Source organism: Cryptomeria japonica, chromosome 11, assembly GCF_030272615.1.
Source record: "Cryptomeria japonica chromosome 11, Sugi_1.0, whole genome shotgun sequence".
Taxonomy (NCBI): Eukaryota; Viridiplantae; Streptophyta; class Pinopsida; order Cupressales; family Cupressaceae; genus Cryptomeria; species Cryptomeria japonica.
The window spans coordinates 215,055,967-215,128,055 of NC_081415.1; positions in this window are offsets into that span (position 1 = coordinate 215,055,967).

Below are 72,089 nucleotides of genomic sequence, written 5' to 3' on the forward strand. Positions count from 1 at the left end.
CCAATGAGATGAAGCAAACCTTGTTACCTTTGGAGGAACCTTTGAAGAATGAAGTCTATATGAATACAAGAATCTCTTTGGTAGATGGAAGGAAATTCCTAGATGGATTGAGACATGAGAATGTGTGTTTTTCCTTAATTCTTAAGAAGACTGAGAATCTGGAGCATGAGGAGGAACAACCAGAAGAGATAAAAGATTTGTTGATAGAATATGAAAACATCATTTCAAATAATGTACTTGACAGATTGCCACCTATGAGAAGTCTTAATGAAGGCTTGTGACCCGACCATGCTTCCATAGGTGTTTTATCAACAAGGGATAATGTAGGAGACTTGTTAAATAGGTAGCAAGTAGTGGCAAAAATTCAACCCAAAACTTTTGTTCTAAACTGACATCATCAGTATACTCCTAACCTTCTCCATCAGTGTCCTGTTTATTCTTTCTGCAACTCCATTGTGTTGTGGAGAATATAGAGTTATCTTCTATCTATTAATTCCATAGTCTTTACAAAACCTATCAAAATCATTAGAGCAAAATTCACTGTCATTATCAATCCTCAAACATTTAATTTTCTTTTCAGTCTGTAAATCAACCATTTCTTTAAATTCTTTAAATCGATTGCAAACTTCAGATTTACTCTTTAGAAAATATACCCATGTCCTTCTACTAAAATCATCCATAAATGAAACATAATGTGTATTTTCTAATCAAAGGAACATATATAGGACCAAACACATCAGAGTGAATAAGATCCAAAACACCACAAGTTTTATTAGAACTCGAGTAAAACTGAATGTGGTTTTGTTTTCCATAAATGCAATGCTCACAAAAATCAAATTCAATATTACAATCATTCAAACCTTCAACAATTTTTTTATTTTTCAAGGTCTTTAGACCCTTTTCTCCAATGTGGCCAAGCCTCTGGTGCCATAACATAGTCTTCTCTATGGGTAACTTTGCTTCAGAAGAGAGAGACCCCTTAGGTACCCAAAAGCCATTTCCATCCATTAAAGGTGAAATCCTCAAAACTTCCACAAATTTACCTTTTATAGAAGTGTTATTACACTCAACAGTGTATGCGTCTAGCTTATACAAAGTGTCAAACCAAACACCTCTAGTAATTACCATAGAACCATTAATCACCTTACATCCTACTTCAAAAAAGACAACCTACACATCCGCATCTATCAGTTTTCTCACAGATAACAAATTTCATTTTAAACCAGGGATATGCAGCACACCATTAATCCTTTTTATTTGACCATGAGAAAACTTACTTTACCTCGACCAAAAATGTCTAAATGTGAATCATCATCCAATTACACCTTACCTCCATTAAATTCTTCATATTCAATAAACCAATTTCTATTGGCAGTCATATGAAAAGATGCACTTGAGTCAATTAACCAGGCATCATTACTTGCATGAGTTGTCAAAGCTGCAATAAATGTATCACCATCTTCCTTCTCGAACTTAGAATCAGAATCAATCTTCTTCTTTTTCTTCTTCTCTTCTTCTTTGCATTCCTTACGTATGTGACCTCGTTTACCACAATTCTAGCAAATGACTTCAGACTTTCCAAGAGATTTTGATCTCCCTCTTAATTTGGACTTATTGTTGTTCTCATTATTCTTTCCTTTCTCCTTAGGTCTTCCACGAACAGTTAGGGCTTCCTTTGAATTGAGGGATACCTTCCTCTACATCTCTTCACCAAGTAGGGTACCCACCACATCTTCAAGCTTTAAAACAACATAAGTACTACCGATAGCCATAACAAGAGAATCCCATGAATCAGGCAAAGAACAAAGAAAGATCTAGCATTTCTCTTGTTCATTAATCTTAACACTGACATATACTAATTGAGCCACCAACATATTGAATGCTTCCAGGTGGTCTACAATTTTTCCACCCTCTTCCATCTTCAAGGAATGCAATTTCTTCCTCAAGAAAATTTGATTTAGTAAAGATTTTACTTGATACATTTCACCAAGCTTAGTCCATAGATTCTTTGTAGTGTTTTCTTTGTGGACATTGATCAGAATAGATTCTACGAGACAAAATCTAATTAGACCCTTGGCTTTTTGGTCCATAACATCATACTGAGCTGCCATAGTAGGATCTGAGGGCCTTTGGACATTCGCGTCAACAACATCCCATAGATCTCGATCTATTAGCAGATCTTCCATCTTTAGCTTCCACATCTCAAAATTTGTTCCATTAAATTTCTCCACCTCTATTTTCCCTGATGAGCTTGCCATCGAAAAATTCTTACAACAAGATAAAAAATTGTCTTCTACACAAGATCCCACTCAAATCTGGATTAGTTCAAAAAATCCAACAACCCACAACTGAAACCAAAGGTGATCAAGCTCTGATACCAATGTAAGGAATTCAAGTAGCAGAACAACTTCCTACACTAACCTTGAGAGGAGGGTAATGCAAAAATTTTATAGATCATCACAACAGTTATAGAAAATAGAAATAGATATAATGATATTCAAACCATAACACAGTGTTTTATGTGGGGAAAACCCTTTCGGGAGAAAAACCCCATACTCCAAAAGCCGCCCAATATATTAATCAGTAATTAAGACAAATTACAATATACTTGCAGAGAAATATCTTTGTAGGAGTACCACTAATCAGAGATTCAGAGGTAACTCAATAGCCATAAGAATCTTACGCACAACTTCTATCTCACGCACCTCATATATAGGAGTTACAATACAAGAAGCCGTCAAATGGTATTAAAAAACCATGGGCTAAAACCACCTAATAAGGTGTAGCCGACCTTATCTCCCTTCTAGATACCCTATGATGTTTCCCTCCCTTTTTTATAGCTCATTTATGTGTTCAATGTATTTTATATTTCCTATTTCAGGAGTACAAACTTCCAAAGGCCATAACTTGAGAACCCTGTGTCCTATTGACAAATCGTTTGAAACATCAGAAAGATTGCAAAGTGCTCTATTTCCTCGTAATCCATTATGCCATTTATGGCCACTTTTTAGGGCATTTTGGGGCATCTAAATTCCTCAAAATCAAATTTAAACCTTTCATTAGACCCCTTCAAAATGGAAAATTTAATATCTTCAAAACTATCTATGATCCTGCGATGTAAATTTATTAGAATGCTTATCTAGCCAACTAGAAGATTCGGGGAGAATTTCACACCATTTCTATGCTCAACTGAAAACATACTATAAATAGTAACCTCATGTAAATGCAAGGTTGAAACACCATTTTACCAACAAATCTCCCACTAGTAGAACACCTTGCAAGAGCAAAGGGAGTATCAACACAATGAATCAATTGCTAGGGGCAATGAGGCCCATAGACTGCGAGCACCATCTGAACTTCTCTGTGCTCACAACCTTAGTTAAAGAATCTGCAACATTCATCAAAGTTTCTACCTTAACTAACTTCGCCCTACCATCTTCAACCATATCTTTGACAAAATGATACTGAACATCAATGTGCTCGGTCTAGGCATGAAATGTCAGGTTCTTAGCTAGGCAAATCGCACTTTGACTGTCACAATTAATTGTCACGTCTCCTTGTTTTATTCCAATGTCTAAACATAGTCTTTTAAGCCAAATGGCCTCTTTACAAGCATCAATAACTGTCATATACACTTCTTTAGTAGTGGACAAAGCAACCACAACCTGTCACTTACTCATCCAACTAATTGCACCACCAAATAAAGTAAATGCATAAGCATTGGTGGATATTCTTCTATCAATATCACCTACCCATTCAAATCCACATAACCATGAATATAAAGGGAAATCACGCCTCCAACTGAATTACCATGATAGAACAAAGAATACTCTGAGGTACCCTTCAAATATCTGAAGAATCTTTTGATTGCATCCCAGTGAACTCTACCAGGATTAGACATTTATCTGGATAGAACTCTCACTGCCTGGGAAATGTCTGGTCTAGTACAAACCATAGTATACATCAAACTTCCAACTACACTTTGGTAAGGCACTTTTCTCATGTCTTACATCTCTGATGGGGATGTAGGACAATCTGCAACATATAATTTTGTTCCACTATAAAAGGAAAACACAATGGTCTACAATCCTACATGTTGAACCTCCGTAACACTGAATTAACATATTTACTTTGTCCTAGCTTTATCTTTTTGTTCACTCTATCTCTTTTAATTTCCATCCCAATATTTTTTTTCACTACACCAAGATATTTCATTTCAAATTTTATAGTGAGCTGAGAGTTAAGTTTTGAAATCATACCTTTCCCTTTACCAATGAATAACATAGCATCAACATACAATGCAATGTACAAGAAATGATCATCATCAAATTTATAATAAACACGGTGATCTGATTTAGAACACTCAAATCCCTATCTAAGCACATATGTATCAAATTTTGGGTACCACATCCTAGGAATCTGTTTGAGGCCATACAGGGATTTCTTTAATTTACAGACCAAATTACTTTTACCTTTCACCATTTAGTGCTCCAGTTGTGTCATATAAATATCCTCCTCCAAATCACCATGTATGAAAGCAGTTTTTACATCCATTTACTCAACCTCTAAATCATAAGAAACAACAATAGAAAGAAAAAATCTAATGGATACTATCTTGGCAACAAGAGAAAATATCTCACCATTATCAACACCCTCAACCTGAGAGTAGCCTTTTGCAACCAGCCTTGCTTTATAGTTCTCAATGCTTCCATCTGAACCAATCTTTTTCTTCAACACCCATTTGCAACCAACAGGATTTCATCCTTCAGACAATGGTACAAGATCCCATGTATCATTCTTTTTCAAAGCTACCATTTATTCTTCCATAGAAATCTTCTAGGATTCTGCATCATTCATAGCTAATGCCTCTTCTATAGATTTTGGTTCATCCACATTAGCATTTAAAGAAAAAATACATCTCCAATCATCAGGTGAATACCTTTCAGGTGGTTGTCTATGTCTTGGAGACCTTTGAACAAGCTGAGTTGGAGGTTCTTCATTCTCTTTTGAAGATTCAGAGCTAGATGAGCTCTCCTCAACTTCTTGCCTATCTAGGGGTCTCGATTCAACTCTTTCAGGTGTCTAGAAGGAAATTCATTCACATCTTCCTTTTTAGTCTATTCTGACTATAATCTAATAGAAGGATACTTAATTTCTCTAAAAATAACACTTCTACTATGAATTACCTTTTGTACAACAGGGTCCTAGAGCTTGTATCCTTTCACACCATAACTATACCCGAAGAAGATACATTTCACAACCTTGTTCTCCAACTTTTTATGCTTCTCCTTTGGCATGTGTGCATATGCCTCACAACCAAAAACTCTAAGGTGTCTCAATGAAGGCTTGTGACCCGACCATGCTTCCATAGGGGTTTTATCAACATGGGCTAATGTAGGAGATCTGTTAATTAGGTAGCAAGCAGTGGCAACATCTTTAGCCCAAAACATTTTGTTCTAGACCAACACCACTCAACATACTCCTATCCTTCTCCATCAGTGTCCTGTTTATTCTTTCCGCAACTCCATTATGTTGTGGAGAATATGAAGTTGTCTTCTATCTGTTAATGCCACAGTCTTTACAAAATCTATCAAAATCATTAGAGAAAAATTCACCGCCATTATCAGTCCTCAAACATTTAATTTTCTTTCTAGTCTGCAACTCAACCATTTCTTTAAATTCTTTAAATCAACTAAAAACTTTAGATTTACTCTTTAAAAAATATACCCATGTCCTTCTACTAAAATCATCAATAAATGAAACATAATATGTGGATTTTCCAATCGAAGCAACATCTACAGGACCAAACACATCATAATGAATAAGATCCAAAACATGACAAGTTTTATGAGAACTTGAGTAAAACTGAACATGGATTTGTTTTCCATAAATGCAATGCTCACAAAAATCAAACTCAATATTACAATCATTCAAACCTTCAACAAGGTTTCTATTTTTCAAGGTCCTTAGACCCTTTTCTCCAATGTGGCCAAGCCTCTGGTGCTATAACATAGTCTTCTCTATAGGTAACTTTTCTACAAAAGAAAGAGAACCCTTAGGTACCCAAAATCCATTTCCATCCATTAAAGGTGAAACCCTCAAATCTTCCATAGATTTACTTTTTACAGAAGTGTTATTACACTCAACAGTGTATGCATCTAGCTTATACAAAGTGTCAAACCTGACACATCTAGCAATTACCATAGAACCCTTAATCATCTTATATCTTGCTTCATAAAAGACTACCTGCACACCCGCATCTATTAGTTTTCTCCCATATAACAATTTTCATTTTAAACCAAGGATATGTAACACACCATTAATCCTTTTTATTCTACCATCAGAAAACCTGATTCTAACTTTACCTCGACCAACAATGTCTAAATCTTAATCAACACCCTAGTACACCTTACCTCCATTAAATTCTTCATATTTAGTAAAACAATTTCTATTGGCAGTCATATGAAAAGATGCACCTGAGTCAATTAACCAGGCATCATTACCTGCATGAGTTGCCCAAGCTGCAATAAATGCATCACCATCTTCCTTCTCAAACTCATAATTAGAATCAATCTTCTTCTCTTTCTTCTTCTCTTATTATTTGAAGTCCTTATAGATGTGACCTAGTTTACTGCAATTCTAGAAAAATGACTTCGGACTTTCCAGGAGATTTTGATCTCCCTCTCAATTTGGACTTGTTACAAGTATGGTTGTCATTGCACCAAAAGATCGACCTTTTAATGCCCGCTACAACCACTAGACTTACAGAATCCACAAGAGGCAGTTAAGCCATGTCACAAAACTGAGCACTGCACTGCATAGAACAAGGAGACCAAGGGTTCACACCTTGCAACAATTACCCCCAGTGCAAGTGAGGGGTTTGAACTTGTGACCAAGCTCTAATACCACTTGTTACAAGTTCGGTTGTTGTTGCCCCAAAAGACTGACCTTTTAATGCCCGATACAACCACTAGACTTATAGAATCCATAGGAGGCAGTTAAGCTATGTCACAAACCCAAGTGCTACACTGCACAACACAAGGAGACCAAGGGCGCACACCTTGAAACAAGACCTATCACACTTCTCATTATTCTCACCTTTCTCCTTAGGTCTTCCATGAACAGTTAGGGCTTCCTTTTAACTGAGGGATACCTTCCTCCGCATCTCTTCACCAAGTAGGCCACCCACCACATCTTCAAACTTCAAAACAACAGAAGTACTACCAATAGCCATAACAAGAGAATACCACGAATTAGGAAAAGAACAAAGAAAGATCTAGTATGTCTTCTCTTTGTTAATCTTAACACCGACAGATACTAATTGAGCCACCAACATATTGAATGCTTCTAGGTGGTCTGCAATTCGTCCATCCTCTTCCATCTTCAAGGAATACAATTTCTTCCTCAAGAAAATCTAATTTAATAAAGATTTCACTTGATACATTTCATTGGATGCTTAGTCCATAGCTTCTTTGTAGTGTTTTCTTTGTGGACATTGATCGGGATAGAGTCTGCTAGGCACAATCTGATTAGACCCTTGGCTTTTCAGTCCATAACATCATACTGAGCTACCACAGTAGGATCTGAGGGCCTTTGGACATTCGCATCAACAACATCTCATAGATTTCGATCTATTAGCAAATCTTCCATATTCAGCTTCCACATCTCAAAATTTGTTTCATTAAATTTCTTCACCTCTATTTTCCTTGACAAACTTGCCATCTGAAAATTTGTGCAACAAAATAAAAAAGTGTGTTTTGCATAAGCTCCCACTCAAATATGGATTAGTTCAAAAAACCCAACAACCCATAACTAAAACCAAAGGTGATCAAGCTCTAATACCACTTGTAAGGAAGTCAAGTAGTGGAACAACTTCCTACACTAACCTTGAGAGGAGGGCAATGAAAAACTTTTACAGATCATCACAACAATTACAGAAAATATAAATAGATATATAACATTCAAACCATAACACAATAATTTACATGGGGAAAACCCTTTCGAGAGAAAAAACCCACACTCCAAAAGCCACCCAATATATTAATCATCAATTAAAATAGATTACAATATACTTGCAGAGCAAGCTCTTTGCAGGAGTACCACTAATCAGAGATTCAAAGGTAAGTCAATAGCCATAAGACTCTTACACACAACTTCTATCTCACACACCTCATATATAGGAGATACAATACAAGAAACCATCAAACAGTATTACAAAACCATGGACTAAAACTACCCAATAAGGTGTAGCCGACCTTATCTCCCTTATAGATGCCCTATGATGTGTTCCTCCCTTTTTTATAGCTCATTTATGTGTTCAATGTATTTTTTATTTTTTATTTCAGGAGTACAAACTTTCAGAGGCCATAACTTGAGAACCACATGTCCTATTGATGAACTATTTGAAGTGCCAGAAAGATCTTGAAGTTCTCTATTGCCTCGTAAATTGCTACGCCATTTATGCCCAATTTTTAGGGTGTTTTGGGGCATCTAAAGTCCTCAAAATAAAATTTAAACCTTTCATTGGACCTCTCCAAAATGGAAAATTTAATATCTTCAAAACTAGTTGTGATCTTGCGATGTAACATTACCAGAATGCTTATCTATCCAACGAGAATCTTTGGGGAGAATTTTGCACCATTTCATTCTCAAATAAAAACTTACTATAAATAGTAACCTCACGTAAATGCAAGGTTGAGACACCATTTTCCCAACATATACCAATTTTAATGGTCATTTACCTATTGCCTTTTTTATAGTTATCCTATTAGTCCACAATGCCATTTTCTATTTTGAATACCATGCCTTCTTATTTATCTCAAGAGTCCTTTTGATAATATTTAAAATGCTATTATTACTTGCTTCAGCCTACCCATTTCCTTGTGGATGATATGGATATGAATATGATATACTTATAACATGGGATTTATAGAACTTAGTGAACTCTTTTGACCTGTAACACATAGCATTTTCCAATATTAACTTTACTGGTACTCCAAACCTAGTGATGATATTGCTTATCAGAAAGTCAATAACCACTTTATTAGTTACTTGCCTAGTTAGGATAGCTTTTATGCATTTTATAAAATAATCAGTGGCAACTAGGATCCACTTATGTCCACCACTAGATTTCTTAACCATTTCTCTCATAAAGTCAACACCCCATTGATCAAAATGGCCTTCAACTTGCATAGGTGTAAGAGGTAATGTACTTGAATACTTCAACTTACCTGAGAACTTCTAATATGGCTCACATTTCTTGACATTAGCATGAGAATCACCAAACAATGTAGGCCAATAATAACCTACCCTGAGAATTTTGTGGGTAGTGGTTTTTGATATAAAAATGGCCACCACATACTGCTGAGTGCATTTATTTTAGTACAACCTTAGCCCGATGCTCATCAAAACAATGTAATAGAACACCATCCCTATCCCTAAAGTACAAGTCCCTAGTGATGAAGACATACTTCTGAGCTTGAAGTTTCAAATTTCTTTTTTGATTATCTATTAAACCCTCTGGACATATCATATATTTCAAAAAATATAATATGTTTATATACCATGGAGTGTGTTGCAAGCTGCAAATATTTTCTTCTGAGTTAAATAGAGTATTTTCCTTTGCAACTTCTAAGTTTTCCTCTGCCAAGGGTTTTGCTAGCCCTTTCCCTCTAACCAATTTGGTGATTTTGGTATCTATATTGAACTCTTGAACTTTGTTTATCCATCTGCATCTCCTTCCAGTCACTTCTGATTGAACGAAAAATTCTTTCACAACTGCATTTGGTACATATCCTATAACCTTTTCTCCCACAAGATAGAGTTCCGAATTTTTGACAGCTTTTACCAACACACAGGCTTTCTTTTCTACTAGGTCATAACTTAAATCTACAGCTTGAAGGGACTTACTATAAAAAGCTATGGGTTGTTCATATCCCTCATCATTCTTTTGAAGCATTACAACTGCAATTGTATGAAGAGAGACAAAGGATAAAATTTGAAAAGGTTTGCTAAAATCAAGATACTTCAATACCAGAGCTTCTTTGATTTCTCTCTTATTAGCCACAAAAGCATTTATTGCTTCAACGGTTCACTCAAACTTAGCTCCCTTCTTCAACATTTTAGATATGGGTTTCATAATCTCAACAAAATTAGAGTTAAACCTTCTTACAAAAATAATTTGGCCAAAGAATGATTGAATGGATTTCATAGTCTTTAAGATAGCTATTTTATCTATTATTTCTATTCTTTTTGGATCTATCCTAATCCAATCCTTTGAAACTATGTGACCCAAGAGTTTACCTTCGGTAACAACAAAGTTACACTTTTTAGGGTTCAAAGAAATCCCATATTCAAGGACCTTGATGAATATATTCTGAATATGAAGGCAATTGTATCCTACTTTCTTTGAAAATGCAGTCAAATCATCCTGATAAACTACCATAATAGTGTCAATTAGATCAGATAAAAATGCCATGTCCAAAGCTCTCTAAAAAGTAGCAGTAGCATTGGTTAATCTAAATGGCATTCTTACATAAGCATATGTTCCCCAAGGTATGGTAAATGTAGTCTTGTATTTCTTAGATTCTTTTACTTTGACCTAGTTGTACCCTAAAAATCCATCCATCATTGATAATAACTTACAACCTGTTACCTTTTAAAACATGGCCTCCATTTTTGAGAGTGGGTAGTTGTCTTTTAGTGAGGACATGTTCAGATTTCTAAAATCCACACACAACCTTATATTCTTTTTCTTCTTCCTAATTGGAACTAAATTTGAGACCCAAGTAGAATGTTTGATTGGTTTAATGATCCGACCGTCTCTAAGTTTCATAAATTCTTCGTACATTTTCTGTCTCAAGACTAGGTTGTACAAAAACAACAATAAATGACAAAAAAACTACTAAACATTGCATATAAATGACTAATCTTGGTCACAGGACCATTAGTAGTTTATTTCCATTCATTTATAATGCGACCAAATTTATGACTAAACCATTTTGGTTATTTATTGATTGTTTTAATTGAACAATTTGGTAGTATATTTTGTTGGCCATTTGGAGGAATTGATTATGTGTTGCATTGATGTTTTGTCACTAATGTCAACACTAGCTGTTTTGGATGCTTTACCAGCACCCTTCTAGTCTAGGTAGATTGTGTAATTTCTGGTTGGATTCGATCTAACATGATCCGGTATGCTCTGGTATGCTTTGGTATGTCTGGGTTATGGAATTGGCTTACTCATGTTCATATTCAGTCAGTTATTTTTGATCTGGTGATCAGATGTTGTTTTGTTTGCTTGGAAACTTGGTTTGTTGTTTCGACAAGGGTTTCACCGGCAGCGATTTGATGAAGATCTCTGATGATATGCATAAGTGGTGTTGGTGCGACGTCTGGTGGAGATTCAGGATGCTGATGGTGATCATGTTTGAGACTTGGCAGATTGGGATTATTTCTTTAATGTATGGACCTATATTGGGTCCCGATGTATCTAGGTTATGGACCAACTTAATGTAACGTGTGGATTGGACCTCTTGACGTGTTTCCAGGATGTCTTATGGGTTGGATATTATTTGTTTCATCTAAGGATGACATCTTGTGTAATTATGTAATTGGTTTATTGTCTAGTGGCCAATCTGATTGTTTGTGGTCAAGGGTTTGTATATATATGATGTAAGATCTCATTGTAGATTATATGGTATGGGATATGGATATATAAAGTGTGAATAATTTAATATCATTCAAGAAGAGGATTTGGTCGATCATTGGTGATCGAGTTGGGTTTATGTAAAAGGATTTAGTTGTCTGATATTGAGCTTAACTGAAACTGTACTCATGCATATGAGATGCTATCTTTACAGTTCACTCATTCTTCTGGATTGTAGTCTAGATTTCTATGTAGTCAGTGAGACTCCTTTTATGATGAGAAGTGCGCTCTAGGCTATTGGCCTTCCTTCAAGTGCAGGCCCCTCAATTGTAATTCACATACTTACTGCAAAAGTATTATCTGACTATGGGTAGGCTTCCCACCGTGGTTTTTCCCTTTACTAGGTTTTCCATGTATAAATCTTGGTGTCATGTGGATGGTATTTATTCTCTAATTATTTTTTATGCTTAATTGGTTTATTTGCTATTCCGGTATTTGGTTTAAGCATTCTGGTATTAATGTTTTGGGTTCTGGTATTAAATTTTTAATTGCTAAATGTTCCAGTAATTTGTGACAACTGATTCACCCCCCTCTCAGTTGTCTTCCGATTATTTGAACTATCTAACAATTGGTATTAGAGCTCTAATCCTCTCTGTAGAAAGCTTCACCACATGAGGAAGATCCTATGACAACTAACAGTTCAAGTTCATCTAGTTCATCTATAGCTATCTTTTGGTGAGATATTCCTAGGCTTGATGGAAAAAATTATACAGTATGGAAGATTCGTATGGAGACTCATCTGAGATGTCTTGGCAAGGAGATTTGTGAGATCACACATAATAGTGTTACACCTTATAATCTGGCATCTAGAAATCCTCCTTTGGAAAACTTGGATAAGGAGCTTGAGAATGATTGTAGAGAAAGAGAAGCCCTCTTGTGTGCACTTTCTGATCATCAAATAATGAGATTAATTGACAAATCATCTGCAAAGGTTATATGGTATAATTTGGAGACTCTTAATGGAGGTGACCCTACTGTGAAGATTGCTAAACTTGATGGTTACCAGGTGAGATATAAAAACCTGAAGATGGAAGAAGATGAAAGGATTACTGCATCCATGGAAAGGGTAAATGAGATTGTTATGGGAATTCAATGTTGTGGTGGAACTCTGAGTGAAGATGATATAGTTTCTAAATTTCCGAGAGCCCTACCACCGACTTACAAGATGAAGGCTACTGCAATTAATAAATTGACAACAATGGCTAATACTTCTATCAACAGAGAAACCTTGGTTGGGAAATTATCTGCTTTTGATCTTCAAGAATTTGGACCTTCTGGAGCTGTGAAGTCTGAACCTACTTTTCATGCATCTACATCATCAACCGGTAAGCAAGATTGGAAAACTTTATATGCAAAGGAATTGGATGATATGAAGAGAGAAGATGATGAGTTTGAGCAACTTGAAGCACTATTTTTTAGAAGAGTACCTAAAGGACCGGTAGGAAGTAAGTATGAAGGAAAAAAACCTTTTAAATGTTTTGCATGTAATAAGATTGGTCATTTTGCATCTAGATGTCTTGAAAGGAATTCAAGATTTGAAGAGAGAGTTAGAAGATCTTTTAAGCCTAACCCTGAATATCAGAACAAGTATAAGTACATGGACTTTAGTTCTTTGACCTAAAAATAAAAATGTTAGTGGAACTAAATGGGTTTTTAGGAATAAATTAAATGAGGATGGACAAGTTTTAAGGAATAAGGCTAGATTGGTTTGTAAAGGATATTCTCAAAAGGAAGAAATTGATTATGGTGAAACTTTTGCACCTGTAGCTAGGATTGAAGCTGTAAGATTATTTCTTGCCTATGCTGCCCATAAAAACTACAAGGTTTATCAGATGGATGTTAAATGTGCATTTTTTAATGGGGATCTTGATGAGGAATTTTATATTGAGAAACCTGATGGTTTCTCACTTTCAAATGATACAAACATGGTTTGTAGGTTAAGGAAAGCTTAATATGGATTGAAATAGGCACCTAGAGCTTGGTATGGAATGTTGAATAAATATCTTTTGAAGCTTGGTTTTACTAAGGGTTATACTGAAAGTAATTTATATTATAAGGTCACTAATGATGATATATTGATTATTGAAGTATTTTTTGATGACATCATTTTTGGAGGTGAAGATAAGTTGTACATAGAATTTTCTAAGAATATGGAGAAAGAATTTGAAATGTCTATGATTTGGGAAATAAATTTTTTCTTAGGTTTGCAGATTACTCAGACTGACAAAGGTATTTTCATCTATGAAACTAAGTATGCTAGGGAATTGTTGAAGAAATTTGGAATGGGAGCCTCTAAATCGGTAAGTACTCCTATGGTTACAAGTGAGAAATTGAAAAGGAAAGATGTTTTTGCACTGGTAAATCCTACAAGATACAAATCTATGATTGGAGGTCTTCTTTATTTGACTCAGATTAGGCCTGAAATAAAACGTTGTTTGTATTGCATCTAGATATCAAAGTGATCCTAGAGAAAATCATGAGAGTGTGATTGAAAGAATTTTTAGATACTTGCAAGGTACATCTAAATATGGTTTTTGGTACCCTAAGGATGATGACTTTAATTTATGTGCATATACAAATACTGATTGGGCTAGAGATGTTGATGATCGGAAAAGTACTTCTAGTGGAGCTTTCTTTCTTGGAAAGAAATTGGTTTCATGGATTAGCAAGAAACAATCATGTACTTCTTTATCTACTATTGAAGCTGAGTATGTTGTTGATGCTACTAACTATACACAAGTTCTATGGATGAAGCAAATGTTGAAGGATATCAAAGTGCATTGCACTAGACCAGTAGTTATTCATTGTGCCAACTTTGCTGCTATTGACATATCAAAGAATCTAGTATTTCACTCTAAGACAAAACACATATCTATCAAGTATAACTTTCTGAAGGAGAAGGTGGAAGAAAATGAAGTTAGACTGGTTTATGTTAACACTAAAGACAAGATTGTAGATATTTTCACTAAACCTTTTCCTAAAGAATCATTTGAGTAGCTGAGAGATAGGTTAGGGGTTTTTGCCCCTCCGATAGAGAACTGATTGATGTTTTTTGGCATCAGTCTGACATGTATTATCAGTGATATTATTCATTTTGGCACTGATGTGGGGATGCTACTGCTCAAGGGGAGTAGTTAGCCTTGTGTTTCAGTGGTTTTAACTTTTGCTTTGATATTGTTGTCAGATTTATGGCATTGAGGTCAAAGGGGGAGAGATATTGATGTGAAAAACTTAAGGAGTTGTATACATTAGGGGGAGAGATATATGTGTAAAATAGAGATTTACAGAGATATCATTCATAGGGGGAGTTTGGTGTTTGTTTCAGAACTTCATTTCTATATCTTTGAGTGTGCGATTGTTGGACATCTTCCATTGGGGGAGACTTGTTTGGCATTTCTTGGTACTTAGATGTTTTTCACATCTAGTGTTGCCATCAATGGCAAAGGGGGAGATTGTTGGTCATTTGGAGGAATTGATTTTGTGTTGCATTGATGTTTTTTCATTGATGTCAATACTAGTTGTTTTGGATGCTTTACCGGCACCCTTCTAGTCCTGGTAGATTGTGTAGTTTCTAGTTGGATTGGATCCAACATGATCCGATATGCTCCGGTATGTTTGGGTTATGGAATTGGATTACTCATGTTCATATTCAGTTAGTTGGTTTTGATATGGTGATCGGATGTTGTCATGTTAGCTTGGAAGCTTGGTTTGTGGCTGGTACAGGAGCACCTAGGACTTAGGCTTATAGTCCTTTCACAATTTTGGCTTGTACTGACCTTAGCCAAGTCAAGTTCCTAATAAGGACTCCAGGAGGGTCCAAGGAGTGAGTGTGATGTTTGATTTGAGTCAAGTGTAGGCCTAGTTGAGTTGGTTTTCTTCCTAGGTTTGCACTTTGTGAATAGTTAGTAGTTTGAGTAGGAAATTGGCCTTATTGATGGTCAAAAGTGGAAAAAAATGGTGTGAGAATTAGAGAGGTTTAGAATGGTCTTAGGAATGCTTAAAAATTGATGATTAATGACTAGAAATGGGTTGCATAGGTTGGCAAAGCAAAAAGCAAAAAGCAAAAAGTTGTAAAAGTTGTCATGACAACTTTTGTCCTAAAAGTGCTTAGAGATCGAGTTAGGGATAGCACAATGCCCTAGAATTCATCCACACATGGGTAAGACTATAAGAACCTCCTCTTGCATGGTTACCAAGGTTGGAAGTTTATTTTGGTATGATCAACAATCTGAAACTACTCATTTTCGAACTGTTATCACTGTTTTGGCTTATTTTTGCTTACAATATGAATACAAATGGATTGAATCCATTGATCTAGTCATGGATTGAGTTTCTCTGGTGTATTTCAGAGTTATTTGTTTCATTTCAAGTTTTTTAGTTAGTGTTTTTTGGTGTTTTCATAGTTTTTTTTTTCAATCAGCTAGTTTTGGCTTGTATATAGCAATTTCTTGTAAAATGGTTGCCCCATAAAATCCCTTTGTGCTACCATCATGACCTGTTGGGACATGGAAGGAAACCACTTATATAGTGTATATATGTAGGGATAATTTTTGGAAGTTGTTTTTGACATGGCTACCACCTTGTTCTAGGCGAGTCCAGTCCAGGAGCAACCCTACTAGAGAAGACAGGGTGAAATTTGAGTGCATAGTGAAGAGGTGAACACAAACCCACAACCAAATCATTTGGATGGGTCCATGAAGTCCATACAGAGTTTCCATAGCAAGGAGAATCCTGGACAAGACCTTTTGGTGCCCATTTCACAAACTTGACCAGTCACTTCCGATTAAGAGGCTTAAAAAGCCTAGCAAACCCAAATTTTTGGGTTAAGGCATTGTACGAAGAGTTGGGAAACAAAAACCACCAAAATCACTTGGGAATAGGTGAGTGTTTGAAGAAAAACCAACCTTTTTGCAGGGTCTTTTGGACCATTTTCCTCTAAACCCTCAAAAACCAGATTTTGGAGGCCTAATAGGGGCTCATTCCTTGTAGCCCTATTTCTAGGCAAAATGGTGAAATCAGTAGGAAGAATAATGGATGCAAACCACAAATGGACCCAAATGGAATTCATTTCATGTTAAAAGACACCTCCACACCTCTATAATGAATCACAACAATATGGGGGTGAATTGACAAGTTGAAGTCAAGACAACAAGAATGAGCATATGAGAAACACTTTGAATTGGTAGGGTTCCTTGTTAAACACTTGTTGCAAACACCTTGAGATTGGCAAGAAGAAAGCCCTAGAAGAGATTGAGAAGGACTTGGAGGTCTTGGAGCATAGCTAGACCTAGAGAGGTTGGTGGAATTGAGAAACACCAACTAGGTGAAGTGTGAGCAAGCTAGGTGAATCCCATCAAATTGGTATCAGAGCCTATAAGATTTGGGCTAGGTGAGTAGATGTCTTCAATGGAATCTGTAGGAGACAACACCATGGTGACCAATGCAGAGTTGGCAAAGAAAGTGAATGATTAGGAGGAAAAGAATAGACTCCTAAAAGAAAAGTTTATTGAATTGGAAAGTAAGCTTGGTGAGATTGAAACCAAGGAAGATGAAGTGTTGGTAAAGGTTGAAGGAGCAGAAGGGAATGGTAAAGGGGTGTCATAGATAGACAAAGTACCTGAACCTGATCCTGTCTTAGAACAAGAACCTTTTCTAAAGGCATTGAAGGCCTTAAGTGGTAAATCACTAGAAGGATTGCCATTGTTTACTAGTAAGATGGAAGAAGAAGTGGTTCTAGAATGGATAGAGGACATGGAGAACCATTTTGAGTGTGAAGGTATAACTGAAGCCCAAAGAGTCAAAGTGGCCAAGTCTAGGATGAGAGGAGCTACTCTCACATGGTGGAAATTTATGCAAGATGAGAGAAATAAAATAGGTAAGACACCCACCTCTTCTTGGAAAGGGATGTTAGTCAAAGTCAAAGAAGTCTATCTCCTTGATGACTATGAAGTGCAGATTCATAGAAAAAGACAAAATCTAAGACAAAAAGAGCTTGATGTAAGTGGTTATATGAAGGATTTTCACAAAATTAGCCTTAGATCTCATGTGGTGGAAGAAGAGAGTCTTAAAGTTGCTAGGTACCTAAATGGTCTATAGTGGAACATCCAGGAAGAAATCAGTCTGATGAGCCCAAAGACAGTTCATCAAACCTGTCAACTTGCCCTTAAGGTGGAAGAAAAACTAAAAAGAAAACATGATTCATTTAGTAATAGGGGCAGGGATAGAGGAAAAGAAAATAGAGGCCATAGGGGAGGCTTTGGAGGAAGAAGTTCAGAACAAAGAACACAAGGTGAGTCTAAACTCACTGAACAAGAAGAAAGTGGCACTAGTAAAGGAGGATTCAATAGAGAAAGGGGGTCAAATAGTGGTTTTAGAGGAAGGTCTAGTGGACAAGGTAGAGGTTCCTCATATTTTGCAATAATGAAGTGTTACCATTGCAACCAACTTGGTCATGCAGCATATAGGTGTCTAGAGAAGGGATCATCATCACAGAGTAGTGAAAGGAGAGTGAACTATCTTCAAGAAGAGACTTCAAGCAGCAAGACTTTAGAGGTTGCCTTAGAATCAGAGGTAGGTGACAACTTGATGATAAGAAGGAATTTGATAAAAGAGCCTGTCAGAGAAGAACCTAGCCAAAGGAGGTCATTATTTAGGATCAAATGCAAGATTATGGACAAAGTTTGTAAAGTGATCATTGATTCAGGATCAACAGACAACATTGTGTCAGAAGAGGCAGTGAGTAAGCTTAAATTGCAAAGGATACCTCACAACAACCCATATAGAGTGACTTGGTTGAACAAAGGCCAACATGTTCTAGTCAATGAGCAAGCATGGGTGGATTTTACTATTGGGAGGTATAAGGACAAAGTGTTATGTGATGTCCTACCCATGGATGCATGCCATCTTCTACTAGGAAGACCATGGAAATTTGATAGACAAGATATTCATGATGGAGACAAGAATGGATACTCATTCAAGAAAGATGGAGTCACATTTAAGATTCAATATATCCTTGAGGAAGGTGAAAAGAGGGCAGCAGGTCCTAATGTTCTTTTGGTAAGTGAAAAACAGTTCTTGAAGACACTTGAGGAAAGTGAAGGTATAGGGTTTGCATTAGTAATGAAGCCTAAAGAGGAAGACAAGAAAGAGCAGCCAGATTTTCCAATAGAGGCTCAAGACCTATTGAAGAATTTCAAAGGAATAGTGAGTGATGGACAGCTAGGCACCTTACCTCCTAAAAGAACCATAAGCCATCAAATAGACTTTATTCCTGGAGCATCCTTACCTAACAAGGCAGCTTACAAAATGACTCCCCAACAAAATTTTGAGATTGCCAAGCAAATCCAAGAGATTTTATACCAAGGCCTAATTAGGAAAAGCATTAGCCCTTGTGCTGTACCTACCATTTTAGCCCCAAAGAAAGGTGGTACTTGGAGATTGTGCACTGAATCTAGAGCTATAAATAGGATCACTATCAGATATAGGTTTCCAATTCCTAGAATAGAAGACCTAATGGATTATTTAGGGGAAGCCAAATACTTTACCAAGATTGACCTTGTAAGTGGATACCACAAAATTAGGATTAAGGAGGGTGATGAATGGAAAATTGCATTCAAGACAACAAAGGGTCTTTATGAATGGATTGTAATGCCATTTGGCTTATCCAATGCTCCAAGCACCTTCATGAGACTCATGAATGAGGTGATGAAGGAATTCATAGGTAAATTTGTAGTGGTATACTTAGATGATATTCTCATTTTTAGTAAGGATAGGGCAGATCATATTAATCATTTGCAAAATGTGTTACAAAGATTGTATGAAGAGAAGCTAACCATGAACTTGGACAAGTGTGAATTTGTTAAGAAGGAGTTGGTTTACCTTGGGTTTGTATTGTCTCAAGAAAACCTCAAGATGGATCCCAACAAGGTTGCAGCCATAATAAATTGGCCTACTCCTAAGTCAACAACAGAGGTGAGAAGCTTCCATGGACTAGCTCAATATTACAGAAAATTCATTAGATAATTTAGTGCTATATGTGTACCAATATTGGACACAATTAGAAGGTGGAATGAAGGCAAATATTTAGTGGAATGAACAAACAAAAAGAGGTTTTGAAACCTTGAAAGAGAAGATAGATACTCAACCGGTGTTAGTGTTGCCTAGTTTTGAGAAACTCTTCACAGTGGAGTGTGATGCAAGCAATGTTGTTGTAGGTGTTGTCCTAAGACAAGAAGAAAGACCAGTAGCTTTCCATAGTGAGAAGATAAGTGATGCAAAGAGGAAATACTACTCTTATGACTGGGAATTATATGCTTTAGTACAAGCTTTGAGGAAGTGGAGACACTATCTCCTACCTATGGAATTTGTAGTCTATACAAACAACCAACCTCTAAGATTTATAAACTCACAAGACAAAATTAGTCACAAATACATGAAGTGGGTGGAGTACATGCAAGCCTACATATTCACAATCAAGCACAAAAAAGGATAGTTAAACCGGGTTGTTGATGCATTGAGTAGAAGACTTTTGACAGTCCAAGAAATTCAGTTAAGGAGCATAGGTGTTGATAGTTTTAGAGACCTATACTGGGAGGATGAAGATTTCTCAAACACCTACAAGGTGTGCAAAGAATACCAAAATCATTTTCATAGTGAGTATTCATATTTTACCTCGCAAGATGGACTATTGTTTAGAGGTGGATAACTTTGTGTTCCTAGAGGGTCAATGAGAGAAAATCTCATACAAGAGAAGCATAATGGCAGACTTAGTGGTCATTTTGGAGTCAACAAGACTCAAGAATTGGTTCAGAGGTATTACTATTGGCCTAGGATGAATCAAGATGTCAAAAATAATGTGGAGACATGTATTGTTTGTCAAAGGGCCAAGAGCACTTCTTCAAATGCCGGTTTATACCAATCTCTTCCCATACCAAATAGACCTTGGGAGTGCATTAGTATGGACTTTGTAGTAGGTTTACCAAGGACAAAGCAAGGGTTTGACAACATTTATGTCATTGTGGACAAATTTAGTAAGATGACCCACTTTGTACCTTGCAAGACTACTCATGATGCATGCCAAATAGATCATTTGTTCTTCAAGGAAGTGATAAGGATACATGGTTTACCCATGAGCATTGTTTCAGATAGAGATTCAAAGTTCATGAGTCATTTTTGGAAAACACTTTGGCAAAATCTTGGCACCAACCTATCTTTTGGATCAGCCTACGATCCACAAACAGATGGGTAGACCAAAGTGATAAATAGGAGCTTAGGGAACTTATTGAGGTGCTTTACCAAAGAGTATGGTCAGACATGGGATCAAGTGCTTTCACAAGCTGAATATACTTACAATGACACAAAAAATAGAACCACCGGAAAGATCCCTTTTGAGGTAGTCTATGGTGTTCACCCAAGGGGTATATTGGAGTTAAGGGAATTAGGTAATGCAGCAACAAGAAGTGGATATGCAGAAGGCTTTGCTCAGTCAATGAAGGAGGTACATGAATTAGTCAAGAAAGCATTGATGGAGAACACAAGTAAGTTCAAGTAAAAAGTTGATAAGAGAAGGAAGAACCTACAATTCCAAGTAGGAGATCTTGTCATGGTGCACCTAAACAAAGCAAGGCTACCTCAAGGAGTACCTAACAAGTTGCAAATGAGAAGGTTGGGTGCCATTCTAGCCAAGTATGGAGAAAATGCATACAAGGTGGACCTACCTAGTGACATAGGATTGTCACCAGTTTTCAACATAAAAGACTTAGTTGCCTAAAAAGGACCAATTCAAGGTTCAGATTATAGTCACTCAGAGGTATCAGATGATGCAAACAACCTTCAGTTACCAGCAAAACCAAATCCAAAGGCTGAAAAGGTATTGCGTTCTAGGATCGCTAAGAAGACAAGGCACCAAATCTATTGGGAGAACCTAATCAAATGGCAGGGTATGGATGATGTTGAAGCTACATCAGTTCTTGAGACATAGTTTAAGAAGCTAGGCATTGATCAAAATCTGATCCCCAAGGAGGCTTAGTTTTCTTTTGTTTGGGAGAATGGTGCAGGAGAACCTAGGACTTATGCTTATAGTCCTTTCATGATTTTGTCTTATGCCGACCTTAGCCAAGTTAGGTTCCTAATAAGGACTCTGGGAGGGTCCAAGGAGTGAGTGTGATGTTTTATTTGAGTCAAGTGTAGGCCTAGTTGAGTTGGTTTTCTTCCCAGGTTTGCACTTTGTGAATAGTTATTAGTTTGAGTAGGAAATTGGCCTTCTTGATGGCCAAAAGTGGAAAAAATTGGTGTGAGAATTAGAGAGGTTTACAATGGTATTAGGAATTCTTAAAAAGTCATGAGTAATCACTAGAAATAGGTTGCATAGGTTGGCAAAGCAAAAAGTGAAAAGTTGTAAAAGTTGTCATGACAACTTTTGTCCTAAAAGTGCTTAGCAATGGAGTTAGGGATAACACAACACCCTAGAATACCTCAATGTGTGGGGAATACTATAATAACCTCCTCTTGCATGGTTACCAAGGTTGAAAGTTTGTTTTTGTATGATCAACAATTTGAAACTACTCATTTTTAGACTGTTATCACTGTTTTGGTTTATTTTTGCTTACAATGTGAATACAAATGGATTAAATCCATTGATCTAGTTATGGATTGAGTTTCTTTGGTTAATTTCAGAGTCATTTGTTTCATTTAAAGCTTTGTAGTAATTGTGTGTTGGTGTTTTCATAGTTTTGCTTTCAATCAGCCAGTTTTGGCTTGTATATAGCAATTTCTTGTAAAATGGTTGCCCCATAAAATCCCTTAGTGATACCATCACGACCTATTGGGACATGGAAGGAAACCACTTGTATAGTGTATATATGCAGGGAGAAGTTCTAGAAGTGGTGTTTGACATGGCTACCACCTTTTTCTAGGTGAGTCCAGGAACAACCCGGCTAGAGAAGACAGGGTGAAATTTGAGTGCATAGTGCAGAGGTGAGCACAAAACCACAAAAAAATAATTTGGAGGGGTCCATGAAGTCCATACAGAGTTTCCATAGAAAGGATAATCCTTTAAAAGACCTTTTGATTCCCATTTCACAAACCTGACCAATCACTGCAAGTTAAGAGGCCTAAAAACCCTAGCAAACCCTCATTTTTTGGGTTAGGGCATTGTACGGCGAGTTGGGAAACCAAAACCACCAAAATAAATTGGGGATAGGTGAGTGTTTGATGAAAAACCAACCTTGTTGCTCGGTCTTTTGGACCATTTTCCTCTAAACCCTCAAAAACCGGATTTTGGAGGCCTAATAGGGGCTCATTCCTTGTAGCCCTATTTCTAGGCAAAATGGTGAAATCGGTAGGAAGAATAATGGATGAAAAACACAAATGGACCCAAAGGGAATTAATTTCATGTTAAAAGCCACCTCCACACCTCTGCAATGACTCACAACAATATGGGGGTGAATTGACAAGTTGAAGTCAAGATAGCACGAATGAGCATATGGGAAACACTTTGAATTGGTAGGGTTCCTAGTTAAACACTTGTTGAAAACACCTTGAGATTGGAAATAAGAAAGCCCTAGAAGATATTGAGAAGGACTTTGAGGTCTTGGAGCATAGCTAGACATGGAGAGGTTGGTGGAATTGAGCAACACCAACTAGGTGAAGTGTGAGCAAGCTAGGTGAATCCCATCAGTAGTTCTAGCGAGGGTTTCACCGACAGAGCTTTGATGAAGATCTTTGATGATATGCATAAGTGGTGTTGGTGCAACTTTTGGTGGAGATTAAGGATGCTGATAGTGATCATGTTTGAGACTTGGCGTATTGGGATTATTTCTATAGCGTATGGACCTGTATTGGGCCCCAGTGTATCTAGGTTATGGACCAGGTTAATGTAATGTGTGGATTGGACCTCTCAATTTATTTATGGGATGTCTTATGGGTTGGATATTATTTGTTTGGTATAAGGGTGACATATTTTATAATTATGTAATTGTTTTACTATTTGGTGGCCGACCTGATTATTTATGGTCAAGGGTTTGTATATATATGATATAAGATCTCATTGTAGATCATATGGTATGGGATATATATCTGTAATGTGCGAGTAATGTAATATCATTCAGGAAGAGGATTTGGTTGATCATTGGTGATTGAGTTGGGTTTATGTAAGAAGATTTAATCCTCTGGTATTGAGCTTAATCGGAACTGTACTCAGGCATAGGAGATGTTATCTTTGCAGTTCATTCATTCTTCCGGATTGTAGTCTGGATTTCTATGTAGTCAGTGAGATTCCTTATGTGATGAGTAGTGCGCTCTAGGATGTTGGCCTTCCTGCAAGTGAAAGCCCCTCATTTTTAAATCACATACTTACTACAAAAGTATTATCTGACTATGGGTAGGCTTCCCACCATGGTTTTTCCCTTTATTGGATTTTCCACGTATAAATCTAGGTGTCATGTGGATGGTATTTATTCTCTGATTATTGTTTATGCTTAATTGGTTTATCTGCTATTCCGGTATTAATTTTTTGGGTTACAGTATTAAAGTTTTAATCGCTAAATGTTCCAGTAATTTGTGACAACTGATTCACCCCCCCTCTTAGTTGTCTTCCGGTTATTTGAAGTGTCTAACAAATTTATTCAGTGATTGTTAATTGGTCATTTATTTAGTCATTGTAATCATTAATTACCATCAATTGGTAGTATATTTAGTCATTTGTATCAAAATAGTTAGAGGACAGTGACTGTTATTCATAAGTTTGGATGTCATCTAGATATGAAATGTTGGTTAAATTCATATTTAATTAAATTGGTATGTGATATTGTTACTTAAATACCCACTATTATTAATTTTTGAGAAAAATAAAAAATAAAAATTGGTTGAATATAAAGTATTTGTTATATATTATATAGATTATACTATATATATTTATTTGTTTAAAAATAGATTAATTAATTAAAGATTGGGGAGGTTGTGGGCCCGCGACCCCAAGGAGCTATAGCACCCACGGTAGTGGGGGCTGCGACCTCCATGGGGCTGCAACACCCATGGTAGTGGGAGCTACATCCTCCATGGGGCCGCAACACCCAAGGTAGTGGGTTGCATCCTCCATGGGGGTCGTAGCACCCATGACCATGGGGACTGTGACCTCCATGGGGTTGTAGGTCCTCACGACAGGGCCAAAATGGGAGAAGGGGGAGTTCCAAACCCTTCCCTAAAAAAACAAACAATAAACTAACCAATATTATAAATAAATAAATAAAAAATAAAAAATTATTTTAATTTAAAAGAAACAAAACCCTTCTGAAAACTTGAAATGGGGTTTGAAACCCTGTAAAATTTGCATGACCGACATTCTTTCCTAATTCACATCTGATTAAAAGGAAAAAGCAAGCAATAATATATTGGAAGAATCTTTTAGATCTTCACATTTCTTTGAAGTAGGCCACACATCCTTGAGAAACTTGCAATAATGGCTTCCATGGAGGAGGCTAGGGTTAGAGAGTTTGAGAAAATGTCTAAATGAGATAATGGGGTTAGAAATTTATTTCTATCCATCATAATAGATGTTAAGGTTTCCATTGAAGACCTAAGATCCAATGGTAGAGATTAAAACAATCTAATGGATGAGATTCTTTGCACAACCCATTAGGGTTGTGACTGGAAGTTTTTTAAATGCAAATTAAAAATACTATGTGTGTGTGTGTGTGTGTGTGTGTATACACATACATATGTGTATATATATACATACATATATGTATTGTATATATATACATGCAAATATGTATTGTATATATATACATGCATATATGTATTGTATATATATGTGTGTATAATTATATATTCATATGTGTGTGTGTGTGTGTTATATGTATATATATATAATTGTTGTTCAAGCATAAATCTGATGTTTAGTTGTGTATTTTATCTAATGATCAAATTAGTCATTTATTTAGCCATTTTTATTTGTGTGACTAATTATTTAGTTGTTTTTCTTATCCGATGACCAAATTAGTCATTTATAGTTGTGTTGCAAAAAATGAGTAGAATTTGGTCTTTTTACTTGTTGTGACTAAAAGTTTTAGTCACCTGGTCATTTATTTTCCATATTTCTACTAGTGTTTGATTGGACTTTTCTTCCATTTGAGAGGTTTTGCCTTGGGGTCTAAAGGAATCTCTTGTTGAAATAAATCTTCTCTTTACGCCTTCAGATCATCATTTGACCAAGAAAAGACATGCTTCTATTTCCTCAACAGTGCTATCAATATTGTCATGATCTATGGGCTAATCCTTTTGCCAATGTATACCTTCTTTGGAGATGAACCAGTCCCCAAATTTATCTCCTCCAAGTCTTCCTTGTTGATTTGGGCAGGTATGATTGCTTTAGTATCATCACCATGAAACACCATTTCCAGTGCTACAAGCCCCTTTGGGATCTTATTATTCTTCAATTGAACTACTTCATTCCCAAATACTGTCTCCTTACCATCAACAACTTCAACAAAAGATTTATAATCTATTTCTTGGTTCTCATACTCATCAATGCAATGGAGGAATTTGATCAAGTCATCATCATTAGTAAAAGCTTGTCAATTGTAAATGTTGTCTAGGATAGCTCAAGCCTAGTTTTTACTTTAACTCTTGATATTTCGACTAGAGTGATATCATTACTCTTCAAGACAATATTTGCCATGAAATTTGCCATGATATTTTTTAATCTTTCTACCCACTTTATGGAAAAATAATCAAAGAGTTATATTGAATCCCAGACAATACATTTATATTGTTTCAACCTCTTGTTCTTAGATGAATACTTTGATCTAATTTGAGATATACGTAATTCTGAATCACCCCATACTGACAAAATTTTGATTCCATGTTTAGTGGCTATGTTAAGGCCTAAGAGTAATGATTCATACTCAACAACATTGTTGGTGCATTGAAAGAACAATTGAAAGAAATATTTGAATATTTTCCCACTAGGTACAATGAAAATCACTCCTGCCCCTAAACCATCTTTACTACAATTCTCATCAAAGTACATCTACCACAACCCCTCTTGATCACTTTGTATTCGTTTACTAATTGGGTCTTGTAGCATCATAAATTATACAATTTCATGCTTATGTTAGCACTCACCTCGGTGTGTTGCATTTTTCATTTTAAAATTCCCTTTAAGCATTTAATTAAATCTAAAGTTTTCTTTTATCACTCCACATATCATAAAATTGGGTCCTTAACCCTAAGTGTACCCCTTTTTGTCCTTTTACTTAATTAATTCATTACAGTGGACTGATAAGGTCCTATTTTGACCTTCAGGGCCCGATTTTACATATTTAAACACCATGAATTGTCACATTGAGTTGGGGATCACCTTATAATCATGATACTTTGCATCTCTAAAAATTTGGAAAAAAGTTGGTCAGACCAAAATGACTCATCTTGGTCCTACAATTTTTCTCCCCGATTTTTGGGATCATGTTTTGGGGTATTTATAATTTTTAAATCCAACTTTGTCGAAAATATATCAATTCTAGGTTCTAGGTTGGCCTATGATAAAAAAAAAGTTAGGGTTTCATATATATAAATAACCTTTCCTTCCTCATTTGGAGGATCCAACAATTCTAGCAATTGAAGGAGCCTCTTATGAAGTGAAAGTGTAGGTTATGTGAAGTCTTCAATTAGAAAATCAAGCATTCATCCACTATTTTCATCATCAATTAGAAAATCAAGCATTCATCAATTCTTCATCCACCAACTGTTGATTGGCTTGTACCTCTCCCTTAGGGTTTGGTATGGTTTCATTTTATTTTCATATTTTTATATGAGTTTCACAATATTTGTTTTCAAATCTACATTATTGCTTTAGATCCATTATTATATTTTTTATTTGAAGCATTCTCATTTAGATTATGTTCATTTAGGGTTAATACTCAAAACATAGGGTAGAACTCTAATTTTGCATTCAAACTCATTAGGGTCTTGTAAACACATGATGAGATTCTAGGGCACACACACATTTTAATACATTATTGGCTATTTGTGGAGGTGGAAATCACCAAAACAAGGGTTTTGACTAAGGCAAAACCCTATATAGCTAGCCAAACACCATTTTTCAAGTTGCAAGTGCGGGTAGAAAGACCCGACAGAGCAGTAACTTTTGGAAAAGCAAGAACTTGTAGGGATAGTTCTAGATTCAGAACTAGGTCTTGGTCCTTTGCATTTTTAGGCATTTAGAGGTAGTTTGGCATCTTAAAGCTTCAGTTTATAGATTCCAGAGTTTTAGACCAGTATAGTAAAAAGGACCAGGGCGTCCAATGCCCTGGTCTAGCTCAATTCAACTCAATTTTTGGTGACAAGTGCACATATGAGTCTCATTTCCTATCCTATAATCCATATCTCAGTTTCAATTCTTTATTTTCCTATTTTTTCAGTTTATGTCATCAATTTTTTTCATCTCCCTAACTTATTTTATCATTTTCTTACATTTAGCTCATCTCCTCTTCATATCAACAAAGGAATAGAAACCCTAAATATATCCCTTGACTCTCTTTCATAAGAGGAAGTCAAAGTGAATCATCTCCTTAGGAGCTTTCATATTCAAATGTGTGAATGAGAATGAGATTAGGTCTTAGTTTACCCAATTCCATTTTCATCCTACATAGGTCTGTATTCTCAAGCAATGGTTATGCTAGCTCAATTCTAAAGTTATCCATATCAACATTACAGAAACATAGCATATCATTTGGGTCTATGTGTTCAACTATGATTGAAGATCTTAATTCTCTTTCTAGTTTAACCTTACTTCTATTTACTGGTGTAGCTGCATAAGATAGCTCTAATTGTACATTACCACCTACAATAGTTGTCCATTGTCTGGATAGGAACATCCCATAGTTAGGTGAGACATCAACTATGATAACACAATGATGAACAGTGAGTACCAAACCAACACTGAGAGGGGGGGCATGAATCAGTACAAGTACAAAAACTTTTCTTGAACTAGTTTGACTGCAAATAGTGAACTTAACTGGCAATCACTAACACCGGTCATAAACCAAATTACTACCGGTTAAGCACAATGAGACTATGAAAGATATAAACCAGAAACACTTATCTTACCACACAACCTACACCCTCATTTCCACATTATCCTTGTGCATAAACAGGTAATCTATCATCAGAAATATAATAACTTGCTAGATCAACATGATTCACCTCTTGACACAAATCAACAAAGCATCACATGAAAAAGACATCACATATGACACACATATTTTTCACGTGGAAACCCAACTGGGAAAAACCATAATGGGGATGAATACCCACAAGCTATTTTTGAACTCTTTAGAAGTCTGCTCTGTTAGAAGCCTAGTCCAGTTAAAGACTGTTACAACAGGTTTTGTTAGGAACCGATCTTGTTAGGGATCACCCGGTTAAGGAATGGCTAGAATACTTGGTTAAGGGTTAAACCTTGTTAGAGGATTTTATGAACTCAATGGCTTTGAGTCACCCTATTAAAGGATTTACAACAAGCTGGTTAAAGCTACCTAGTTAAGGGATTTTCCAACTGTTGAAGTGATTAGAGATCAACAGGTATTACAATGATCTAGTAATAGCACTCAATGCCAATGCAGACCCACTTTAGTTCCTTTCTTCTGCATACACACTCTGCGGGTATCAACCCTCTTATCTGGTTTGGCAAGAATCACATATCTTTGCACTTAGATACACACACAACATTTGCCAACAACTTCAACATGAAACACAACATTGACCTTATAGGAAACAGATAGGTCGGTAACATAAACCCTAAACCCTAAACATTTAGGTTGAGCAATTTAGTTGGTTCAATCCTGACCATTGAACACTTTGCATTTCAATACAACGGTCTTGAACAAATCTCAAGATATTCTCCATCGTTCGTTCTTCACTGCTTCTTGGAGGCGATAACCCATCACGCGTTCTTCACCGTTTGCAGAGACTTCACACATTCTCGAGGTAGATAGGATCAATCTCATTCATGCAAGATCCTTCACGTGCATGAGGCTGACATGGAAACACGATCTGATCTCCGTTATAATGCTAACTCATCACACAATGCCATCGGTTGAATCACACAGGCTCGAAACACTTCAACCGGAAAACATGAAGTTGAGACGACCAACCGGTAGTCATACCATATTAAACCTTGATAGAAAACATTCCATATATCGATTCACTTGGACAAACATACCGCTTCACCTTTTGCACATATACCGGTTCTCAACATTATACCGGTTCACTTTGCCAGTTGCTTAACTTCAATAAACTTGTTCACTCTTCTACATATTACCGGTTCACTCTTCAGCATATTACCGGTTCACTCTTTCAGCATATTACCGGTTCTCTCTTCAGAATATTACCGGTTCTCTCTTTAGCATATTACCGGTTCATTCTTTCAGCATATTGACATCAATGGCAACACAATATCATCATGTCAACGTATTCTGCACATATGCCAACAATCTCCCCCTTTGGCATTGATGGCAATATACAAAGATATCTCTCTTTCTACATCATATCTTCTCCTTAATATTGCAGATATCTTCTCCACTTCACATCTTCTCCCCCTTTGACAACAATGCCAAAGTGGAGGCACAAGCTTCCATGTTCCACTATGTTGCTTCCCCTGAGGAGTAGTATCCTTCAACACATCAATCTTGAAAAGATATAGCAAAGTAAGATCTGACTGATGTGGAGCACAAACCTTAAGATTACCTCTTGAAGGGGCAATACCCCTAATTCTCCTCTCAGATAGGTAAAAGTAGCCTTTGGTAGAGGCTTGGTTGATATGTCTACTAACTGCTCCTTACTGGAAACATGTTCCAATACCACCTCTTTGTTCTGAACCTTTTCCCTCAAGAAATGATACTTGAGTTCAAAGTGCTTGGTTCTAGCATCTAAAACTGGATTCTTGGAAATGTTAATTGCACTTGTATTGTCACAAAATATACTTACCGATTCAGATACAGGAACTTTGAAGCCATTCAATACATGCTTCATCCAAATAGTCTGGGTGGAGTTCATAAAAGTTGCAACATACTCTGCTTCTGCTATAGACTGACAGATATAACTCTGCTTTTTACTCATCCATGAGACCAGTCTGCCACTGAGAAAGAATGCACCACTGGTTGTGCTTTTCTAGTCATCCACATTACCAGCCCAATCAGCATCTGTGAACACTTTCAGGTTGAAATCATCATTGTATGGATACCATAATCCATAGTCAATAGTTCCCTTCAGATATCTAAGAATCTGCTTGACTGCTACCAAGTGGGATTCTCTTGGGCTTTTCTGAAACCGAGCGGTAATACCCTCTACATGTGCAATGTTCGGTCTGCTATGCACTACATAATGCAACTTACCAATCAATGATTGATATTCCTTTTCATTTACCAATGCTGAGTCATCCTCTTTTGATAGTTTACAATCGGTCACCATTGGTGTACCAACCGGTTTGCTGTCTTCCATGCCAAAGGTCTTCAACACCTCTTTGACATACTTGGACTGAGTAATAAAGATTCCATATTTCATTTGTTGAATCTGCAGTCCAATGAAGAACTTAATCTCCCCTACGAGTGACATCTTAGACTCCTTTTTCATCTCATCTGCAAAGTCATGACTCATCTTGTCATCTCCACCAAAGATTATGTCATCAACAAATACTTCACAGATTAGAATCTGATCTCCTTCTAATTTCAAGTAGATATTGCTATCTTCACTTGTTCTTTCAAATCCAATCTTCACAAGATGGGAGTGCAAGAATTCATACCATGCTCTAGGTACTTGCTTCAGACCATACAAGTCTTTATGTAGCCTACACACCATGTCACTATCTTTTGATAGGGCAAACCCATCTGGTTGCTCTATATACACCTCCTCTTCAAGTATTCCATTTAGAAATGCAGATTTTACATCCATTTGGTATACCTTTCATCCTTTAAAAGATGCATATGCAAGAAGCGTACGAACTCCTTTCAATCTTACTACTGGAGCAAAGGTTTCTCCATAGTCTTCTCCTTCTTCTTGGGCATATCCTTTACATACTAGTCTGGTTTTGTTCCTTACCACTGTGCCATCCTCATTTAGTTTATTTCTGAGGACCCATTTGGTTCCAATGACATTTTTATGCTCTGGTTTGGGTACCAAAGACCATGTACCATTCTTCTCTATCTGATCAAGTTCCTCTTCCATTGCCTTGATCCAGTCTTCATCTTTATGTGCCTCTTTGAATGATTTAGGCTCAAATTCAAAGATCATACATGAGTTTTCTTTGACCTTTCTTCTTGTAAGAATTCCTGCATCTTTGTCTCCTATGATCTGCTTTGGATCATGATTGAGTTTTACATACCTAGGTATATTCTTAACAAATTCCTTTTGCTTTTCTTCTTCATCCTCATCTTCATCAGCATCAACATCCACTAGTGTAGGAGCACAATTACTGGTACTGGGCTGATTTGCAACCGGTTCCCAGAAGGTTACTACCGGTTCATCTCCTACATGCTCTCTGCCAGTTTCCTCAGGTTTCTCAGAGTTTTCATCAACCCTAACATTGATGCTTTCAACAATTCTTTGAGTCCTATTGTTGAAACATTTGAGAGCTTTTCTCTTTGTGGAATACCCTAGGAATATTCCCTCATCACATTTAGCATCAAACTTGCTCTGATGTTCACTCCTCTTGATATAACATTTACTACCAAACACTTTGAAGTAGCTTACCACTAGTGTCTTACCGGTCCAGTACTCATAAGGAGTCTTATCTTTTCCTTTCTTGATGAGTACCTGGTTCATTGTGTAGACTACAATGCTCACCTCTTCTCTCCAAAAGGTGTGAGCAACCTTTCCTTGGATTAACATGGTTTTAGCCACTTCAACCACAGTTTGGTTGTTCCTCTCTGCTAAGCCATTCTGCTATGGAGTCCGAGGGGCAGACAATTGCCTCTTGATGTCGTTCTCTTCACAATATTTGTTGAATTCACCGAAAGTGAATTCCCCTCCTCGATCAGTTCTAAGGCATTTGATTCTTCTACTGCTTTCATTTTCTACCAGTGCTCTGAAAGCTTTGAATTTTCCAAAGGCTTCGGACTTATCCTTCAAGAATGTGACCCACATCATTCTTGAGAAATCATCTATAAGAATCATAAAATACCTATCTCCCTGCACACTCCTAGTTTTCATAGGACAACACAAATCAGTATGCACAAGATCAAGTAAATTGTCTGCAGTGAAAGATTTACCTTTGAAGGTGGAGGAAGACATTTTCCCCAATTGACACTCTATGTACAGAGGATTTTCCAGTTTTCTCAACATCGACAGTCTTCTAACTGCCTTGATCTTACTGGCCTTCACAATGTTATCAAATTTTACATGGCAGAGTCTCCTATGCTATATCTAGCTATCATCAAACTTAGCCATAAGATATGTACTTATATTTGCATTCAGCTGAAATAGGTTACCTTTGGTCTACATACCAGTGGCCATCCATTCACCATTCTTTCCTTTGATTTTGCACACTCCATTTTTTAATTCCAGAGTGAGTCCACTATCATTCAGCTAGGCAACACTCAATAGGTTGTGTCTGAGACCTTCCACCCAATACATATTGTCAATACTACTCTTTCCATTCAGAGAGATGGACCCTCTACCTTTGACCATACATGGTGCATCATTACCAAAATGAACCACACCACCATCATACTCTTCCAGAGAAAGAAACTTACTCTAGTCACCAGTCATATGGTGAGAACAACCACTGTCAATAATCCACTCATTGGAATTATCAAAGCGAGAGACAAGAGCCTTCTTGTCTGACACATCTTCCTTGACTGCTACAAACACAATATCCTCATTTTCTCCATCTTCTGATTCCTCATCGGTGACACCTTCATCAACTGCTACAAAATAGTTTCTTTGGTTTCCTCCTTTGAACTTCTTGAAATTTTCCAGTTTGTCCTTGCTATCATCATTAGGACAGTTTACAGCAATGTGTCCTATCCGGTTACAAGAGAAGCATTTCAAAGGAAACTTACCTCTGTATTTACCGGTTCCCTTAGGAAGTCTCTTGGCAAGAAGAGCTTCAAATTCCATCAGGTTCTCCTCATCATCCATTTATCTGCTCTGTCTTGGTTCGCCACTGGTACTAGCTTCTTTGCCTTTTCTAGATGGTGCCTCAGATGCTCTAAAGGTCGATTCATTCTTCTGAACACTGCCATCAAAACTATTTATCTCATAGGCTATCAACTTTGCGATGATGGAGTCTAGGGACACCTTAGTCTTGTCTATTGACCTCAACTCCTGAATAGCAACAACCCTTATTGCATAGACCAGTAATAAGGATCTCAAAACTTTTCTAACAATAGTGGAATTTTCCATTTTACCACCTGCACTCTTGATATCTCCAACAACAGTTTTGATTCTTATTCCATATTGTTGAATGGTCTCTCCTTCAACCATCCGCATGTCTTCAAACTTTCCTCTAAGGCTTTTTTCCTTAGCTTGTTTCACATGCTCATCATCGCCATAGATGTTCTCAAGAGTATCCCATACTTCTTTGGGATTCTCTTTGTCCTGAACATCAATAAACTCAATGTCAGATAAACTACTAATTAGGGCTTCCATGACTTGCCCATTCTCCTAAATCTCTCTCTTTTGGTCATCAGTGAGAGTACCGGTAGGGATAACATAAACATTCCCAACATAGCTCCAATGTTGAGCACCCATGCTTCTGATGTATATCTTCATTCTATCCTTCCATATTTTAAAGTTATCTCTGTTGAACTTTGGATAACACAATGATGAACAATGAGTACCAAATCGGTACTGAGAGTGGGGGGGGTGAATCAATACAAGTACAAAAACTTTTCCTGAACCAGTTTGACTGCAAACAGTGAACTTGACTGGCAATCACTAACACCGGTCATAAACCAAATTACTACCAGTTAAGCATAATGAGACTATGAAAGATATAAACTAGAAACACTTATCTTACCACACAACCTACACCCTCATTTCCACACTATCCTTGTGCATAAACAGGTAATCTATCATTAGAAATATAATAACTTGCTAGATCAACATGATTCACCTCTTGACACAAATCAACAAAGCATCACATGAAAAAGACATCACATATGATACACATATTTTTCACGTGGAAACCCAACTGGGAAAAACCACGATGGGGACGAATACCCACAAGTTGTTTTTGAACTCTTTAGAAGTCCGCTCTGTTAGAAGCCTAGTCCGGTTAAAGACTATTACAACAGGTTTTGTTAGGAACCGATCCCGTTAGGGATCACCCAGTTAAGGAATGGCTAGAATACCCGGTTAAGGGTTAAACCCTGTTAAAGGTTACCTTGTTAGAGGATTTTATGAACTCAATGGCTTTGAGTCACCCTATTAAAGGATTTACAACAAGTTGGTTAAAGCTACCCTATTAAGGGATTTTCCAACTATTGAAGTGATTAGAGATCAACGGGTATTACAATGATCTGGTAATAGCACTCAATGCCAATGCAGACCCACTTTAGTTCCTTTATTCTGCATACACACTCTGCAGGTATCAACCCTCTTATCTGGTCTGGCAAGAATCAAGTATCTTTTCACTTAGATACACACACAACATTTGCCAACAACTTCAACATGAAACACAACATCGACCTTATAGGAAATAGATAGGTCGGTAACATAAACCCTAAACATTTAGGTTGAGCAATTCAGTCGGTTCAATCCTGACCATTGAAAACTTTGCATTTGAATACAACAGTCTTGAACAAATCTCAAGACATTCTCCATCATTTGTTCTTCACCACTTCTTGGAGGCGATAACCCATCACGTGTTCTCCAGCGTTTGCAGAGACTTCGCACATTCCTGAGGTAGATAGGATCAATCTCCTTCATGCAAGATCCTTCACGTGCACAAGGCTGATGTGGCAACATGATCTGATCTCCATTACAATGCTAACTCATCACACAATGCCATCGGTTGAATCACACAGGCTCAAAACACTTCAACCGGAAACCCTGAAGCTGAGACTACCAACCGGTAGTCATACCATATTAAACCTTGATAGAAAACATTTCATATACCGGTTCACTTGGACAAACATACTGCTTCACCTTTTGCACATATACCGGTTCTCAACATTATACTGGTTCACTTTGCCAATTGCTTAACTTCAATAAACTTGTTCACTCTTCAACATATTACCGGTTCACTCTTCAGCATATTACTGGTTCACTCTTTCAACATATTACAGGTTCTTTCTTCAGCATATTACCGGTTCTCTCTTCATCATATTACCGGTTCATTCTTTCAGCATATTGACATCAATGACAACAAAATATCATCATGTCAACGTATTTTGCACATATGCCAGCAAACTATTGTTACATCTACCTTGTCAGTAGCTTCAGGAAAACTTGGCTAATTTAACTTCTAGGTCCTTTGTAATTCCAATCACTGCCCTATTATCCATTGCATAACATTTTCTATAGGTACTATCAACCCATAGTCCTAAATCCTTCATGACTCCCATGGGCATAATATTAATGACAACACCAGAATCAATCATATATTTTTTTACGTGTTTATTATTGATTAACAAATTCAAATAAAAAGGGTCAACTTGGGAGGGATTCTTAGTAATGGTTGTACCTAGGTATACCTCAGGGATCTTCATGGTTTCTATTTCTACATTATTTACATGTGCATCCCTATGATCTAAAGATTATACACCCTTCTTATTTTTTGGAGATGCACTTGAAACATTTGAAATTAGAGACAAATAATTTTCTCTATGTTCTTCTATTTTCATCATTTCTAACAAGGGAACATACACTTTTATTTGTGAAAGAGTTTGAATCATGTCAAATAAAGGTATACTATAAGTACCTGGGGTAGCAGATTTACATGTCGTGGACATGAATTGCTTTTCCTTCTTAGGTAGCATTAGGGGCTTTAGAGCTACCTTTATAGCAACCTCTTTGTTAGGCTTACTGCTCTTTTTATTTGACTTTGGAACATACTATTGATTCCTCTAAGGTTTGGGTACTCTATTCTTGTCTTCACCTTTTTGGGATGTAGATTTAAACTTTCTATTTGACTGACTTTCCTTTACAAGCAATCCTCTAGCCCTGTGTTGGCCATCAACAAAACCTTTACTTCTCAAATTGTAATATCTTCAGTTGAGAAATTGCAGCCACTATGAGTTCCCTAATCTCCTCCTCTATAGGTCTTCTAAAATTTATTAACTACTCTAGACTAGTAATTAGTTGCATTGACTCTTAGGTTTTCATTATTTTCATCAGTGGAAAAGGTCCTCTGATGTTCTCTTTTACTAGATTTTCTCTAATCTTCCACATTGAAAATTCTATTCCTTCTTCTTTAGAGTAACCATATCCCGCATCTTCATTAAAAGCCATGATGGAAAGCATGTTAACTATATTATCAACTTCATAGTTGTCTTCTTGGCAACTTGCATGGACTCCATATGATTCTTCCATTACTTTAGTAATGGAACATTGTGCTTGGACATGTGGCAAGCTACATACAATTCACCATGGATTCTCTTCTACCAAATTTTCACTTAGCTTCTTTAAAAGGTCAAGATTCTCCTTATTGTTTGAAGATCTTTGGTTGGTATTTTGGAGCCTTCCATCTTTCCAATTTGTGTTGTAGGGCATATCATGTAATCTTTTCCCATTATGTCTTTAGTAGTTAGGTCTATCATGGGATAGTCCCTTCTCATTCCTAGTAATCTTATAATTTAGATTCTTTAGGGCATTCATAACTTTATCATTCTCGTCTTCCTCTTTATGTTGCTTACAATTATGTCCCTTGGGATTTTGGAAAATTCTAACATCATCTCTCCTTGCTGCCTTACTAGAGACTTTATTATTATTTTTAATATTGAGGGTAGCTTTGAATGCTTCATTCAAAATTGGAGGATTCCTAGTTCTCAATTCATAATGAACTTTAGGATCAAATACATCAATATAGAAAACCAAACACATGGGATTAATTGGTTTCAAAAGTGGTGGTATCTTGTTGTATAACTTATTAAATCTATTATTGAAACTATCCACCTCTTCATTTTGCCCCTTTTTTATGTTGGTGAGCTCATGCAGAGAAAAATTGGGATCAAAATGATCACCATACTAATCTCTAAACATCCTTTTGAAATAATTGAAACATATTATGGATACATCTGGCAAGCTCCTAGACAATTCTCGAGCATCGTTGGTGAGTGGTTGCATAAAAAGCTTCATGAATACATATTCATGTTTCACTTCAAAATTATCCATGACATTTTAGAATGCTCTGATGTGCTCTTCACCAGTCATAGCATTATTTCTTGAAAACTTAGGCAACACATTCCTTAACTCATTATTAATTTCATTAGGATATCCTTGGATCCTATCCGTCTAACTGCAACACATTCCTTAAAACTTAGGCAATGCATTCCTTAACTCATTTAATTGCATTGGGATATCCTTGGATCCTTGTAAAGTCTATCTGCCTATATCTGTCTAACTGCATTGGCCCTCTAGCAAACTGTTTCAAGGGTGGGTTTGGAATTTGGTGTTATTTTTTCAAGTTCTCCTAAGGATTATAAGGGTTTGCATTCTCTTAATTGAACGACTGATGGGGACCTTGATTGTATTGCTGGTATTGATTCACCAACTATTGCTGATATTGCAAATATTACAAATATTGTTGATAAGCATTATGGCCTCCCACGGGGTTAGCTAGAGGATACTGGGGTGGAGGAAGAAACCACCCATAACCTAGATTGCTAAAAGGATTCTGTATATTTTGTTGTTGACTTACTACCACATGATTGGTAGCATCATGTTGACTACTTAAACAAGATGTGCATTCAGATTTGTAGAAGCAAATACTACATTCATGGATATAGTAATCCGAAGCATTAATGTAGGCACAATCCCCATTACAACATGAGACACATTCATTTGGGAACTTGCTTGAACATTGTTTTGCAAAGCGATAGAACTTACCATAGGGGCTGATGAACAAACATATACAACTACAAAAGTGGGTATGTTTGAGAAACCCAATGCAAGAGGGATGGACATAGATGACAATGCAAAGTTGGACATTGGAGCACTTCGTGGCATGAGATCCTAAAAGTCCCCCATTGCACCATGAAGGTGAGAGAGAGGAGGGAGAGACATGGTCAAATAGGAGGCTAAGCTTAATATTTCTTGTTCCATAGACTCCCTTTCTCCCATGAGCTGTAATGTAACTTTCTAAGCCTTCATATGTTCTAACTCCATTTGCAATTCTTGTTCTGTAAGCTCTCTAGAAATGGTACCCGATGTAGAACATGTATTTGCACTAGATAATTATTCAGAACATGTGACTTGAGAATTAGGATGACTCATTAATAAAGGGGTTGTCATAATGATTTCAAGATTGGGCCTACTCTAGGAAGTTGCCAACTACTCTGCATATCTCTCTTCATATTCCCTTTGAACCCTAGCCATTTCAAACTCTGCATATAGCTTATCTTGGGCCAACTTTGCTTGGATAGGGTCTATATAATATGGGTCAAAAGGATTTTTACTAGCCATTGGGAAAGTTTGATTGAAATAAAGGTTTTCTCTCGATGAAGAATATTCAATACTTGTGTTCTCTATCCTGTGTATGGGTGTATATGAATCACTTAATTAATTCTCAGGTTTTCCCTTTCCCTTTTGGTAACTAGGAAACTATAATTAATCTACCCTCTAGACTATCTTTTGGAATTTTAGAGCTAATATTTACTAAATCCAAAGTAGATAGAGATTCAGTGGGACCTTTATTTTTCATGGTCCATCTTTTGCTCATGATAGTTTGGCCTGACTAGTGGTCACCACATCCTCCTCGTTTGGTTTTGTTTTCTTGGTTTGGTACGCCTTTTGAAGAATTTTTCTTCAAAATTCTCTCACTCCTCTGTGTAGCAGTACTTTGAACCTTCTCACTTCTCATGTGAGCTCTTCAAATATGGGAAATGACTAGATTAAGAGTCTCACATTCAAATTAATCACCCACGTATGGGAATTTACAGACTTTTGGAGGTACTAGCTTAACACTAAAACTTCCTTAAATCCTTAATAGATGGCTATACGTGACTCTAGAATTGCAAGATAGACTACTAGCCATGAATATATACAAATTTTGACTGAATCCCTAGCAAAGTCACCAATCTGTTGGAGTATCCAACTCATTATTTCATAAAGTCCTAAGAATGACCCAATTTCTATCCACAAACAACTAGAGTTAGTGCCCAACAAACAAAGCTTTAGAAGCAATCTGCACTTTAGGCTTTGCTAGACCTAGGCAGATTTACCTCCACTCAAATCATTTTTAGATATTTCACCATGTTAAACAATGATGCTACAGTAGATGCACTTCATACAACATAACAAGTGTCTTTACATGAATACATTCTTGACTAATACATTCCTTTGTTCTTCATTTAATATATGTATGAAGTGAAAATAAGAGAAAAAACCAAACAACAAAAGGAAAATTAAAAAATGACTTTCTGATTTTGAAATTTGGATCCCTCCAAGGTTTGCACAAGAACACACTCTTGACCAGTCCCTTATCCATTAACAGAGTCAAAATGAAACAATCATTTATGACAACAACATAAACACATAACCAATGATCTTAAAGTCATCATTGCATTACAATAATGAGATCTTTCATGAATGTACTGATAACATACTTCTTGATCTTGAAATGTATTACGATAATCCCCAATATTTAACTGAACGCAAAGTTTAACATATTCCTTTAGCACGAGCCTTCAACAAAACAATTGTCACAGCAAATCTGCAACAAGATCAATACAAATCTTTGATTGTTCTGATTAAAAAAAAAATCAAATACATTCAAGAGATATTACAACATGCCTTAACATATATACTGCATACTAGTTTGTTTTCCATTATCACAATTCTGATTACAACATTCTAAAACTGAAGTTTCAAAGAAGAACTAGATGGTAAGCGACCTTGTACAAACCATTACAATACTAAAAACTAGAGACAAAAATGGAACCCCTTCAAAATGAGAAGAAGAGAGAATTAAAAGACAAAAGAGTAGCCCTAAAATGAATCTAAATATAACATTTGGCTTCATATTTTCCCTTCATCTGCATTCTTTCATTTGCTTCTTCCACACCTGGCACTTCTGGAAAAAGTTCTACCACTTTCCCACCTCCTTTTGTTTGCTTGCAACTGGAACTTTTTTTTCCCTCTTTTATCTTTACTTGTAACCTGCACTTTATCTTTGACCAAATAAAATAATCCCCTTTATCTTTATTTGCATATTTCCTTTTCTTTAAAATACCTAAAAATAAAAATAATGTTATTGTGTCTTGTTGTCTGACACCCATGTGAAAATAATTTCCCTTATGAGTGGAATTACTCTTCATTTCTATTATTTTTACAATAACAATATTCACCAAGGTGAAAATTAAATTATCTTAGCATCTTTGTGAAAATAATTCTCACAATGAATTTAATTCAACTTCACCTTCATGTTTTGTTTTGGTAAGAATTGCAACAATATATCCCTATCAGTAAAATAATTCTCCTTCTTCGACACAAGCATTGTCCTCTTTGAATTACAAGGCCTCTTTCCTTGTTGTAGCCGCTCATTATGAGGTGAAAATATCCCTTCCCATAAGTTCGTACTCTGAAGTCTCACACTCTGGTGAAAGCTACTTTCACCTTGGAAGAGAAATATAACCACTGTATTCTATTGTAATTAAAGGATTTTCCACAATTTATCTATATTTGATTCCCTATATTATTCTTCTACATATATTGTTCCAAATACATTGATTCACCGTTTTGCAACTTCCTTGAACATTTTTCTTCTTAAGTTGCATTCTTCAAATCAATCAAAAAATTTAATCAATCAGATGCTGCATCTAATTGACTTTATCATCTATCTCTCTTCTCAGTGAAAGTGTCCAATATGTTGCACATTATCTTTATACATATCTTTAAATGCATAATTCTATATGTTTCCATCTTCTTGAATGTCACACTCATAATTAAATTTGTGGCCACAACCTAACTCATGACCATCAACATAGCCTTCCAGTTCGAGCCCTGTTACACTCAAGAACAGCTAAAACAATGGATATCACTGCCTCAAGCTACTCATTCATCCATACTGCAATATGAAAATGGCCATTATAAGTAATAATGATCCAAAAGGGGGATACACAGCCTTGTATTTGTGGCTACTCACAGTGGTCAATATGGTTTAGCTAAAACTTTTAAAATGTGGGGCTTATAAATGTGCACAGCTGCAGTCATGCCTCCTCGGTTGATTTTCATTTACTGGCTCAAGATACATGGTTATCTTTGTTGTCTTTCAGACCCTACTTCTTTTGTCCTTTTCATTTTGCAAACACGTGCTTCCTAACTTTCCCTAACACCTTCAAAAGCTTTATGAAGAACACCAACATTAAACCTTGTAGTGCACACAAATCTTGTCAAGGCTGTATGTAACTCTTGTTCAGAAACATTGGAGCAGCAAATACCAAAATGGGTCGAACTTCTCCAAGCTTGGAGTGAAGAGATTGGAATATTGCTTGGCCCTATTCTGGAAAGACTTCCATCTTCTGTCCTCCCTCTCTGTTGATAAGATTCTAGCCAAACTACATTCATATTTTAGAATCTACTTATATGTGTTCCCATTTATAGAATTTAAAAATTCTTATGATACACAAAATACCATTATCAGCTTCCATTTTAGCACGTTGTCCCCAGAACATTTTTGTAGGCTCAATATCACAACTCAAGCCGCTAATTCACTTTCTATAGTTCTACAAACTTCCTCAGATTAAATCTCTGTTGTTGATTCATCGAACTTTCTGCCAACAACACTGAGCGTCCTCTACAAGTCTTTTCCAGTCTGTAAAATGTTACCACTCACAGGGGAAGAACATGGATCATCATGGGTTTGATTTGGGTGCTATCCATTACTTGAGAAAAACTTTAATGGTTGTACATCCTTTGCAATCTTTTCACAACATCTATACTGGAGTTTCAAGAAAATCTTAAATCTCGCCACCTCATATTCATCATCGCATTGTTCATATTCTGGCACTAAAATGTATCTATTGCCTCCAAGAGCCTCTTCCAACAAATCCCACCCCAAACCATGCATCGAAATACACCATACAAGGAACTATTTGAACCAGCAATGATCAATCACCATTGATGACATACGGCAATCTTATTTATACGTGTATTGTAGAAGTAACAAAGATTCATGGGATGTATTATAGCCTAACCATATGCAATAATCAATGCGTGACTTTGAAATATCGCCAATGACACAAAAAAAAACCCAAATCATACTCACCCCGCACTTTTAACATCATTTCTTACTATGCCCCACACCCTCGGGGATCTTGTCCTTGGATCTTGGAAACTGGCACACACGCTGAGCGTTATATGGAGAACCCAAAATTCCAAATGGATCCACAAGGTGATGCTTTGTGTGAAATATTTTAAACCCTTTTAAACCCTGTCCAAACACTGCTTTGAAAAAAATACCAAACCTCACCCCGACAGGCCGCCATTGGGGGAATTGACTCACTAGGGTATAATGAGTATGTATGCCAAGAATTTTTGCTTGAATCCAACAAACTTGCAAAAAAATTACAAGTCAAAGTTGCCTTCTCTGAAACTTTCTAGAACAGGCTAATTTGAACCCCTGCAAAGTCAGTTTGATTTTGGCTTCGAAAAAATATCAATCGAAGAGATGGGGAGCTGCAACTGGGCGAGGGAGCACATGCATATACAAAGAACCACGAGGACCGATCATTTTAACTTGTAAGTCATTAGGTTGTGAAACAAAAATCGAGATGGTGGGTCACTCTCGTAGTTTTAACACTGTTACGACAACAAATTTGAATAATCTGCACTTGGTTTCGAATAGGTAAAATTATCAAATGAAGACCCAGGGCTCTAAAATTTTACACCAAGGATCATTGAAATATGGAAAATCACAAAAAATTATTGGTTTGAGTTGACAATTAAATAGTAGCAAAATATTGCATTATGAAAACAGCTAGTCTGGCAAGTTTATCAGTATCAAACATCAAACCTACCTCAGGACCCCAAAATAGCAAAAACTCATCAAATCTGATCCTAGGAAGTTTCAGATGATCATGGACACTCACAAATAAGGTGTTAACAATATTCCATGGTGGTTCCTCATCACAATTAAAGGGTGTGAAGTTACTGAACCTCAAAGTGGGCTACTTGGAAAGAATCTGCAAGGGTGTTTCTGAGTTTCACAAGCAATTTTCTCATCATGGGCCCTTCAAAATTTGTAAATTTTAGAGGTCCCAATAGAGTCCACATATTCATGGATAAAAATTTAATGTTGAGGTCCTAAACGATAACCATGAAAATGTAAGTAATTAAATGCATGAAATATCTATAGTCCGTGATAGATTGAATTGATGATTTTTGAATTTGATTGTGTGTTTTTTTTTTCATCAACATGTTGGATCATGCTCGCATCTTGAAGATGGATCATGGAGCATGATCTAAAATGTTGATGAAAAAAAGCACAAAATCAAATCCAAAAATCATCAATTCAAACATTGGTAACACTTGAAATTATGGAGAAAACATCTAAACACTCTTAACTACAACCAAACGTACCCACCGAATATTATCTATAATATGACTCAAGAATATCACTAATTAGGAAATGTCGGGTCTAGTACAAACTATATCATACATGAAACTACCAACAACAATCACATAAGACTCTAGTCATGTCCTCCATCTCAATACCTGAGATTTAATATGATCCACTATGGATAACTTGTCTCTTGCAAAATAGGAAATTAAATGTTGTCATATTGAATCTCTCTAACACTGAGTTCACATACTTGCGTTGGCCCAACCAAATCATTCTACTAGATCTATCACTTTTGATCTCAATCTTTGAAATGCACCTTGCTACCCCAACTCTTTCATTTCAAAATGTGTTGAGAGCTAAGACTTTAAATTAAATAAATAAATTCTTACCATTCCCAAAAAACAACCTATCATCCACATACAGTAAAATAATAATAACTCAATCATTACTAGTCTTACAATAGACATAGTGATTGGATTTTGATCTTAGAAGTACCAAACCTAACACAAAGGTATCAATTTTTTTTTACATCATAGGATATTGTTTTAAAATACATAGAAACATCTTCAAATTCAAAACTAAATGCGCTTTTAACTTTAACAACATAAATATCTGAATGTGACATAGATTTCTTTCTCCAAGTCACCATGAACCAAAGCTATTTTCACATATATCTACTCAACTTATAAATAATAATTTGTACCAAGTGATAACAAGAACCTAATGGATGTTAGATTTACAACAAGAGTGAATATTTAACCATAATCAATTCCCTCCACCTATGAATGCACCTTTCATGACCAACCTTTAATCTCAACTGACTACCATTAGGACCAAACTTTTTCTTGAATGCCCATTTACAACCAATAGGTTTATGTCCTTCAAGTAAAGGTATCAGATCCCATATGACATTTTTTAGTGCAGCTATATCTTCTTCCATGGATTTATCTGGGAATATATTTACTCGTACCCATAGGTTTCCTTACGGTATTTGGCTTATTAGTGTTAACTATAAAAGATAATACAACTAGAATCAAGAAATGAATATCCAAACCTTATAGGTTATTTCCTAATTCAGATGGACCTCACCAAAGTTTGAGTTTAATTTCCTTCTAATATTTTATTGGGGTTGGAGGAATATGAACTACATCCTTTTACTTCTCTTCTTTTTATAGCTGTACTTCAATAGAGGAAGGTTTTGTTGGAGCAACCTCCCAAGCTAGGATCATTACTGCAAAAACTTCCATAGAAAGAGATAAATATTTCACTAGGAAATGATATATTATTGTTGAGATGCTTGTTAGCAAGAAATCAGAGAGACAAATCTGTTATTTTCCCAAATGATTTCTTCTAGTTGTAGTCTATAACCCTAAACTCAATCCTATTAAGGTGGAAATTAGATAAATTTGGGATCTAGTCTAAGTACTTAATCAGAAAGAAAACACCATACATAGTATTGGGACAGTAAAATAGATCTCTTTATATTCATATCTTAATATGCAATATACATTCCTTATATCTCCTTTATAATCCATCTCTATTTCTCTATTCTATCATTGTCTTTAGTCAAGTGCTTAGGTCATGTAGGTATCCTATTTATACTTATATCTACTATTAGGGATGCATCCCTAAGATCGTCTCTTTATAAACTAACTTATCTCCTAAGTTACCTATTTCAAAACTTTGTTACTAGATTATACCCTTATCTCTTTGAACTGATGTTTGTATTTCAATTTTCATTCAACATCATCCCCTTGACGAAAATTTGACTTGTCCTCAAGTTTTTTTGGAGAGATTACTCCACTGCAGGACCTACAACTTGCAATAAACCTTCATAAAGAGAAAACAAGCTGCATTTCAGTAGAAGATTATGTTGGCCATTTGGTGGAATTGATTATGTGTTGCATTGATGTTTTGTCATTGATATCAACACTAGCTGATTGGATGCTTTACCGACACCCTTCTGGTCCCGATTGTTTGAGTGGTTTTTTGTTAACTTGGATCCGACATGATCCGGTTGACTTCAGTATAATCTGGTGATGGAATTGGCTTGTTCATGATACTTATACTCATATTTGGTCTATTGGTTTTCGTCTAGTGATTGGATGCTATCCTTCTTACTTAGAAGATTGGTTTCTGGTTCCGACGAGGGTTTCACCAATAGAGCTTTTGCTGGAGATCTTTGATGCATTGCATAATTGGCGTTGGTGCAACTTCTGATGGAGTTTCAGAATGTTGTTGGTGATCATGTTCGAGACTTGGCATTTGGAGATCATTGTTGAAGCGTGTGGACCTATACTTGGTCTTGGTTGATCTAGGTTATGGACTGACATTGATATAATGTGTGTATAGGACCTATTGTTGTATTTTTGGGATGTCTTATGTGTTGGATATTATTTGTTTCGATCTAAGGCTGACATAGTTTGTAATTATGTAATTGGTTTATTGTCTGGTACCCGACCTGATTGTTTATGGTTGAGGGTTTGTATAAATAAGATGTAAGATCTCATTGTAGATCATCATGGTTAATGTAAGAGGTCATGGTCAAGGAATGTAACATACAAATAATGTAATATCATTCAGGTAGAGGAGTTGGTCAATCATTGGAGATCGAATTGAGTTTGTGTAAGAGGATTTAGTCCTCCGGTATTGAGCTTAACTGGAACTATACTCAAGCATAGGAGATGTTATCTTTTGCAATTCAAGACTTCTCTGGATTGTAGTCTGGATTTGTATGTAGTCAGTGAGACTCCTTTTGTAATGATAAGTGTGCTCTAGGGTGTTGGCCTTCCTGCAAGTGTAGGTTTCTTCATTGTAAATTCACATACCTATTGCAAAAGTATTATCTGACTATGGGTAGGCTTCCCACCATGGTTTTTCCCTTTATCGGGTTTTCCACATACAAATCTTGGTGTTGTGTGGATGGATTTTATTATGTGATTACTGTTTATACTTAATTGGATTAACTGCTATTCTGGTATTATTGTTTTGGGTTCTAGTATTGTTATTTTAAATTGCTACTGCTTCTAGTAATCTGTGACAACTGATTCACCCCCTTCCTCTCAATTGTCTTCTGGTTATTTGAACTGTCTAATAGATTAAATTTATTTGAGGTGATTGACAATGTACATGAGCTCTTCTTATAAAGGCAAGAGATGTTATGAGATAACTAATGAGGTATGAGGATAGGTACAACTACTTGCCAACTATTGGTACAAAAAAATAAATGCAAGTAAAGAGTGAAACAATATTAAAACTTGCCTAGTTCTCCTAGGAATATGAAATGCCTAAGTTAAACCTAAGCATGTGAGTAGATATCAACTTACTCCAACACCCCCCCTTAAGTGTAACTTAGGGAAATGATTATATGCAATATGAAAGAAAGATACAAGATGGGTCTTGACAACTAGGCCATTTTAGGAACCCATGTACAAATGAAAATTCAATTATTTATCTCACAAATGGGGAAAAGGAGAACACTACATGGGAGAAAAATCCTCTCCAAAAGAGAGAAAAGAAACAAGATGCATGGATGATGAACTTAATCACACCCCCCAAGGACTACATACATCATGTATATACAAGCAATGATCCCCCCACGGGAAGAAAGAAGAGAGAAATGATATCCCCCCATAAATAAGAAGCTCCAACATCAATGAAGTATGCTTGGAAATAAAAGATAACCTGATTTCTACAAGAAAAAATTCTCCCCTTACGAAGAAACAAGTCCATCAAAAAATGAAAAATTCATGCCATGTCCAATTTGAAGGAGGAAGGAAGCTTCCAAATAAAAAGTCTCAAAAAAATTAATAGAAGTCTCTAAGCTCGAATAAGCCACCATATACTCATGATCAAACTCAACCAAGGAATGTGACAAAGAAAGTGAAGGATGAAACTAATCAATGTTAATCTCCAAAGATAATGTAGATGTATCAATAGACATGCTCAAATTATCATCAAAGAGGAGAGAAATCCCCTCAATTATCTCTCCCAAATCAGCAAGATGAGACTCCACAAAAAATTCTAGAATTCCTACCAAATACTCATCCCACATAGCAAGATCTAGAATACTACGATCAACTTGTTGAATAGAAGCAATCTTCGAATGTGATGAAGCGTGTAGTGGAGGAGTAAACTCAAGACTAGTTTCAAGAACACCAAGATTCAAATGACCAATCTTCTCCTCACAAACATTATTTACCCTTGGTGGAAGGGCATGAACATCATCCAAAGGAACATAATCATCAAGAATAAAATGAGAGAAGGAATACGATTGAGATGTATGACTAACCACACCAGTAGAAATGATCTCTCTAGTCTCCATATCTCTAATGTATACAAGATCAAGAATGAAATACACTATTTTACCTTATGCATCATGCTAATTTGATAAATTGGAAGGTGATTCATGGTCAAGGAGGGTATACAAATAACATCATTAAATGATCCCTTAGCCATATCAATTGATCCTTTCCCACAAAACTTCATGTATGTATTGTTACCCAAGAAAATTTTAGGTGATCTACAAGGCTCAAAAGTACAAAATATGTCCATAGAAGATGCCATATGATGTGATATCCCTAAATCAAGAAGTCGTCTACCCATCTCAATAATATTGGAATCCAAGAGTGCTTTACATTTCCCAAAATATGAAGTTTCTGACTACGTAGATGGAGAAGTTATTGATTGTGAAGCTAAAGAAGATGATGGAGACACTGATGAGGGTAGTGGGATATTGTTCTTTTGAAGGTGTAAAAGCTCATCAATCTTCTTATTATAACACTTAAGCTTGGAGTGTCCTTATTTTTTGCAATAAGCACATTTTATCTTCTTCTTTTTGGATGATTTCTCTTGAGAAGACATCTTGGACTAAGGAGTAGGCTATGAAGAATGATCCTTAACACTATAATTTAGACTTGGAATCCTTATTATGTTTCTTATTCTTGCCACTTGAAGCCTTTGGATTTGGGTCCTTTGCAAGAAGTGTTATAAATGTGATGTTGATGGTATTGTTATGGTTGTCATTAATGATTGTCATTGATGTCAATATACAGAACTGGCATTGATTTTTCTGAGTTGGTGATTTAGAATATGTTTTAGAAATGATTAATGCTCTGGAAGTTGTGCTATGAATGTTGTTCAATGCTGACTAGAGTAATTAATAGTGTTGGTTGTGATCCATATTTTTCTATTTTCTGGATATGGTGGTGATTGCTTGCATTCATGTTTATCTTGGTTCCATTCTTATTTTGCTAAGTTGAGGAAGTGTTATTTTGGGTTTGGTCCGATACGGAATTGGATTTTGTGCAACAACATTTTTGTAGCATACGAATCTTGTTTTGTCTATAGGGGTGAACTCACAAAGTTGGTTCCCACTTTTTGGTACATCCTGATTTTTGCTGAAATCATACATTTTTTGGAAAATATAATTATTTAAGCTTTAAGAGGTCCCATTTGAAGTAATTAATTGAAGAGAGTTAGATCAAAGGCTCTTAGATCAAAATTTCTTGGATAGAACCTCTCTACTTCTAAATCATACTTGCAATGGAGTCTCCTTTGCATCTATCAAATGCTGATAAAAAACCAATTTTACATTAGCTTTTGAGGGGTCAAACGAATTCATTTAGAAGTTTTGTTTTCTTGAGGATTTAGTTCTTATTATAAGCTTTCCAAATAGTATAATTTTTAATATATTTAAGTTTATTAATATATTTTTATTTTATTTTTTATGAATGTAGATTTTTCACCGAACATGAACTTCTTTGTTCAATGCATTGGGAAAAATAGCAAACTAATTCAAAAATATTCTGAAAAATATCTATGCCCTAGGTATTGATGTCTTCTTTCTAACAAAAAAAATAAAACTTAATTTTGATATATATAGAGCAAGTTATGTGTTCAAACGTACACCTATATCTAAATTATAATTAGTCGGACTTCAAAACTTAATAAAATAAAAAATATTCAACATATCACTATCAAACCAACTGCATGCCCTGGGTATTGATGTTACAAACCAAAATTTAAAAGAGATAAGTTTTTATCATTTATAGATAAAAATATATACATTTCGGGATGCACATCACTCTTAAAAAATGTTGTTTCCTGTAAAAAAATACTTTTGAGGGAGATGGAAAAATCAATAAAATTTTATTCAAAATTTTTTTTAAAAAATATATTTAGAATCTACAAAAAGGATGTTACAAATCATTAGTTTACATCATCTTCAAATTCTTAACGATTTAAAAGTTATAGGTGTCGAAAAGTGAAGGTTTTTTGCAAAATGTTCATCTAAGTGTCAAAGTTGGTCAAAAAGTGGGAACCAGTATTGTGAGTTCACCCATAGTATTTGTGATGGATGTGTAACGTCTTGATCTGATTGATGAAGTGTGTTGTGTTGAGGTCCACTTCCCATTCCTTTCCACCATGGGAATGTTTTAGTGCACCTATTTTTAAATTATGTTTGGCTGACTTGGAAGGTTATGTAGTCAGGAGGATAGAATAAGCAAAGGATGATCATAATGAATGAGGTATGAAAGATATGCAAGATTAAAAAGATAAATCCGACTAATGATTGATGTGAGAATTTGTGCGAAGGTGTGTAGTGTGCTATTAAGTACCAGACGTTGTTCCGACATTTTTATTTGTGGTAGTTGTATCATAATGGTAGATTTTATTTTCTTTCTTTCTCTTCCAACAATGAGCCTTTCTAGGCAGTGAGCCCTCTTGTAGTGAGCATTCTGGCAATGAGCCACTTTTGTAAAAATCAACTTAACCGGTGTCACCCTAATAGGTGTTATATATTGAGAACTAGCATTCTTTGTGCTTTTTCCCTTCTTGGGGTTTCCATGTCATATTTGGTGTTCATTTTGTATGGCTTCTGGAAAGTGAAGATGAGAGGTTACCTGATCTCCTTGGGTTACAACACTTGAAGAGAAATGGAGACTAAGTATGTATTGCCGACAAATGGTCTTACTATTCCAGATAAGATTCAGGCTTATGAAGAGAATGAAAAAGCAAGGTATACCATCTTTAGTGCTTTATAAAAAAATGAATTAACAAAGGATATTTCATTAAATACTTTTTATGAAGTTTTGGAAAAGTTAAGGGAAATCTAGATAAAAGAAATGACCGAGTTAAATTATCAAAGAAGTTGATTGCTAAGCATAGATATGAGAAATTGAGAATGGAAGAAGGAGAGGATATAACAAGTTATTTTAAGAGGGTTAAAAGTGCAGTAAATGAAATTAGATAACTTGGTGGCACCTTAAATGATGAAGACATAATGGAGAAGATTTTGATGACCCTACTGGAAAGATACGGTGATAAGATCTCTACTATTGAATAATTCTATGATTCGAAGAAGTTCACTAGGGAACAACTATATGGCACTTTGACCGTGTTTGAGATGAGAAAGTTTGGAAAAAGACAAAGCTAAATCTGAGACAACCTTTAAAGCTATTGAGGAAGACCCAAATGATGAAAGCTTAGATGAGATGGAAGCAAACTTTGTGAGGAATTTAAAGAAAGACACCAATAAATATAAAGGTATGGTACCTCTTAAATCTTTTAGATATGGAAAGATTGGTCGCATAGCTACTACATGTCCAAAAAAAGGAACAAGACAAAAATTCAAAGAAAATAAAGGGAAGTTTAATAAGAAGGCCTATTATGTTAAAGATGATGTTGGTATCTCGGATGATGAATCAAACTATGAACATGACTATTTTTTTTTGGTTAAAAATGATGTACCTAAGACTGATGTTTTTGCAACTATTAAAACTATTGCTACTGCTTTAAATGCTAGAAGAGATAGAAATGAATGGATGATTGATAGTGGATGTTCAAATCATATGATCGGTATTGCTTTAAATGCTAGAAGAGATAGAAATGAATGGATGATTGATAGTGGATGTTCAAATCATATGACCGGTGATAAGAGTAAATTTGTAAAACTTGAGAAATATGATGGAGGTTCTATTAGGTTCGGAGATGGTCAAAAATCATAAATTGTGGGAATTGACTCTATTAGCTTTGATGGAAAATATAATACTGACAATGTTTGCTATGTAAAGGGGTTGAATCATAATCTCCTTAATGTTGAACAAATGTGCGAAAATGGCTACAATGTTGTGTTTCAGGATGGTGGTTGTGAGATCCGGAAGAGATCCAGAACTGTTATCGCAACAGGAAAAAAAGACTGGTGGAAACATGTATCTGCTAGAAGGAGCTACAAGACACTATTTTTTAATCTTAGTTTAATGATAGTTGGCCCTGGCACAAGAGGATGTGTCACGTCAACTTTGATAATTTTGTAAAGATTAGTTTAGTAAGTGCAGTAAGAGATTTACCAAGGCTAACCAAACTGGATAACAATATTTGAAAAGAATGTCAAGAGGGAAAGCATACAAAAGGAGCGTTTAGGGGAAAATAACAATCTTCTATCGGACTGTTGGACTCGGTGAACACAGACTTATGTGGTCCTACTAGAATGAGGAGTATACAAGGTGAGAAGTATTTCATGCTCTTAATTGATGATCATTCTAGAATGACATTGGTTGCATTTTTTAAGGAGAAATTAGAAGCATTAGAAAAATTCAAAATATTTAAGGCAAGAGTTGAGAATGAAGTTGATAGAAGAATTAAGTGTTTGATATGTGACAGAGGAGGAGGATTTATTTCTGATGAGTTTAACAAATTATGTGAGAAAAATAGAATTAGAAGATAATTATCCTCCCCGAGGAAACCACAACAGAATAGTGTAGTGGAAAGAATGAATAGAAGCATACAAGAGGCAGCTAGAATGATGATCAAAGGAGCAGGACTATTAGAGGTTTACTAGAGAGAAGATATACCTACAACACTATAAACCCTCACTATTATTCTATTTCAGAAAAGATATGGGAAGACACCATATGAATTATGGCATGGAAGGATTCCAATAATGAAGTATGTCAAGGTATCTGGAAGAAGATGTTATATCCAGAGAGATGAGGATAATCTTGGAAAATTTGATAGTAGAGCAGATGAAGGCATATTCTTAGGATACTCTACAAGGAGCAAGGCATACCGATGTTACAACGAAAGACTAAACAAAATTGTTGAAAGTGCAAATGTGAAGGTTGATGAAGATATTTCTAGACTTTGGTAAATTAGTAGGATATGAATCAGTTGAGTCCTTTGATAGAACAAGGGAAGAGGAAAATAAAGAAGAAGAAAAGAAAAATGAAAATCAGGATACACCGAAAAGAAAAATGAAAACCATGAGTATGTATAGAGGAATCACTCTAAGGATCAGATTATTGGAAACAAGAACAAAGGAATTATCACAAGAAGTAAGGCAACTCAAGAAAAAGTTTCGTTATTTTTACTTTCTGAGACTAAACAGAAGTCAGTAGAATAAGCATGCAATGATCAAAATTTGATGAAGGAAATGAGAGAAGAACTAGACTAGATTTTAAAAAATCAAACATTAGAACTTGTACACAAACACAGAGATAAAAATGTAATTGGAACAAAGTGGGTATTCCAAAACAAGCTAGATGAAGATAGAAAGGTTGTAAGAAAAAAAGTAAGGTTAGCTTGCAAGGGTTACCCCTAGGTTGAAGGCATTGACTTTGATGAAACATATGCTCTAGTTTCTCAAATGGAAGCTATTAAGATGTTCTTAGCCATTGTAGCTTTTAAGAACTTCAAAGTTTATTAGATTGATGTAAATCAACATTTTTGAATGGAGAAATAAAAGGAGAAGTTTATATTGAACAACCAGAAGGATTTAAGTTGAGAGATGATCCAAATATTGTTTACATGTTGAAGAAGGCTTTGTATGGAAGACTAGACAAGTATTTGATTGGTCAAGGTTTCCAAAAGGGATCTATTGACAATATTCTTTATTTTAAAGTTGATTTAGGTAAAATCTTAATTGTTGTAGTGTATGTTGATGGCATGATAATATTTGGAGGAAATGATGGTATGTGTAGAAGGTTTTCCGGTGAAATGCAGAAGGAATTTGAGATGTCCATGATCGGTGAGTTAAATTTCTTCCTTGGATTGCAAGTGAATCAGAATAGAAAAAGGAATTTCATTTCTTAGTCTAAATATGTCAAAGAATTATTGAAGAGGTTTGGGTTGGAGAATTCTAAACTGATGTGTACACCTATGACAACCAAATACAAGTTAACAAAAGATGATAAATCTCCTAAGGCCTGATGTAAGTAAGTACAAATCAATGATTGGAGGACTATTCTATCTGACTACATTCAGGCCAAATATCATGTATGTTGTTTGTTTAGTAGCTAGATTTCAGCAAGAACCAAAATAATCACATGTTGTTACAGTAAAAAGAATTTTTAAAATATTTGAAGGGAACAAAAGAGTTTGGATATGGTAGCTCAAAGATTCAGATTCCACTTTGACATCTTATACAGATGTTGATTGGGCAGGAAGTGTTGGTGACATACAAAATACAAGTGGTGGAGCATTTTTCCTTGGCTCTCAGTTAGTTTCTTGGTCAAGTAAGAAGCAAGATTATTTGTCTCTATCCACTACTGAAGCTAAATATATTGCAGTGCTTTTGTGTTGTACACAAGTACTTTGGATGAAACAAAATTTGAAGGATATTGGTTTGTTGTTTGATGAACCCATCTCAATTATGTGTGATAACACTAGTGCAATAAACATTTTCAAGAATCCAGTACAACATTCCAAAATAAAGCATATATCTATTTGGCATAACTTCTTGAGGGAAAAGGTGTTGGATAATTAAGTAAGGCTTGAGTATGTACCTACAAAAGAGTAGATTACATATATCTTCACAAAGGCATTGTGTAAAGATACTTTGGAATATCTCTAATAGAAGTTAGGGATATTACCTAATGTGTATTTGGATGTGCATTGGTCTAGTAAATTGCATGATCATTCTTGTCTAGACTAATTCTTGGGGGATTCTTCTTATAGAGAGCAACGTAAGTTTCATAGGGGGAGTTGTGCTCACCATTGTCCTTGATGTCAAAGGAGGAGAGATGAAGAGAGAGTTGCAGAAAGAGAGTTATTTAGTTTGTTGTTGATGGATGTTGCCATCAATGACAAAGGGGGAGATTGTTGCAAATGTAATATTGATGGTGTTGTTATGGTTGTCATTAATGATTTTCATTGATGTCAACATACTAAACTGGTATTGTTTTTCTAAGTTGGTGACCCAAAATATGTTTCCCGAATTTATTGGTGCTCTGCAAGTTGTGCTCCGGATGTTGTTCAATGTTGACTGGTAATTGATAGTGTTGGTTGTGATCCAGATTTTTTTTTATTTTCTAGATATGGTTTTGATTGCTTGGATTCATGTTTATCTTGGTTCTATTCTTGTTTTGCTAAGTTGAGGAAGTGTTATTTTGGGTCCTTTCCAGTCCAAAATTGGAGTTTGTGCAATGACATTTTTGTAGTGTATGTATCTTAGTTTGGCTACATTATTTGTGATGAATGTGTAATGTGTTGATCTGATCGATAAAGTGTGTTGTTGTGTGGTCCACTTCTCATTCTTTCCACCACAAGAATATTTTAGTGCAGACCTATTTCAAATTATGTTTGGCCGACTTGGAAACTTGTGTAGTCAGGAGGATAGTATAAGTAAAGGATGATTAGAATGAACGAGGTATGAAAGATATACAAGATAATTCACTGATGATTGATGTGAGAAGTTGTGCGAAGGTGTGTTGTTAGGTACTGGAGGTTGTTCTGGAATTGCTATTTATGGTTGTTGTATCAGAGTGGTGGATTTTCTTTTCTTTCTTTCTCTTCCAACAATGAATCTTTCTGGGCAATGAACCCTCGTACAGTGAGCATTCTAGCAGTGAACCACCTTTGTAAAAATCACCTTAACCAGTGTCACCCTAATAGGTGTTATATAATGAAAAATAACATTCTCCATGGTTTTTCCATTCTTGGGTTTTCCGTGTCATATCTGGTGCTCATTTTGTATGATTTATTTGTGCATGTGTGTGCTTTCATGTTTACATCTATTCATGTTAAATAATTCATAAGTTGGTTACTCTAGATCTATGAAAGAATTGAAAAGTTTAATTGACAATTGATTCACCCCCCTCTTAGTTGTCTGGACATTCAACAAGAAGTGCTTGAGACCTTTGTGTATCAATGTGCTCATCTATACCAAATTTTCTTGTTCCCTTGCAAGTTGACCTGCAGAACCATCAAGAGAAGGCATTTTGTGTGCACAACTTAGAGCATCCATACTAGCATAAAATGAAGAAAAAAATAGCGAATAATCAAGACCTAGCTTAGAGAGAATATAATTTATCAACTTCTCATCATCTTTTGTGATTCCACATTCAAACAATTGCTTTTGAAAGTAATTGAGATTGATCAAGAAGTCCTGGATATGATCAAAATGTCTAGGGTCAAGTCTCATTAGTTCATTCTCCAAATGAAATTTCCTCATCATATCTAGCTTACCAAAGAGATCCTCTAGGGTAGTACGAATATCATTGGGATGTATACAATATGCAACATGATATCAAAGATAAATAAAAATGTACAAATAAGAGTACCAAGAGATTTATCTCTTCTATCAAACTATTTTCTCTATTTTGTAGCACCTATGAATTCGGGAGCTTAACCATATGTGATTATTTTTAAATACAATGTTAGCAAAAATATCACCATTTTTTATTAACTCATGATAATTATAAGGAGTTAGAGATACAACTTTGGACAAATCCATGATCAAGCAAGAGAAGGCATTCTCACAAAATAACTCGTTTGTTCACAAGAAATAGTGCACAACCAACATGCAACTTCAATGGAGTAAAAAAAGTAAAAAATATTAAAATGTTAGAAAAATACCTCAACCACCATGAAGCTAGTGAAAATACCTTTCCGATGATAAATGGTTTGCCAGAAATGGACTTAGAATGCAAAGTTGTGCTAGTTTGAAAAAGGCCTATAAAAGGCACTTTAGAGGAAACAAATTAGCACCCGTGGCACAAATCAGGTTGCTAATGTGACCACAACTATGTAAAATGTGGGAAAAAGTGGTCCTTTAGGATAAGAAAGTTAAGATGGAGTAATTAAGAGATAGGTTAGCTATGCCACACAAGCTCTCCACAAACAACTATAAGCACATCCCACTAAACGCCACTCCACATGAGTATGCACCAACTTATGTTCAATAACAGAATGCTATGTAACTAAAGAGAAAAGAAAAAATTTAACACCATCAATGTGGGACTAAAAGTCCCCAAACATCACATCCATAGGAGCCAACCAAAAAATACTTTCACAATAGAGAAGATGAATCCCTAAGGTAAGTGCAAGAAGTTGTGTCCACTTTTTGGCCAAAAAGTGGAAGTTTTTTCCCCTTTTTTTGATTTCGTCCCGTTTGACCTAAATATTTGAGGCACTTAAAGGATGATTCTTGAAAAAATTAAGTAATAAAAAATGTAGTGCTCGAAGTCTACTTTCCAAATGTGTAATTTTTTTCAATACCCAGATCTTAAAAAGGAAGTTTGAATAGGCATTAGTAAAACCTATAGTTTAAAAGTCACTTTTTAGAACCGTACCATGCCCGTGTACGACAAGCATAATTTGACCTAAATGAAACTGTTTTTCTTTATCCTTTTGGGAAAAGATCTATAACTCACTCATCTTTGATGAGGATAATTTTTTGTAATTTTTTTCCATATATATATTTTTTTGTTATTTTTCAATTGGGCATAATCACTGCTTTGAAAAATCCGTTTGTATGACAAGCATAATTTGACCTGAACTAAACATTTTTTAATTTTTAATTTTTTTAAACTGTATAGATTTGTCTGTAGTTTGATGCCATATAATTTGTTTTTCAAAAAACTTAAAGACAAAAAAGTTATTAAAATTTTAAAAAACAATGTTATTTCAAGTTTATGGATCTCTTTCATTAGAAATTATTTTAAAATTAAAAATATTGATCCATTCTCTTAAAAAATTATATATTTGGAATCTAGACAGTGTGTACTATAATGGGTTTTTGTTGTTTAAAAAAATCTGAAAATTAGGTGTTCAGATATATTTTTGAAGTCATTTTTTTGTATGAAGCTTGATTTAGGCTTGAAGTTGTAGGTCAAACCAGTTCCGAGCCTCAGGTTCGACTTTCCGAACCATTTACCAAGCCTATTTCTGAACCTAAAAGTGGGCCCCAAAAAAATCTTTTTACAAACGGAATCCCATGTTGAAAACGGGATCCCGTTCTTTATTGCAAATTATTTTTAAAAAAATAGCAAACGGGATCTCATTTCAAATTAAAACGATATCCTGTTTGCAACACGGGATCCCGTTTGCTCTTACCATTAATTTTATTTTTTGAATTATATAAATATATGATCATTTAACATAATAAAACAGGTCGATTCAAATGTGCGAGTTTTTAAATGATATATTATTATCTAGTTGTCCTTTGGATGCTTTTTGGTTGCAATTTTATATCCATTTTTTGAAGGTGGCATTTATTGCATAAGTTTTTAGTCATGGGGTCTAAACAACGTCAGAAGAAGAAACAAAGGAGGAAATTGACCATCGAGGAAATTCAAGAAGAACGAGAGAAGGAGGCCAAACGTCAAAGGGATAGAAGAATGACGATTTGACAAATGAATAATCCTGATGCTTCTGGATCCACAACAATGGAAGAGACAAACATTCAAGATGATGCCTTGGGGGATCAGATGGACGTAGATGATGCAATTATGGATGATGATGATACGAATGAAATAATTATGAAGAATATTCCAAGTACAACATCCTCAAATCCAAGTACATCTTCAAATTACCCAGGTACATCTTCAAATCCTTCTCTGCAAGACATGGATAATGTGATTATAGGTGATCTTCATATTGCTGATTTAGTAGAAGCTGGATATACCAATGTTGAGATTGATAGAATTGTGCATGAAAATGAAAACCTTCATGTTGGTAGAGATGAAATTCTTTTGAATGTTGAAACTGAAAATCCTTTTGAACATGGTGAAAATGAAAATCCTCCAATTGTTGAAGATCAGGGAAACTTTTTTATAAAAATTAAAAAAAATGTTTTGGATAATCTTCCTGGTAAGATTTCTTGGAGGCAGATAAGAACATATGCCAATAGAATATACAAAGAATTTTTTTATTGAAAAAAACTTGCAATTCAATGTCAACTTATGATGCAATTGATGAGAATGTGGAAAATGAGAAAAGTGATGAAAAAAATAGGCATCTATGTGAAAGCATAAAAAAAAGATGAATCTGTTAAGCATGTTATATCTATTGTTGCAAGTGCCATTGAATCTATTGGTACAACGAGTCGATCTAAAGATAAGAATGCGGCGCGACGAGCTATAACAACTACCATAGTGAATAAAGAAACCTTGAATAAAAGGATGGTAAGCAACATTAGTGGAATTTTAAAGATGCATCCTAAAACATTGGTTAGAGCAGCTAAAAGAAGAGAAAGTATTGAAAGTGATCCAATCAACCAAAGTTGGAGTTTTAGTGGTACACTTTGCAGGTCAGATATGAAATTGAATATTGAAGTGAAATCTTTGGTTGAAAAGTTTTGGCATGATAATACAAGGGTATCATCTAATGCTAGAGATGTTCTAAAGTTGAGAGTGGGGTGTAAAATTCGTGACCCTCATCCAAAACACCTATTAGACACAACTCAAACTGAATTTTTTAGAAAATTTTTGGATGAACTTTTGTTACCTAGAAATATCACTATAAATCAAAGATCATTTGAAAAATGCAAGCCCTGGTACGTGAAAATTAACAAGCAAAGAGTCTCTTGTTGTTGTAAAACACACGTGCAATTTCATTACTATTATGATGTTTTTCGATACATACGTTGTGTTTTGCATAGTAACATGCTTATCCAGGAATGTGGTATTGATATGCCATCTGAATCAATCAAAGAATTTGTAGCAAGTTTATTTTGTCAAAGAACCGATGGACAATTATTTTATTTACATTCATGTATTTCTAGACAATGTTCTAGTTGTGGCAATTTTTCATCACTAGTAGAATGTATGCATGAGAGTAGTGAAATTGATTTTGGACAACAACTAGTGGATGTTAGAAGATTTAAGAATGTTGAGTATCCCTTAAAGGATGGAAAAATAGGAAAGCATGTGGATTTAATAATAGAGAAGGTTAGTGTACATGCATTCATGTCAGAATTTAAAAGTAAGATTGTACCAAAATATGTGACACACTCTCAACATGCTAGATGGCTTGATTCTCAATTTTGCACATGTAGAAATACATTTCCAGTTGGAAGTATACTATCAGTGGTGGACTTTGCAGAAAACTATACTCTTAAGCCACAAGAGGAAATTCAATCTCAATATTACAATTCCACTCAAGTTGCTCTTTTTGTTCATATTGTTTATAGACACGCATATGATAGCACAGAGGATGATAGAAAAATCCTAAGGGAGTATCATTTCTATGTGAGTGATAATAGGATGCACTCGTCAGAGTTTGTTCAATATTGTTTCAGCATATTCTATAGAAATATAAGACAAAGAGGAATCTAGATGACAAAACATCTTATATGGTCAGATAATTGTACGGGACAATTCAAGAATGCTCGAATGTTTTATTGGTTAAGCAGGGCTCACAAGGAATACAATATCCAACATATATGGAGTTTTTTTGAAGCTGGACATGGCAAAGGAGAACATGATGGAGCTGGTGCATGTGTTAAAAGAATTCTTGCTAGAGAGCAATTAAAATTTGAAGATAATGTAAAATTTAAAGATGCACATGCAATTGTAGATTGGTGCAACACAACCTTATCTACTGGATCAAGTGTGAACTCCACAATTCAATGATTCTTTCGATTAGTTGAAGAGGAAAACATTGTGCCGAAACTTGATTGTGAGACAATTAACGGATCAGCGAAATGGCATTCATTTAAGAGTTCAAATGCAAGCACGTGGACTATATGGATAAGGGAACTTGCATGTTTTTGTCAGTTTTGTATTTCAGGTGATTCTGATGTATGTGAGAATACTGAATGGGTTGAAGATTGGAATCAAAGATCGTTGACTCCTACTCAAGCACAAGATCGGATTAACACAATTGAAGATAATGATGAACTATTTGCATAAGATGATTATGATCGTGTTTCAGACCTTGTACAGAAAGGTAATCATTTTTTATTATTTTGTTGGCCATTTAATAAAATTAGTTTCAAACTTTTTAATATTTGGTGTAAATTAAAAATGGCATTTTTTTAATTCTAAATTGTGATAATTTATTAATTTTTTGTTTGTCTAGGACATGTGTATGCCATTGTTGCACTTGAGGACAATGAAGAGGAAACAAAATATTGGTTGGCTCGATGTGTTGAGACTAAACACAAACTAGTTAATCCTCGAGAAGATGACGATGGTTTTCATTATCTGACTGGTTCAGTGGTAGTTGTTGGAACTTGGCTGAGGAAATATTTGACAAGGAAGAATGATTTGCCTGCTTTTGAAGATTATGAAACACGTAAGAAGATAATACACTACTTGCATTTGATTGTTGCAACAAATATACAACTAGTGAGATATCGCGACAGACCTAGTAATAAAAAGTTGTGGACAATTTCTATGGAAGATCACGAGACATTTATAGATGCTTTGGAAAAAAGAGAGGATGCAGATGGTATAATGGAATAAGTATTTAAATAAAGAGGTATGTATACATGTTAAATGTATGTATGTATATATTGTGTACATGTATAATTTATTTTTATTACATACCATTTGATCATATAGATGGTTTAAATATTATTGTTTGATATATATAGGTCCATCCCCTTATTGAGAGCTCTTACACAATTGTGTTACATGTAATGGAATAAGTATTTAATATATAGAGGTACTTATACTTGTTTTAAAATTATGTATGTCTTTTGAAATGATTATATTTGCTTTAAAATTATACTTTAAATGATCCTCTTTTAAGGCACATGTCCTATTTCTAGTTTGATCCCCTTAAGCCACATGTCCTAATTGTACACCCATGCCCTTAAGCCGAGTCATTTCCTAATCAATTAATCTCCCCTTAAGCCATGTCCTATAATTGAGTTCAAATGATCCTCTTTTAAGGCACTAGTCTTATTTCTAGTTTGATCCCCTTAAGCCACATGTCCCAATCGTACACCCATCCCCTTAAGCCGATTCATGTCCTAATCAATTAATCTCCCCTTAAGCCATGTCCTATAATTTAGTTCAAATGATCCTCTTTTAAGGCACATGTCCTATTTCTAGTTTGATCCCCTTAAGCCACATGTCCCAATTGTACACCCATGCCCTTAAGCCGAGTCAAGTCCTAATCAATTAATCTCCCCTTGAGTCATGTCCTATAATTTAGTTCAAATGATCCTCTTTTAAGGCACATGTCCTATTTCTAGTTTGATCCCCTTAAGCCACATGTCCCAATTGTGCACCCATGCCCTTAAGCCGAGTCATGTCCTAATCAATTAATCTCCCCTTAAGCCATGTCCTATAATTTAGTTCAAATGATCCTCTTTTAACGCACATGTCCTATTTCTAGTTTGATCCCCTTAAGCCACATGTCCCAAATTGTACACCCATCCCCTTAAGCCGAGTCATGTCCTATTTTGGTATTTTAAATTAAATTTGACTTACTTAATATACATGCATTTAACAAATTATTTCTAATTAAGTTCTGATTTTATTTTTTTTGTGCATGTAGGTACATCTTGTTACCAGGCTTTTAATTGTGGAGATCTAATTTAAAATCTCTAGATTGCTTTTGAAATTGTGGCGATCTAATTTATCTAGATTGCTTTTGAACCTGCTTTAAACTTATGTAATTAGTCATTTAAGACACACAACTTAAATCAATTTTCCTAACTAGGACAATTGGCTTAAGGAGGTAGGCCTAATTAGGATGTATGTTAATAGATTGGCTTAAGGGGATTAGCTTAAGGGGATAGATTGAATGTATGTTAATAGGGGAATTGTCGTAATAGCATGTTAAGAATAGTAATTTAATGTAAATATAGTTGATTTAATGTACTTAGAATAGGAATTTCAAATTTAGCAACTACAAATTATAGGATGTATGTGGCTTAAGGGGAGGAGCCTAAATTATAGGATATACGTGCATTTCCTAATTACATGTGTCTTAAGGGGACATGGTCAAAATTAAATTACATTTGATCATAATTAAGTTTAATAAATTGAATATATAGTTAATAGGACCTATTTCATGCTATTTAATATATATGGCATTTAATAATATATATAGTTAATAGGTCCTATTATGTCAAAAGGGGAATTGTCATAATAGTATGTTAAGAGGCCCGTCTGGTTGTAAATATAGTTAATTTAATGTACTTAGAATAGGAATTTCAAATTTAGCAACTACAAATTATAGGATGTATGTGGCTTAAGGGGACGAGCATAAATTCTAGGATGTATGTGCATTTCCTAATTACATGTGTCTTAAGGAGACATAGTCGAAATTAAATTACATTTGATCATAATTAAGTTTAATAAATTGAATATATAGTTAATAGGACCTATTTCATGCTATTTAATATATATGGCATTTAATAATATATATAGTTAATAGGTCCTAGTATGTTAAAAGGGGAATTGTCGTAATAGTATGTTAAGAGGCCCATATGGTTGTAAATAGTTGATTTAATGTACTTAGAATAGGAATTTCAAATTTAGCATCTACAAATTATAGGATGTATGTGGCTTAAGGGGAGAGGCATAAATTCTAGGATGTATCTAGACTAAGGGGAGAGGCCTAAAAATTATAGGATGTACGTGCAACATTTCCTAATTACATGTGTCTTAAGGGGACATGGTCGAAATTATATTACATTTGATCATAATTAAGTTTAATAAATTGAATATATAGTTAATAGGACCTATTACATGCTATTTAAGAGGCCCGTATGGTTGTAATTAGTTAATTTCGTGTAAGTTTAGAATAGGAATTTCAAATTTAGCATCTACAACTTTTGTAATTAATCATTTAAGACACATGACTTAAACAGATTGGGCTAATTAGGATGTATGTGGCTTAAGATGATAGGCCTAATTAGGATGTATGTGGCAAGTACAGGAAAGAAGATTTACTTTAAATATAGGACACACATGTGGCTTAAGGGGATCATTTTATAAGGTCCTAGTATACATTTTAAAATGTCCTAGTATACATATAGTTTATAGGTCCTAGTATACATATAGTTAAGGGCATCATTTTATAAGAAGATTTACTTTAAATATAGTTAATAGGTCCTAGTATACATTAAAATGGGTATGATTGTAATAGTATGTTTTAAGAGCCCGGTATAGTCATAATTAGTTAATTAGTTAATTTCATGTACTTAAGACACTTGACTTAAGGGGATGGACATATGTACACAATATAGGAGATCTTATGTGGTCAAATTGGGTCATAAGGGGTACATGTTGTGTACATAAATGTTAAAAAAGTGGCATGTGTGTGACGGGCCTTTAGGACCACATTGTGTTGTAAGGGGTCACGCATGTGTTCTAACGCATGAGTGACCCCTTAGGACCACATATGAGCCCTTTTAACATCCTATACTTAGTGTATGCAATATACCCCAACTACTAGGATGGTAAAAGGGGTCATATGTGGTCCTAAGCGGTCACACATGTTTTCTAACACGTGTGACCCCTTAGGACCATATTATGACCCATTAGAATAGAATGTGGTCCTAGTAAAGGCTCGTTACACACATACACACATTCTAACTCAAGGTATAATATAGACATGGCTCAAACTAAATGATAGGACAAATGCGGCTTAAAAGGGGAATGAATTTGAAAATAGGGGATGGCTTAAGGGGATACACGCATGTGTTCTACAATGTACATGTGTGACCCCATGGGATCGTGCATAGTGTCATAAGGGGTCATGTATGTGGTCCTAAGGGGTCACACATGTACATTAGAATGTGCATGCATGACCCCTTAAGACCACATACATGACCCCTTTGGACACTATGGCTGATCCTATGGGGTCATATGTGGTCGTAAGGGGTTGGACGTGATGTGATCCTATGTGGTCATAGGGGGTATGTTGTATACAATTTAAAGATGTTTTAAATAGTTTCATTTTTGTTGCAATTTTTTTGTTTTGGTTTTCATTTTTGTTTTTGTTTTGATCGTGTAAACTAAATGTTTTGGTTTTGATTTTTTTGGGGGTTTTCGTTTTGTTTAAAAAAAATCCTAATCTAATCAATTCATAAAAAAAATTCAAACTAAATTTAACTATTTTTTAAAATAAAAACATACTTTTCTAATTAAAATAAAATTATTGAACTAAAACACATTTTTTTCTAACAAAAAAAATAAATTTAAAACTAAAAATTATTAACAAAAAAAATAATTTTTAAACTAAAAATCTAATTTTTCAACTAAAAAATTAATCTAAACATGAATTATTGAATAAAAATGGGTATTGGGCATACCTGGAAGACTAGAAGGCGAGTTGTTGGCAATTCCTGTGAGGGCTCCACACCTTGAATCAGGATCCCGTATGATAAAAATGAACTGCATTACGTTAAAAAAAAAAATTATATATTCAACACAGGATCCCGTTTTGTTTTCAAAATGGGATCCCGTTTGGAGCTCTAGGCTCGGGATCCCGGGGCCCATGAGATCCCGTTTGATTTTAGGCTCGGGATGCCGAGAGCCAACGGGATCTCGATTCATCTTCTATTCTTTCGGCCCGATTTTGATTTTTTAACTAAGTCCAAAACTTCCACATTAAGTGGACACAACTTCTTGCACTTACCCCCTAATAAAAGATTTTCTCCCAACTATACAAATTCTCATCCTATTGCTAAAAACAACCAATGAGAGGCCTCAATTTATGAAGAACTTTGGGACTGATGCCTTTATCGAGAGTGCATGTTTGCAACTTAATCAAATGCTGAGAATGGAATAGATCTCTCCCAAGATATATCGAAATTATAATTTCCAATGCATAGGAGAAACTCCGACTTGCCAATATGAAAAGATTGTGGAGTTGCCAAGTTAAGACAAGCTAAATACATGCCTAAGACAATCAATAAAGAGATCATCTTATAATATAAGCTTCCTATGATCCAAATCAACTTTATACTCCAGATTGAGTCATGTTGTGCCAACCAAAAGGAACCCATGATCAAAATTGCACAGAAGCAAGGCTTATTTGGAAACCATCATTCAACAAAATGAAAATTTTGATCATGAAAAGAAGTCACCATATGTGAGGTGGGATCTCTATCCAATATATGGTACATAGAAAAACATAAAATCACGCCTTCAAAATAAAATCATAGGGCAATCAATATAGGGTGTTAGAAAAACATTAAATGAGAATCATACACTCAAATAATGTAACCAATAATTGTGGCCTTCAAAGTAAGATTAATCGTGTGAGAAAAACTACAAGTAATCAAATAATCCAATCCATGATAAAAAGAACCAATTATTAATGATAAATATAGGCAGTGAAGAAGTGCACAAGTCCAAAAAAAAAACGTTGAACAATGCCTGATCTAAGGTACACAAAACCACTAGTTAATCCATGTAGCACTAGGATGATGGAAAAAGGTACTCCAAAAAACTGAATGTTTTTTGCCAATGATGGGTTGGCTAAACCTTTGACTACTTGATTACAAGCAACCAAGGAAAATGGATCGCAAATATGATGTGGACCGAGAATCACAAATAGGAATTCAATTCCATCAATAATAATAAATTGGCACAAGCAAATGAATTGAGAATAAAATCTAAAATTGGCAGACCCATGCTAATGAAATGGCACTTATATCACCAATCAAATATATCGGGAACTCAATCAAGGTTGATGAAAACTTTCTTAGATACGAAAGGAAATGCAGACTGGTAGCTCTACTTCCATGTTGGAGAGATTACTCCACTCGAGGATTTTCAACCTGCGATAAACCTTCACAACGAGAAAACAAACATTTCAGTAGAAATGAAATTGTATTAAGATGATTGAAAATGTACACGAGCTCTTCTTATAAAGGCAAGAGTGCTTATAAGAGCATCAATGAGGTGCTAGGGTAGGTACAACTACTTGCCATAATAAAATAATATTAAATCTTAGGTCTATCACCTAGGAATATGAAATGCCTAAGTTAAACTTAAGCATGTGAGTAAATATTAATTTACTCCAACAAAGTTAACTATTCTTCTTCTATCATAGGATCTTTTGATAGATAACTTGGAATGTTTGGAGCTAGTCATTCCATTGGTTTTTCACTATTTGTAGCTAGTTGATGTGAATGTGAAGGTTCGACATTAGTGATTCCACTTTTGAAAGGGATGGTATGGTATTGAGGAATAGTTGTGTATCATTGACTAATCCAACTATATGTGCCAATCTTATATTACAAACTCCTTGAGTTGCCAGAATTTTCTTTTTGCCTTATCTACTCCTATTGTTGTTGATACTAATCTTGTATGCTTTCAATATTCACCTAGGTAGTCTCATCCTAATTTTACATAACATTATACTACATGTAGTTCTATGATATTTGTATTTTAATCTACTCTACTATCATAATTTCTTGCAAATTTGTTTCAATAAATCCTTCCATAGCACCACTGTCATCTCCTTTAGCCATTCTCTTTGCAAGTATCTCCATAAGCTCCTATAGAAGATGATTAGCAACATTAGTAGCAGCTAAATTACTCTGAAGTAAGTAATTTACAAACACCTTACTCATATGAAACATGATTGTGATATGAATCACCAATAGTTTGCACATCGTCAAGCTTTCTGATTATTTCAAGCACCTTTTCTTTTGTAAGATCATCATCATCAGTTACCTCATCAAAACCTTTCTACTCCTTTTCTCCTTCCTACACTGAGAAACTCTCTATTCTACCTTCTTCTCCTCTTCTTCACCATCACTGTCAATAGCCACTAGTTCAATGTCCTTCTTTTCTAGAACCTTCTTTTCACTTTTGTGAATCTTAGAACTAGAAATAGAAGCCTTTGCAAATAACTTTCTTGATTTCTTTTCTCTTTTCTTTGGTTTCAATATTTTGGACCTTCCTAGAATCTGTTCTTTTGTTCCAAACCTTTCTACATTCAGATCCATCAACATTTTAATATTTTTCAGCTAAACTCATACATTCATTTTTAGACACTTAATAGGGTAACGAAGTTACCCAAGAATCTATCAGAACCATAGCTTCCAAAAAGTAATTGTCTTAATCTACTAGAAATACAATTTCATTTCCATACCAATATATAACCTTAGGAGGAATCTGGTTCCTCAATATCAAGACACTTCTGAGCTTCTCAAAGAAATTTCTACACAATTTCAAACTATCATTTAATCCATAGAAATAAGATTTCATCTACGACCCAATAGTCATGTTGTTTCTCCAAGCAACATATTTAGCACCAGGAAAATCATTCAAAAAATAGGAAGACAAAAAAAAAATTAGAGAACCATATCGGAAAGGATACATTTCACTCTTTGACATTTTGATATTATCTAACAACTATCGTCGTAAAATTGTGCATAGATCATATTCTACATTCTCTTTAACCATTCGAAAAACCACATGCACAATAGTGGACACACACAAACCTTATCTATTCCTATAATAAACCTTGTAAGATATCCCTATTTTTGCATACTTCACATCCATATCCCTGACAGTGTCAATGTTTAAAACTCTTCCATCTGAAATCACCCTAGTCAAACGATTCACCTTGACATTATTTATAGATTGTTGGCATTGTATTGTCACTGATGTCAACCGGTAAGTATCTCAATCAGTATGCAAGATGTTATTATCGACATTGGAGATTGTTGGCATGTTGATGTTAACCGATATGGGATGTCAACCAATAAATCTGTCAACCAGTAAGAAAGAAAACCTAGTAAGTGCGGTCCGAGATAGCATGTTCTAATCGACAGAACAAAGAAGTGCATGATATGTAGGTTAATAGGTTAGTGTATACCGATAGCATGTTTGATCGATGATTGAGTTTGAACTGACATAGTTAAGTGAGTTGGATGCTGATAGAGATGTCACATGGACTCCAGGTAGCGAACATGCAGTGGTAGGTGAATGGTGCGTCAGTGAGGTAGTTGCCGACTAGGTCGGTATTAAATATCGATTGCGAAAAACACAAATTGGTTGCAGAGGATTGCGTCTCAAAGAAGATCAAAGGGAAGAGATTTTATTCTTTGACATTATTATCAAAGAAGGATATATGATCATCTTGTTGATCTGGAGAAGGAAACTACTAGATCATTTATTGTGATCGAGAAAATCAAGACTCATGAACAAAGTCCAGTTTGCTAAATATAGTAAACATTTATAGGAAGAATAAAAAGAGGACATAAATTTTTGTTGAACTATTGCAAGTTGTCGATTCAAGAAGATGAGATCCAATTTGATACGAATCGAGGTCGGTGAAGAAAACCCTAAGCGAATGAAGTTTGAGTTTTTGTTTTGGCGGGAAAGCATGCATATAAATATGAAGATCAAAGACTTAAGCTTTGGGATGGAAGAGAGATAGTATGTCAGATGAGTGATGAGAAAGGGTGATTCTGCTAGGTTGACTAGTCTGAGTGTTGATAGCAAAATCTTGAAGTGACTGAATGTTAGTTGAAGAAATGGTAAGGAAGGTTTAACCAACAAGGTTTAAGGTAGTCAATAGATAGTTATAGAGTATAACAGTTCATCTACCAGCAGTGTCTGAACCGATAAAATAGCAAAAAAGAGTGAAGGAGAGCAGAGTGAGTTTCAGAGAAGATCCGACAAGGTAGAAACTGAGTTGTAGAGGATTCAGACAGTAAGAACAAAGGACTGGTAGAGAAGAGAAGTAGTGTGATAGAAAAGAGTTTAAACGTCAGAGAGAATTGTTTGCAGGGGTTGCAAAACTCATGTGTAACAAGTATTTATCATTGTATTGTTTTATATCTCATTGTATTTCACTAAATGGGTTCTCGGTGCAGGGTTTGGAGCTCCTTGAGTTGGTCCTTAGAATAGATTAGCAGTTGGTGCTCCTTTGGGTAGGTGCCCATAAATTGCTAGGGGTTGGTGCTCCTTGGGTTGGTGCCCTAAAACATTGTAAAACTATTATTTCATTGTGAGGGTGGATTGGAGTAGTAGATCTCCAATAGCATTTCTCACCGAGTTTTTTCCCACTTTGGGTTTTCCTCGTATATCTGGTGTTATGTGATGCGCTCTTATGTGTGGTTTCTTGTTAGTGCTTTCATTATCCTACCAGTTGCAGACATTGTTTGAAATTGTTTATAATCATTGATTCAACCCCCCTCTCAGTGATATCTTGTGTTCTACAATTAGTATTAGAGTATTAGGTTCCCTATTTGTCAAAGCTTTCTCTAGCTTGGGTAGATTCTAGTTTAAGAACACAAAGGAAAGGAATGAATCCTCCTCCTCCAAATCTCCCATGTTTGATGGTACCAAATATGTGTTTTGGAGAAGAAGAATGGAAAACTATCTATCCTCCCTAGGTTTTGATGTTTGGATGTCTATGAAGAATGGGTATATTGTCCCTGTTGGCAATTGACACTCTATTGGTTGATTTCATTATGTTGTCATTAATGGCAACATGATTTGGTGTTTCAGCTTCATGTTTTGATTCTATGGTATACCGGCAAGCACTTCACAGATTCTACACTAGCATCAGCACCCGCACCAACAGGTCAGGAGGATTTCTTTGTTCACTAACAATGTAGGCCGACATGGTATAGTAAAGGTTATCAGTATTGGAGGCTGACATATCTTGGATCCGACATTGACAATTTGTTTTAATGTTTATAAATTTATGCTATCTGGTCGACATGTAATCTGATATTGTATATATCTTTGTAAGCTGACATAAGGCATAAGAAGTTATATAAGGTATATATGTTAGTTTGATAAGATCATTTTGATATAGGGAGATGGACATGAGATAGGAGATTATGATGATATGAATATGATGCAAAATATATCAGAAAGATTATGTATGCGAGGAATTTATTGTAAGGTTAATTCCAATAAAGGGGTTTAGGGTTTCTAACCAGAACAAACAAAGCTTAAACTGAAATTGTTTTTTCGCATAGAAGATGCTATATTAGCAACTCACACTTCTCTGGATTGTTGTCTGGAATTTTATTTAGTCAGTGAGGCTCCTATTGTGATTGAGCAGTGTGCTCTACACTGTAAGCCTTCCTGCAAGTGCAGGCCCATCATATATTGTAATATCTTTTCATATGACCAGTGGATTGATATTGTGGGTCACAAATCGCACCATGGTTTTTCCTCATTGATTTTTTCCACGTATAAATTTATGTGTTATGATTCTCATTTATGTGTTTAGCTTATTGGTTGTTTTACTTCTTTCAATTTTGTATGTACCAGTATACCGGTTGGTGTATGAATGTTTTGTTAAGGCTAAAATCTACTATTCTAATATAACACTGATTTAACCCCCCCCCCCCCCCCCCCCCCTCTTCTCAGTGTTATTGGTTTCCAACAATTGGTATCAAAGCCTTGTGCCTCAGAGGAAGTTTAACAGCTTGAGGAAGATCCTGAAACTGGAATCCATGAATATGGCTTTGGAGAAGCAACCTGAGATGGCACTTGA